Raw genomic sequence first — 63,378 nt, forward strand, 5'->3', positions numbered from 1 at the left:
GTTTCAGTGATATTGTTGATAGTGATCAAAATATATCTCACTACCAGATAGAATAGAACCTATGGGGTCACACACATAAGAGGTTGTGATTGATCGGATAGCTAGATCACGATTATTGAATCGCCGGAGGACCTAATTATCAATTTAATGATAATTAGACTAATTTGTAATTGTTACAAATTAGTGGTATTAAGGTGTAAATGTTACAAGAGAGGACTTACTAATAGTTAGTAAATTATAAGAGGACTTATGTGCAAATGTTGCATTATTAATTTGATATAATCAAATTAATATAAAGATCGAATCAAATTAGGATTTGATTGATCTAACCAATTAAGGAAAAGATAAATTTAAATCTAGATTTATAATTATCCTTAATTGTCATTATATTATTAGGAATATGATTATATTCCTATATATATATAATATACGGGAGTTTTTAAAAAACCCTAGCCCGTCATATCTCTTCTCCTCTCTTCCATCTTCTAGCAAATAGACGTCCTTTTGGAAGGGAGCTAGCACCCCGGTGAGGACATCGATCAAATTAAGAACCTCGTGTGGATACCTATAGAGGCCGGACGCGTGTGCGGCTTCAAGAGAACCCGATTCCACGATCATCAAATTGAGGCAAGGATTTATCCGCGAAAAAGGTAAAGATTCGATCTTGTTTTTCTTCTTTAATCTTAAAACATGAGGGATCCTAATTGCGTGGTTTTTGAGATTTGATCTCGAGAGTTTTCAAAAATCAATTTTGTTTGATTTCTTTTTCCGCTGCGTTTTTACAATACGCAATTTTCTAACATAAACCGCATCACGTTGTCGTAGAGCACGTGCCTCGTCGGTGCGCAACCCATGGGGAGCCTCGGTGCCTCGACTTTGCAGCCTTCACCGCATCGATCGCTAGGACCTAATCGTGTTCACCAACCTCTCCACCGCCTCTTCGGTATGCTGGCTTCGGCGTCGGGGGAGGTGCATCGACGGCAGCGGGGACGTGCACTGGGCCGGGCGGAGCGCAAGGGCGGTGGGGGTTGGAGATCGTGTTGGAGGTGGCGGAAGAGGCGGACACGGCGGCGACGACAGCCATGCGTGTGGATTCAAGCTTTTCTTTCTCTCCCCCTCTTGGTTCATTACCATGAAATGAAAATTTTTGTTTATCTTTCTTTTTATTTTTTTTTCCTATATCTCTATTTTTATTCCTTTCTCATTTTTCATATTATTATTTCTTTTTTTTGGTTTTGTTCTCGTGTGCTTTTATTTTCTTTTTTTTATTTGGTCTGGTTATTAATGTCACGTCTTGAGCACTCCATATCTACAGCATTTGTCATCCTCTGCCCACTTCTACGTACGTTTATTTTATCTCTATTTATTTAATTATTATTAAATATAAAATATATTATTATAGTGGTTTGAATTTTTTTTTTTTAAAGGAATAAAAGAGAAATGACTTGCGAAATGCATTATACTAGCTTGAATTTTTAGAAATAAAATGCTCTGAAAACTCTTATATCGATCATAGTATATAATCTATTTTATTCACAATACATAAGCTCTATAATTTCGTCAACAATATATGAAAGAAATATTTTCTATCGATCTTTTTTAATTATATTTCTGTTCAAATTAGCTGGGTACTTTTTTTTCTTTTTTCTTTTTTTTCTATTGACGAAAGATGGACTTTCTTCTATCCTACCCTTTTTCTATTTAATTTTCAATAACATTTAGTCCGATTCCTATAAAAATACTTTTTGAGTGAAAAAACTAATTTTCTTATGTTTTGATCTCTATAAAAATATTTTTCCTATAAAATTATTTTACATATTTTTTAGAAAATTTGTCGTTTCGTTTTCCCTCGATGGAAGCGGAAAATGAAAACTCCGCTTCCTTGGATCACGGCGTACAAGTCCATGACCACTTTTTCTAGAGCAATGTACAACTTGTTTTTTTTTTTTGGAATCGACTAATATATAAAATATAAAAAATATAATATTATATTATATAATTTATAATATATTTTATAATAATATTATCTTATATTATATTATATATTTTACAAGAATTGAGCTTCTATGCTTTTAAAGGTATCAAGTTATTAGTGCTTGTAGATTTTTTGCCATTGAATTAAGAGATATGCGGTTAGAATGATGTGGGTCCCCTAGGGTTGAGTAGGTGGTTGGTTGAATAGTATAATCTAACGGTTAAAAATGATAAAAGGTTTAGATTTAACGGTAAAAAATTTACAAGCACCAAGTGCTTTGTGCTTTTACAAGCACCATAGCTGGACTCTATTTTACAATATATGTTATATATTATAATATTTTATAATATTCTAAATATATACTATAATTTAATATAATATTTAATGGATAATTTTTGTAACCAAAAAAAGTTTATATTTATATAAATCTAATATGAAAGTATTCACTATAATATATTTTATAATAAAAATTTGTACTATTGAATATATTAAGTATATCCAATATATTATACTATGAGCTAGGCTGGAATACTGTTGAATATATTTGTCACGCCCCGAGCCCGATCCCTTTTGGCCGGTTCGAGAGCGTCAAACAGACGCCGAATGGACAGAGCTTCCCCTATCCGCCCAAGGCCCAACACAAGTATCAATAGAGTACAAATTTGCAGCGGAAGCATACACAATGGCTTGCACGAGAGAAAGCAATAGCCAAGGTGAAAGAATTAGCAATTCAATATACAAGTGATATAACTAAATTTAAATCACATACATGTATCCAACTGTAATCAAGTTCTGTCACATTCTTGCATCATTTCTTTTTACATCTCATTTCTCCCAAAATATAACTTTTGACCTTTAACATGAATATCCTTTACATCATTCATTAAAGCAAGTTCATAATACTAAAATCATCAAATACAAAAGACGATAGTAAAAGGTATGCAACTACAAAATAAAATCCATCTCAGGCGGTCTCTATCTAAGGCGCGATGCCCTTACCGCGATAATCTGCCGGCTCGCTCGGTCCCGGCTCTGTGGAAATAGTGGGGTGAGAACTACAACAAAGTTCCCAGTGGATTCGGCAACCAACCACGCCGACTATCCCCCTAGGTCTAATCAGGTATAATAGAAGAAAGAATAGATAATAACCAACTAACAAATGCAGCTAATATGCCTGAACGATAAATAAAACTATGCTCGATAGAATGCTCATGATGAATGCAATATTAACTTTTCATTACCCAATCTCATGGCTAGCCCGCAGGTTTCGCCCTCACAAACTCACCAACCCAAATCCCTATAGTCGGGGAGATAACCGCTACGACCCGACGGGACCGCCCTCTGGGGAGATAACCGCTACGACCCAGTGATGACAACTCCGGAGCACATCGCCCGAGGCGGAGCTACCGCCCTCGAGCAAGGACTATTAGGTGAGTACGATCAATCCTTAACTTTAAGGATTCCAAGTTCAATCCATTCCCTGACTCCAAGGAAAACCATGTTCATATGACCCTTAACTCTAAGGTGCATTTGTCATAATGTCACTAACCGAATTCACTTGCATTCTCTAACCTCTACTAGTGTCATGTACACGACTTGTTCTTGTTATTTGTCATTGGTGCCACACTTGTTTTCTAGGTGCTATGTTCTTGTACTCATGCCGCACTCTATGTCTACGTCAACATGTCACATTTGTTTACTAACCCTTCTAGGTTCTTGTCCCATGTCATGCATATATAGGGTTACCAATTCTCATTCATTTACTACTATTTCTCAAGCATTAAAACTCATGTCATGCAATAGAAATTTATAATTAACCCTACTATGCAACATGCTCAATATAAGTACATATGCTCAAATATGACGCTTTAGACATAAAAGGATTTCCGATGTCCTTGGAATGTACCACCCACCTTAGATGGTTACAAGGATGCTACGGTAAATTTCTTGAAATTTTTGAAGCCCTAGTCCGCGTGCTGCGGCTATCTGTACGAAAAACGACGTTTTTGTCAATAATTTTGCGTACACTCGTCGGATTGTCGAACTGAGCGCTCCAACGCGTTTAAAATACCCTCAATTAGGTTTCTACATGATCAAAATAGATCGAATCCTAACTTGGGCAAAACCCCTCTTTGGGATGCCCTAACATGCCATTTTTTGNGAGCCCTTCCTACGCCGCCGCCGCCGCCAGCAGGAGATCGAGGCCGACCTCCGCCGCCTCCGCCGCTTCCGCTCCGCCAACCTCATCCTCGCCTACTCCCCTTCCCCTTCCCCTTCCCCTTCCCCGCCCTCCCCCGTCTCCAAATCCCGCGGCTCCCCTTCCTCCCCCTCCCCCTCTTCCATCCCCGGCCGCGCCTCCAAGTACTCCAAACCCCCTCCCCCAAACCCTAACCCTAACCCTAACCCTAACCGTAACTCTGGCCCCTCCTCGCACCCCGCCTTCCGCCCCATCTCCAAGCCTCGCTCCCCTGCTCGCGTCGAAACCGGAGAATTCTCCATCTCCGAGAAGGGGATAACCTACAAGATCAAGGACGCGCCCTTTGAATTCCAGTATAGCTACACCGAGACCCCCAAGGTGAAGCCGCTGGCACTGCGCGAGCCGCAGTTCCTGCCGTTCGGACCCACCACGATGCCCCGGCCGTGGACCGGCCGTGCCCCGCTGCCGCCCAGCAAGAAGAAGCTTCCGGAGTTTGACTCGTTCCGGCTGCCCCCTCCTGGGAAGAAGGGGGTGAAGCCGGTGCAGGCGCCTGGGCCGTTCATTGCGGGGTCAGGGCCCAGGTACCATGCGGGATCAAGGGAGGAGATATTGGGGGAGCCGTTGACGGCAGAGGAGGTCGCAAACTTGGTGAAGGGGTGCCTGAAGATGAGGAGACAGCTGAATATGGGTATGTGTGAAAGATTGTGGCTTGTTGCGTCCAAATTTAACAGCTCATTTAATGTTTTTCATTTCCTGTTTGTAACCTTTTTGATGTTGATAAGTGAGATTTTTTTATGTCTTTCTCTTCGGAAATTGCATAATTGATGCTTGTATACAAGGACACAGTAAGATAGATACTTCTTTTCATAGGTGGAATTCATTAAATCTTGGAAAATTATTACTGCTAGGACCTTGCGGTGGACTCGAAGCAAACCCATAGATTGCAACGACGAAAAAAAGTCCCCATAATGCACAAGTTATCACTGGATAACTTGTTCAGGCATCCGAACAGGCCATTAGTGTTTCCTTGTTTCATTACTTACTAGTGTAGTGACCAGCGCGATGCTGCGGATAGATACTTTGCTTAGTCGTAAAGAATATAAAAAATTTCTTATAGGATTACTTAGTATGCATATATTTATTTATACAGCGGTCAATAGCATAATTATCTATATTTGTGTATACCAATTTTACTATTCTTTTATTTCTTATATATTCATATTGCATAAAGTAGGAGAAACAAATTATTATTTTTTATAAGCATCGCGCAAAGGCGGACTTACAAATTCAGAGTCCAATGGTTGCAGAAAAACCGCTAAAGTTAAAAGATTTTTGAGTAAAAAAAATCAAAATTATTTTTTTTAAATATATATACGGTAGATAATTCGAAATAAACAAACCAGTAAAATTAGAGGAACGATTGCAGCAAAATAGAATCAGATGAAGAACCAACGAAATCAGTGGAATCAGAGGAACTGCTGCAGCCAAGCGGAATCGAAGGTCTTCTTAGAAGAACAGATGACCGTGGAAGTACAGCAAAAGACGATGGATGTCTTAATATATAGGCATTTAGATGAAGGGGTTTTCTTAGAGGAATAGATAACCGTGAAAGTACAGCAAAAGACGATAGATGTCTTAATATACATGTATTTAGAGGAAGGGAAAAAGGCATAGAATAATTCTTTGTAATAAATAGAGACAAAATCGAAGCGGCGAAATCGAAGCAGTGAAGGGACGCAATAGATGGGAACGCAGTGGCGGTAATGAAAACTCTAAGTAGGAAAGAAGGAGCGGCAATGTACCCGGTCAATTTTTCATCTAGAGGAAACACGCTCGGAACGAAGCGACAATAAATGAATTGAACCGGTTTAATGGTAGGGGCAAAAAATGAAGCGAACCGGTCTCAAAATGAGAAGAGGAACCGGTGGTTCAATTACTCTGAGGAGGGAAGGAGCGGCGATGTACCCGGTCAATTTTTCGTCTAGAGGAAACACGCTCGGAACGAAGCGACAATAAATGAATTGAACCGATTTAATGGTAGGGGCAAAAAATGAAGCGAACCGGTCTCAAAATGAGAAGAGGAACCGGTGGTTTAATTAAAAAAAAAGAAAAAAAATCATAATATTAATAGATGGGTCCCACGCCTATAAGGCAAGGAAAACTTGCCACGTGGACTCCCCATACGGGAATTAATATAAGTAGGTCAATTTTTCGTCTAGAGGAAACATGCTCGGAACGAAGCGACAATAAATGAATTGAACTGGTTTAATTGTAGGGACAACAAACGAAGCGAGCCGGTCTAACAAAGAGAAGAGGAACCGGTGGTTCAATTACTCTGAGGAGGGAAGGAGCGGCGATGTACCCGGTCAATTTTTCGTCTAGAGGAAACACGCTTGGAACGAAGCGACAATAAATGAATTGAACCGGTTTAATGGTAAGGGCAAACAACGAAGCGAACCGGTCTGACAATGAGAAGAGGAACCGGTGGTTCAATTGAAAAAAAAAAAATCATAATATTAACTGATGGGTCCCATTCCTATAAGGCAAGGAAAACTTGCCACGTGGACTCCCCATACGGGAATTAATATAAGTATATAGATAAATAGTAAGTGGGAGAGAGCAGGGAGAGTCTGATTTTTTAATTTTCTGCATTTTTATGTTTCATAGGCTGAAGGAAGTTACCAGTACACATTGATTTTGGCTCTACTGTTTGATTTGGTATGCGACTTTTTTGGTTCACTTTCTTCTGTAATGGGTAAATGCTTGATTTCAAAATGAGGTAGAATTACATGGAACTGTATCTAAATATAGCTGCTAAACAGTCGACAATTAACATNCCTCCAAGTACTCCAAACCCCCTCCCCCAAACCCTAACCCTAACCCTAACCCTAACCGTAACTCTGGCCCCTCCTCGCACCCCGCCTTCCGCCCCATCTCCAAGCCTCGCTCCCCTGCTCGCGTCGAAACCGGAGAATTCTCCATCTCCGAGAAGGGGATAACCTACAAGATCAAGGACGCGCCCTTTGAATTCCAGTATAGCTACACCGAGACCCCCAAGGTGAAGCCGCTGGCACTGCGCGAGCCGCAGTTCCTGCCGTTCGGACCCACCACGATGCCCCGGCCGTGGACCGGCCGTGCCCCGCTGCCGCCCAGCAAGAAGAAGCTTCCGGAGTTCGACTCGTTCCGGCTGCCCCCTCCTGGGAAGAAGGGGGTGAAGCCGGTGCAGGCGCCTGGGCCGTTCATTGCGGGGTCAGGGCCCAGGTACCATGCGGGATCAAGGGAGGAGATATTGGGGGAGCCGTTGACGGCAGAGGAGGTCGCAAACTTGGTGAAGGGGTGCCTGAAGATGAGGAGACAGCTGAATATGGGTATGTGTGAAAGATTGTGGCTTGTTGCGTCCAAATTTAACAGCTCATTTAATGTTTTTCATTTCCTGTTTGTAACCTTTTTGATGTTGATAAGTGAGATTTTTTTGTCTTTCTCTTCGGAAATTGCATAATTGATGCTTGTATACAAGGACACAGTAGGATAGATACTTCTTTTCATAGGTGGAATTCATTAAATCTTGGAAAATTATTACTGCTAGGACCTTGCGGTGGACTCGAAGCAAACCCATAGATTGCAACGACGAAAAAAAGTCCCCATAATGCACAAGTTATCACTGGATAACTTGTTCAGGCATCCGAACAGGCCATTAGTGTTTCCTTGTTTCATTACTTACTAGTGTAGTGACCCGCGCGATGCTGCGGATAGATACTTTGCGTAGTCGTAAAGAATATAAAAAATTTCTTATAGGATTACTTAGTATGCATATATTTATTTATACAGCGGTCAATAGCATAATTATCTATATTTTTGTATACCAATTTTACTATTCTTTTATTTCTTATATATTCATATTGCATAAAGTAGGAGAAACAAATTATTATTTTTTATAAGCATCGCGCAAAGGCGGACTTACAAATTCAGAGTCCAATGGTTGCAGAAAAACCGCTAAAGTTAAAAGATTTTTGAGTAAAAAAAATCAAAATTATTTTTTTTAAATATATATACGGTAGATAATTCGAAATAAACAAACCAGTAAAATTAGAGGAACGATTGCTGCAAAATAGAATCAGATGAAGAACCAACGAAATTAGTGGAATCAGAGGAACTGTTGTATGTTAATATATAGGCATTTAGAGGAAGGGGTCTTCTTAGAGGAATGGATGACTGTGAAAGTACAGCAAAAGACGATGGATGTCTTAATATATAGGCATTTAGAGGAAGGGGTCTTCTTATAGGAATGGATGACTGTGAAAGTACAGCAAAAGACGATGGATGTCTTAATATATAGGCACTTAGAGGAAGGGGAAAAGGCATAGAATAATTCTTCGTAATCAATAGAGACAAATCGAAGCGGCGAAGGGATTGCAAAATTGAAGCGGTGAAGGGACGCAATAGATGGGAACGCAGTGGCGGTAATGAAAACTCTAAGTAGGAAAGAAGGAGCGGCAATGTACCCGGTCAATTTTCCATTTAGAGGAAACACGCTCAGAACGAAGTGACAATAAATGAATTGAACCGGTTTAATGGTAGGGGCAAAAAACGAAGCAAACCGGTCTAACAATGAGAAAAGGAACCGGTGGTTCAATTACTCTGAGGAGGGAAGAGAAGAAGGAGCGGCGATGTACTCGGTCAATTTTTCGTCTAGAGGAAACACGCTAGGAACGAAGTGACAATAAATGAATTGAACCGGTTTAATGGTAGGGGCAACAAACGAAGTGAACCGGTCTAACAATAAGAAGAGGAACCGGTGGTTCAATTACTCTGAGGAGGGAAGGAGCGGCGATGTACTCGGTCAATTTTTCATCTAGAGGAAACACGCTCGGAACGAAGCGACAATAAATGAATTGAACTGGTTTAATGGTGGGGGCAAAAAACAAGCGAACCGGTCTAATAATGAGAAGAGGAAGCGGTGGTTTAATTAAAAAAAAGAAAAAAATTCATAATATTAACAGATGGGTCCCACGCCTATAAGGCAAGGAAAACTTGCCACGTGGACTCCCCATACGGGAATTAATATAAGTATATAGATAGATAGTAAGTGGGAGAGAGCAGGGAGAGTCTAATTTTTTAATTTTCTGCATTTTTATGTTTCATAGGCTGAAGGAAGTTACCAGTGCACATTGATTTTGGCTCTACTGTTTGATTTGGTATGCTACTTTTTTGGTTCACTTTCTTCTGTAATGGGTAAATGCTTGATTTCAAAATGAGGTAGAACATGGAACTGTATCTAAATATAGCTGCTAAACAGTCGACAATTAACATGAAGGCTGTCCTTCATATAAATGATGACATTGCTAAACATTACACTAATCCATTTGTGTTTGGTGATACACTGGTGATCATTTCCATTTCGGCATTCTGTGTTGATAAGGATAAGGTGGGAATCAATGAGATGTACAAAGTTAAATTTCGGGCATAGGTTATGCAACAGGAGCTAATTTTTTCTATAACAACTTTTATAAATGCAGAGAAGACAGAAGGCAATTGTCATAGAAATTAGATTTATGTTTCGAGTCAACAAAATCTAACTTCATGTAACATACCCAATTAGTCCACTTTGTGAAAAGAATCAACATATTTATTAAATACCATCAGGATGGGGCATAAATTGTAATTTGGAGGGCTATACATGCAAATATGTCAATTATTAGGAGTATATATGCGCAATCCATTATATTAATTTGTGGCATTTTGTTATTCAGTAGATACAATACAATGTGCACTTCAGTAGGTTTTTAGATTGTTTTATTACTTCAACAGTATTTATAATCTTGTATACCCAATATATTGGTTTATCCATGTAATACTTAATTAAAAATTGAAAATGATCAATTAGGTTTCCAGTAATAACTTTCTGATCAATTAGTGAATACTATATGTATAGTAGTGGTATACACAGTAAGAAATGAATGAGTGTTACCGTAATCTCTTGCTTTTTTATAATTAATTGCAAACAAAGTAATGAAAGTTCTAATTTTAAATCATTTAACTTTCATTGAAAACTTGGATGGATGTTCTGTTGAATTTGGTTTCACACACTTAAAGTATGAGAATGATATAGGGAGATATGTATGTTAAGTAAAAGCTGTGTTGATCAAAGCACTCGCAAGTGGCTTTTTACTTGCTAGGCAGGGAAATTGTAAAAGACATGTATCGTGCAGGCCGGTTGATTTGAATTTTTGTAACATACCAATTGTCCCACATCGGATGGGAAAGAAATTCTGATTTGGAATCTAAGAGGCTACACACTCTAGTAATAATAATCGGGCTTAAGCATTTTTGGGCTAGTGGTTTGGGCCTAACGAGTTATTAGTACTAGTGGACTCGGTCGTTACAGGTGGTATCAGAGCTGAATACTAGCCAGAAGTGTGAAAGCTAAGTGCTATGCGCGGCGAAGTGCTACGCCACAAATTTGGTGGGAGCAACCTCTTGAACCTGCAGGAGTCACATCTAGGATTTTACATCGTCTGGTAAAATCTATGTATGTGGTTGGATTTGGGCCTGATGGACGTCAGAGTGGATTTGAGCCTGACGAGGATGTTAGGGTCTAAACGGAGGGGAGTCTATAACACTTCAATAGACCAACATCGGATAGGAAAGGAATTTTGATTGAGAATATAAGAGGGCACACACCTTAGTAATAATAATCGGACTTGGAGCATTTTGGGCTAGTGGTTTGGGTCCAACGAGTTATAACTACTCGTGGATCGGGTCGTTAAAAATTTGATTCCAGGTCTCTGATTCCTCCATGGTATGGTGCTTTTGCTTTTTTTGTTTTTGGGTAGAAACAAGTGTTGAGTAGGCATAGTTGGTTTTTTTCAAATGTAGAATATTCAACAATCAGACTTTTCACTATGCTGATGTGGTGCAGTAACCTTCTTCGCTGACAGACCAAAATGATCTCTATATCTGTGAATAAACAAGGTGCTAGAATCTAGTTTTTAGCGTTTAATGTTGAATTTCATTTCATAAACTGTTCTTTATTTGCTATGTGTGACCTCAGATTCATTACTTACTTTCTCTTCATTCCTTGAATCTAGCATATCTTGTTGTTCTGTTGTTTGATTTTCATGAACAACTTTTTGTAGGTAGAGATGGTTTAACGCACAATATGTTGGACAATATTCATGCACATTGGAAAAGGAGGAGGGTGTGCAAGATAAAATGTAAAGGCGTGTGCACAGTTGATATGGATAATGTTTGTCAACAGTTAGAGGTAGCTTCTTCTTTGAATTATAATTTGATTGTATGGGTAGATTTTTCTCTTCTGAACTTTTGATGCAAAATATTTTCTTTTGCTAGCTTGATGGAAATCATACTCTTTTCTTGTCTTAAGATTATTCTCATTGTATAGTTATTAAGTTCCTTCATTTGATATGCCTTTATAATGCATAGAGAACAACTTAATGTTGAGAATTATTAACACACACACACATATATAGTTCGGCTATGGTGCTTTTAAAAGCACCAAGCACTTGGTGCTTGTAAGTTTCCCACCGTTAGATCTATCCCTTTGACCAATTCTACCCCTTAGATTATGCTATTCCACCAACCAACTACTTAACCCTAGGGGGCCACTATTATCCTAATCCTACAAATCTTCATCCGAAGGCCCAAAACCTAAAAGCACCAATGACTTGGTGCTTTTAAAAGCATAGGAGCTCAATTCTATATATATAGAGAGAGAATCCGGATTGTGTGCTTTTAGAAGCACGGTGCCCTTCGTGCTATCAAGTCGTTTTCGATGCTGAAACTTTCAAATCGTTGATCGGCTCCATTAGATTTGATCTAGAGTATTTGAAGTACCTAGAAAATAAATTTCACAATTTTTAGATATTATTTACCTAGTGATTGAAAGAGCTCAAAATCAACGTTGAAAATAAAAATCTCACAAAAGTGATGATATGAAACTAAAATTTTAGATCAAAGATATAGATCTTGTTTTATATAGTATAAAGAATTTTCTATCAATATTTTATGAATTTGGATGCTTCTACACCATTAAATTTGCAAACAGCTCACCACGACCATTGAAATTGTTGATTTTGGGCCCTTTCGATCACTAGGTAAATGATATTGAAAAATCGCGAAATTTATTTTGTAGGTACTTTAAAATACTCTAGATCAAGTTTAACGGAGCCGATCGATGATTCGAAAGTCCCAACATCGAAAACGACTTAATAGTACAGAGGCCATCGTGCTTCTAAAAGCATACAAGCAAACGGGCTCCTTTGCCACCTAGTTGCTTTCATGATGGAGCCTCCAAAGCGACGATTGGCACCGGTGAACATGATTTATACTACTTGAAGCATCTAGATAACAAATTTCAAATCTTTTCGACATCATTGACCTAATGATCAAAGGGTTTCAAAATTTGTAATTTTAATGGTCAATATGAGGCGCTTTTCTTGTTTAACGGTACAAAGATTTCCAAATCAATTGAATTTTGGTTGGAAAATTCTTTAAACTATTTAAAACGAGATCTATACTCTTGATCTTGATTACAAGATTCCTATTATTACTTTTTAAAGAATATTCATTTTCAATCGTTCATTTTTGTGTCCACTTGATGAACAAGAGAATATATCGAAAAAATATAAAATTTGGTTTCTAGATAATTGAAGTGGTATAGATCATGTTCAATGCTGCCTATCGTCGATTTGGACACTTCATTATCAAAAATAAATGGGTAACAATGGAGCCCGTTTGCCACTAATAGCATTTCAGCTCAACTCTCTCGATATATATATATATGTATGTATGTATGTATATATATAGTCAGATTGGAGTGTCCTATCCCCACAACCCTTCATTCAAGGGCTGAAAACCCAAAAGCACCATTACTTAGTGCTATTGAAAGCATTCCAGTCCAGTTTAATAGTGTAAAGCTGCTATGCTTCTGGAAGCATAAATGAGTTAGTGTTTTTGATTTTTTAGCCCTTGGATCAAGGATTTTAGGGTTGAGAGTGGTCCCCCAAGGGTTTAGTGATCCCCCTAGGGGATTAATATTTATCCAAGGGCCAGAAATTGTCAAAGGGTTGATCCAAGGGTTAAAAAAATCGGAAGCACTATAGTCGGACTCTCTCTCTCTCTCTCTCTCTCTCTCTCTCTATATATATATATATATATATATATATATATTGATCAAACATTGAAGTCTGACTGTCAAACATTGTACGGTTATTAAGATTATTCTCACTGTATACTAATTAGGTTCCTTCATCAATACACTGGGAAGTTACAAATTTATGACCAAAGTAAACAAGGAAGAGAGGGGCTTCCATGAGAAAAGCCCAATTTGTCTGTAGAATATCTTAGTTTTATCTTGTTAGGTTAATAGAACTTAGGAGAACTCTCTTGGGTTTTGTTTAGACATAATGTTGAAGAGAAAAGTAGAACCGGCTCCAACCCGAGCGCACCCTTTCCTCCGATGTGTAGAAACCGAAAATTCAAGTTTCCTACATGCCCAAGATCGCACAACCACCGAAGAAGACAAGAACGAAGAAATATAAAGCTCACAAGAATAATCTCAAACAACTCCACATATAAAATTAAACAACTTCACCAAGAGTATCCAAAATACCATATAATGAAAATCGAAAAATACCAAATAAACCTTCAATCCAAAACACCTTATAATGAATGTTCACAAGAGAGAAGAAGAGGTAGATTAGAGGTCACCCACCTCAAACCTAGCAAAAATCCAACCACCTTTGGACCCTCTTTCACACTTCTCTTGCACTTGAGAGAGAACACCAAAACAATGGGATGAAGAACAAAAGAGAAGAAGCTCAAGAGAGGAAGCTCTCTTTTCTTCTTCTTAACCTATTTTGTTTTGACCCCCTAACTAAAAACCCATATAGCCCAACTTGGCTCACTTAGCCCAAAATAAGCCACAAGTCAACTTGACTCAATGAGAACAAAAAAGAGGCCCATTTAAACAATAGACCATTGGGCTCCTATAAATACACTTATTAAACTAGTAAACAAAAGCAAACAAAAAATAAGTTTAGCACTAATTTTTAACAACTTTGACCTGTCCTTTCTAAACATCTTCTTTCCTTGATTAGTAGCAGCCAAATGCTTAATAAAGTTTGGAGCTTCTGGTTAGTTGCATAGAGAAGTTTTCTGAATACCAAAGCGAAGGTCTAATGTGAAGCTTAAATATGACACGAACCTTAGACGAAATGCAATTCTAGAGAAGATCATTCATGAAAAAAAAAGAAGAAATGTTTGGCATTCTAATAATGAAGGGTCTTTACGCATGTGAAATTGTTCTGAATGTTTTGAACTCTTACAGTGGGAATAACATACACTTGAAGAGATATGGCCACAAAGTATGAACTGAATGGCTAATTCAGGCTGAAGATGAATGTTGTATGAGCAGGGTTGTGGTTTATTAATATCCTTATTAATTTGTTTTTTCCTAGTATGAATAGTTCACATCCTTCTAGATTTTCTTTTCTCAATGCAAGTATATATTGGCACACGTATATCAGGTAATTTTCTGTTGTTTTGTGGCTTCTTATGAAGGTGAATAACATTCTAACATGAAGTATAATTCTAATCCTAGCTCATATCATGTGCTCATTTTATCAACAATATTGTGTGCTACGTAAAAGCTTCCATTAAATTTTGACAGGAAAAAACGGGAGGAAAGATAATATACCGCAAAGGCGGAGTTATCTACTTATTTCGTGGCAGAAACTACAATTACAGAACTCGTCCCAGATTTCCTCTTATGCTCTGGAAGCCTGTAACACCAGTGTATCCACGGTTGGTTCAGCGAGTACCAGAAGGGTTGACTTTAGAAGAAGCCACTGAAATGCGCAAGAGAGGGCGTCAATTAACCCCAATATGCAAACTAGGTAACCATTTTTTTATTCACTTGCTTCAATTTGTTCATTTTTCTTCATATTGTGGATTAGTAAGTGGTATGATGGTATCATTATCTTTTAGTGTTTTTAAACACTTGTTGCCTGAATGTCCAATGCCATGTAGGTTCCTGATATTTTGATTGTGTATTTGTAATTCATTTCCTTATGGATGTGTGAAAACTGAAAAGCATTCTAAAATGTTCCTTTTTTCCCCCCTCCTATTTTCTTGTGTAATAGGCAAAAATGGCGTATACATTAACCTTGTTCAGCAAGTTCGAGAGGCATTCGAAGCATGCGAACTGGTTCGCATTAACTGCAAAGACATGGATAGAAGTGATTGCAGGAAGATTGGTGCCAAGCTAAAGGTTAGTAAAAACTTCGTAGTAGAAATCACTTCGTCTCATTTTTGTAAGCTTTTATATTTTTTGATTTTCAGGATTTGGTTCCCTGTGTTTTAATCTCATTTGAGCGTGAACATATACTCATGTGGAGAGGGAAAGATTGGAAATCATGTTTTTCACCATTAGAAGACAATTTCTCTGAAGCTAATCAAGCAACCACATTGAATATAAATGACTCATCATTAAACGACTTGCTGGATTCTAATGTTGGAAAAAGCTTAGATGACGAAATCACTACCGAAATGCCTAATGAGAACATGAGCCTAAATGAATTCGAGTGTCACTTGAAGCTGGGGAATGTGAGTGAGATGTCAACAGCTTTAGTTGAGCCGAAATCTTCAATCACTGCTCACCAAGAATCATCTGCTGTAGTTGTGGGGGATAACGTGAAAGGTTCATCTCTCCAAATACCTCAAAATCTCTCTTTAAATGGACATCTAAATATACAAGAATCAAGTGAGAACTTTTCTTATCAAGGAGGAGATGAACCATTGGCTACTACTTTTTGTAATGACACAGTTGATATTCTAGACACTATTATCGAGGAGTTGGAAGTAAAAGAAAGAGACGGTATAGTAATCCAGGATTTAAAAGAACCAAGTGAGAATCTTTCTTATCGAGGTGGAGATGAACCATCAGTTTCTTTTAGTAATAACCCAGTCGAGATGCCAGACACTATTTATGGAAGCTTTGAGGAGTTGGAAGTAGAAGAAAGAAAGAGAATAGAAATCCTGGATTTAGAAGAACCATGTGAGAATCTTTCTTATCAAGCAGGAGATGAACCACCAACAAGTGATTTTAGTAACAATGATGCACTTGATATTCTAGACACTATAAATGGAAGCATTGAGCCTCTGGGATTAAAAGAAACAGAGAGAAAAGAAATCCGGGATTTAGAAGAACCAAGTAAGGATCTTCCTAATCGAGGGGACGAACCATTAACAACTTCTTATAGTAATGACCCACATGATATACCAGACACTATTAGAAACGTCGAGGAGTCGGAATTTAAAGATACAGAGAAAGTAGGAATCAACGATTTCGAAGAACCAAATGAGGATCTTTCTCATCTAGCAGCAGATGAGCTATTGGCAACTTCTTTCAGTGAAGAGTCAGCCAATATGCTTGAAACAAAAACTATTAATGGAAGTAGCGAGGAGTTAGAAGTTAAAGAAAGAGAAAGAATAGAAATCCAGAATGAAGCAAAGTCTGATGGAGAATTTTTGAAGGGGGTAAAAGATCTTTTGAGGCAGGCTGTAGAGAGTGGCAGTGCTGTAATTCTGGACAACGAGTCTTTAGATGCTGATTTTGCTTTCCAACAGTCAGTTGCCCTTGCCAAGAGAGCACCACGTGGGCCAGTTTTCCGGTGTAGGGTTAGGAAAGTTGCCTTTAAGAGGAATGAGAAAGAGAGTGGCGAGCAACTCAATGAGCAACAAGATGTAGAGGTTAGGGTTTCTACCATCACTGAGAGGAAAGTTAGTAGGCATAAAAAGAATGCGAGGAAAGGGTATGATCTTCCAGATGTTATCCCTGGTGCGGTTTCTAAGGGGAGCTTGAGAGTGGATGAACTTGCAAAGCTATTAGGTTGAATTCTATGTGGTAAAATTTCCCGTTTGTTCGGATGAAGCCTTATATATATTCATTCTTGGCTACGCGCTCCACAAATGGATTCTTCATTCTAATGATGCAGCTAAACTGTAAAAGCGCTTTGGAGAGTTCCAGCTGTAATGGATGGAAAGACGCGCATGAAAGTTGGTAGGTCGAAGGATGCTTCGAAACGCCAAATGCTTTATTTTAACCTACTTGTGGTTTTATGGGACCATTAGAAGGGCAAAAAGTGGAAAACAGATTATCACAATACAATGAAGCTATTGACTTTCGAGGCAAGTTTTCTACGGTTTAGAGGCATTCATTTTTAGCGTGCAAATGTGAGATGAAAGTGTATAAATTCTTCGAAACACACTGCCTGTTTTTGACCTTTCTGTGACAGGTTCAGGTTCTTCTTGCAGGCGAATTAACTGTACATTGTTAACTATGTAAGGAAAAAGTATTGTTTATGTGATATCTGTGTTTTGAAGTTGTACGTTTCTGCAGTTAAGAAAGCAGTTCATGAAGGATGCACTTTCTCCAGCTAATTTATGAAGAAAGAACCCTGTTAAATCCTAATCAAGTGATTATTTAGAGTGTAATCTTGTTGACATAATTTAGATAAATATTCGTATCAGGAGGGATCTCATGTTTTTATATTATATTATTTTAAATAGTATTTTTAATATCTATATTTGACTAGCAAATAATCTATGCTGCACAGGACTATTGTAAATATTTTTAATTTAAATAATTTTAAGTTTAATCAAATATGAAAATTACAATGGTTCTTTATTTCCTGCATTGGTACAATATGTATAAAACAAACAAATTAACTATGGTTTAATGTTGTTGTTAATATGTTGTAGCATAGTCGCATGATGTATTTTAATGTATTAAGATGGTCATATTATATTAGTAGCTTCAAAGTGTAGATGTAAAATAAGAGATTTCTTTATCTTATAGTCTACACATTAGATGTATACCACCTGCTAATTCAAACTAAATTGTAATTAAAAAGCTTAGTATTCATAGAAATTACGTTTTTGCATGCGGAAATCATGTTTTTCACCATCAGAAGACAATTGTACTCCCATTGAAATATTATGGGCTTTTTTTGCATTTAGCCCCCTGACAAATTTTATTTGCAAAAATAGCCTTGTGTAAAATTTATTTGCAAAAATGGCCCTGGCCCTGCAACGCCAGCGCCACGTCAGCGCCACGCGGGCAGGGGCTGGGCCAGGTACGCAAGTTGAACACGGTGATTCGTTCACCGTGTTTAGACACGGTGATTCGTTCACCGTGTCTAAACACGGTGAACTGTTCACCGCGTTTAGACACGGTGAACCATTTACCGTGTCCTTCACTTTCATTTTTGGCCAAACACGGCCTGGCTACTTGTATTGGACACGGACTTAACCATTTTCGGGGGCGGTGAACACATTTGTATTGGACACGGTGAACCACTCACCGTGTCCAATGCATTTGTATTGGACACGATGAATGGATCACCGTGTCCATTTCATTTCTATTGGACACGGTGATCCATTCACCGTGTCCAATGCAGCTACCAGCCCAGCTAGTAGTTTGCCGCAGAAAAATCAATTACAAGATTCAATACAAGAATACGATACAGATACGTGTTGAAGAAAAATGAATTACAAGATTCAATACAAGAAAACGATACAGATACCTATCAATATATATCACAACACATCACAACATCACAAAAGTAATACACATCACAACATCACAAAATTAATACACATTACAACATCACAACCAATAGAATCTCAATAATATAATCAATACCAAATAATCAAAACAGAATATACAAAATAAATGCAAGTTATACAATAATATATAAATATAATATCATGTTCTCCTTCCTCGACCTCCTCCACTACGTCGCCTACCACGTCCGCGACCACGACCAACATCATGCTCATCAAAAGGCTCCAAAATCTCCAACTGGTCTAGATGCTCTATAGCAGCACCCTCAATAACCGGCTCAATCACAGCAGTAGCATGTGCCGGTAGTATGTCTCGCCGTGGAGGAGCTGAAGAGGAGGGCTGATCTGACCGTGGAGAAGTTGAAGAGGAGGGCTGATCTGTACGGATAGACCTCGATCGCCGTCGACGCCTAAAATAAACAATATCACCTGCTCCAGCTGGATCCTGCGGTACTGGTGCTGGTGCCGGGTCCGTAACATCAGCATAAGGTGGCTCCCCTATCGGTGATGATGGCATCGGTGGACTATATACGGGTGCATGGCCGGACATCGATGCTCCACTATAGTCTGCTGGTCCTGGAGGTACATAGTGTGGAAGCGTAGGTAAAGTCTCCAGAACTGCCTCCATCTGATCGACGACCTGTGATAGGGTAGCTAAGACTCCACCTCCTGAAATATCCGGTAGGACACGTCTGATCGTATAATGTGATCTCTGCACGATGTCAACCTGAAATAAAAGCACAATCAAAAAAGATTATACGAAACTTTCTGTATATATAAAAATTAATATAAAAAGATATTTGCAATTACAATCATACCAATACTCTCTCGACGTGTCCACGTGGCTGATAGGCGAGTGGTGGCCGCTGTACAGGTCTAGATATCCACCTCCTGGTGATCGTCCAATACCACTGCATGTAAACAGTGGTAGCTCATATCGGATCTGGATCTGTCCCAGGGGCCACCTCTGCTATATCTACTAATCTATCATTCCAACGCTCAATGTATGAGGCGTGGTATGCCGCCCAATCCTCATCTGCTCTGCCTCGTGAATTGATGCGAGGTATGGCAAGCACAGGTTCAGGTATATGCTGTAGTAGCCCAAACTGGCGAAGCACACGATCGGGATGATGGAGCTCAATAATGTGGAAGCAGACTAAGGTAGTCCTCGATCGCCAAACCTGGGACCCCGCCAGACAAAAAGGTGGGAGCGTCTCTAACACTGCGTCGTCATAAGGCCTCCATATAATCTATTGTGAAAAATACATATGATTAGCTATCAAAACACATATAATGAACTATTGTGAAAATAGACGGTGAAAATTGAATAATCTTTAAAATTTGAGCATCGGACTTTTAAATTCAAAGATCAAGAATGTTAATCTTAATCTATATAGTTTAAAGTATTTTCTATCAAAATTTGAAGAAATTTAGATTCTTCTATATAGTAGCCTAGCTCTATATATAGTATAGATAGTATAGTAGCTTAGTGCTATATATAGTATAGATAGTATAGTAGCCTAGCTCTATATATATATATATATATATATATATATATATATATATATGAATACTATCGGTAGGTTACTACCGATTTGTTTTCGATGATAGAGTTTCCAAATTGATGATCGGCACCGTTAAATATGATCTAAACTATATTATCAGATGAGTTGTCCCCATGAGCATTAAATTTTGAATTTAATACAAAATAAATTTTTAAAAAATTAACAGCATAGTGTGGCAGGCCTGTCTCCCCAATTAATTCCTGTATTTTTTTTATTTTCAGATTTTTCTTTTTTATTATTTTTGCCAAATTAAATCTATCCAAATAACTACCCCATTAACTACCCAAACTGTCTTAGGCTTCGTTTGGGATTGCGGGAAGATTGTGTTACGTACGGTGAGAAAGTACTTTCCGTACGTAGCGGGGAGATTGCGTTACGTACTTTCCGTACATAATATTGCGTTCCGCATATCGCAATGAGTCGGTTACAATATATTTTTTATAGTCCCATCGGAGAACGCAGAAGCATATTCCTATATGCTTTTTTCTCAACTCTATTTTATCTAATAGCGTTAGATAGACCTCAATGCCAAACTAAGCCTTAGTCATAAAAATAATTCTAAAAATGTGCTAAGATCCTCTATGTCATTTTCAAATAGGTCCCTCGTCTTTTTTTTTTTTATTNTAAAAATCTTACAAAATATGATAATATGACATTAAAATTTTAGATCAAAGATATTGATCTTGTTTTATATGGTATAAAGAATTTTTTATCAAAATTTTACGTGATTTGGATATTTCTACATCGTTAAATTTGCAAACGGCTCACTACGGCCGTTAAAATTATTGATTTTGAGCCCCTTCGATCACTAGGTAAATGATATTGAAAAATAATAAACTTTATTTTCTAGGTACTTCAAATACTCTAGATCAAGTTTAACGGAGCTGATCGACGATTCGAAAGTCGCAACATCGAAACGACCTGGAAGCACGGAAGGCTCCGTGCGTCCAAAAGCATGGTAGCCTCACTCAATTTCAAATACCCCTTATGTGGTTTCGTACTTTCTCACTTTAGTACCCTGTGGTTTAAAATGTATCAAGTTAGTACTTTGTGGTTTTATTTTTGTATCAAGTTAGTATCCTATTGTTTTATTTTTTTTCTTTTTATTATCAATTTCGGGATATTTTTTCGTTAAATCAGTGACAAAGTTAAAACTAATTAAAGGGTACTAATATAAATATTCGATAAACCTAGGTAGGGTATCTGATATTTTTTATATATAATTTAATAAACTATTAAACCACAGGATACTAAAGTGAGAAAGTGCGAAACTACAGAGTACTAACTCGGTACACTTTAAACCACAGGGTACTAAAGTGAGAAAGTGCGAAACCATATGGTACTAACTTGATACACTTTAAGCTACCATAGGGTACTAAAGTGAGAAAGTGCGAAACCACGGAGGGTATTTGAAGTTTTCCCCAAAATTTATGCATGTGGTAACTTAACCAATCCTATATCATCTCATTACTGCTTAAAGGATTGTGGAGTCATTAAATTTTGGTATGGACGGGCTTTTAAGGCATTATTTAGGATTATTTCTTTAGCAAAATATTTTTATTTGGCAAACTAGCTAATAGGAAAATTGTTAGATAAATGATAATAATAATTTAAAAAAGACTAAAGATGAGGGTGCCCTATGCAAATTCCAAATTCTTTAGATTTTATGATTGTTTGGAACTTTTGGTTCACTTCATACGTGTCGCTTTTTTCATGAGATACCAAATTATAATTAATAATGCTAATGATTAATTAATGCAAATGAGGATTAGTTATTAGAAGAGATGGCTATAAATTAGCGAAGAAGAAAATAATAAGTTAAGAAGATGCATGAAATTAACAAATGGATTTTTAATCTTTATTAAATAATTTAGTATTATTATGAAATATACTAAACGCGTATTAAGTGCAGGATATATAATTGACATGAACATGCAAAAAGGTACTTTTTGGTTGAAAAAAAAAAGAGTTTAANATACTTTATTTTATTTATTAGAGTATTTTAGAATATTTCTAATTTCGATTTTAATAATAATATTATTAATAAATTATTAAATAAAAAATGATATTATTAATAAAGTATTTTAATAATAATATTATTTCGATTTGAATATTATTTAATAATAAATTATTAAATAAAATAAATTATTATTTTAGAAATATTAAATAATATTTCTAAATTATATTATTAATATAGAATAATAATATAATAAAATAAAATAATAATAAAGTTAAATAAGAGTAAATGAATAAAATAATTCATATTTTTTACACAATAGCTCTGATTCTTTTTATGTATGTGGATTTCAATTAAATAAAAAAATGATAGTGCCATGACCTTCAAATAATACCCGTGGTAGTATATGAATCCACATCATATCATACTAGTATAGTAACCCGCGCGATGCCGCGAATAAATAATAGAAAAAAAATTAATAAATATTGAAGAGTAAAAAGAAAGAAGTTTGGAAAATAAAAATTCAAGTGTGTTTTATTTTTTGGATAGGGAAACGTATGAATTGAACTAACCAATATGGTCATTGAAAATCGATAACTGCTCAGAATCAACATTCAAAAAAAAAACCCTACAAAAGTTGTATGAAGATGGAGATAATAATGTTGCGATGATGACGACGATGGCGATGAAAATCTGATGAAATTTGCAAGATTTTGCACCCTTTTGGACATGGAATGATCAAAAGTTGCGAGCCAAAACTGCCACATCAATTATGAAATAAAAAATAACCTCTAAATTAATCAAAATAATACATATAAATCAAATCCTTGATTGATACAATTACCATACAAAAATAATGCAAATAAATTAAATTCTAAATGAATACGTAGTAAGAATTCGAGATTAAAATGAAGAAAAGAAAAAAATTAGGTTTAGGATTTTCGTTTTCCAAACCTACCTCTCGAACCGTCCATTATTGCTCTCCAATTAGCTTCCTCTATTGAAAAAATCGTTCAATTACCTTCTTTTTCCATAAATCCGAAGAGATCGACATTGATAGAAACCCTATAAACACTCTTTTGATTCGGAGGGGGGGTTCGGGTCGAGTCGAATTGGCATAGATTAGGACTTGGAAGACTCCCTTGCTCTTTCCCAATCTCTAGACCTAAAAGTAGTAATTATTCATCTTCTTATTTTTTTAATTTTGCATGTAAGGAATTATTTGTGGGAGAAGAAAGGACTAATTTTGAAGAGAAAACATATAAATTAAAAAGCATATTGATTACATATCATTGAATAGAAGGAGAAGAGCCAAGAATAAAAATCAATTCAAAAAAAATAATTTTGAAGAGGAAACGTATAAATTAAAAAGCACATTGATTACATATCATTGAATAGAGAGGAGGGGAGTGGAAAAGCCAAGAGTAAAAATCAATTCAGAAAAAAGATTAGTGAGGGTGGAGAAAAACTTGCCACGTGGCAAAATTATTGAGAATTCATATAGAGTAATAGATTCTCATTTAGATTATACATTAAAATAAATTTGGATGTTATGAAAGAGAGTTATTTAGATTATATATTAGAATAAATTTGGATGTTATGAAAGAGAGTTACTTTGGAGATTATGTATGAGAATTATTTTGGGTTATCATTGAGAATTATTAGGGAGTGAAAGGAAGTTATGTATGTAATTAAGAATAACAGTTATGCCATAGAGAAGCTAAAAACCTTTGCTATGAATATGGTAGAATAATAGTTATATTATAGAGAAGTTAAAAAAGCCTTGGCCATGAATATAGTAATGACTTTAGTGTAGCTAATTTTGTTTTTTAAATTAGTCATTGGATTTTTTTCCCCCTCTCAATGCATGAAATTCAGTATAAAATTTTATTCAATCTTTAGGCTTATTTTTGTTAAATAACTGTTAAATATTACTCAGTATATGAAGTTGATCTATAATAATTACTTTGAATATAAAAAAAGATTATACAACATTTTAATTAAATTATAACAATTCCATAACTTACACTATAGATCTAATATTAGTGGGGTTAGAAAATGTTTTAAAGATATTTAATATATAATATAGAATTGAGCTCCTATATGCTTTTAAAAGCACAAAGTTATTAGTGCTTATAGATTTTTTGCCATTAGATTAAGGGATGTGCAGTTAAAATGATGTGGGACCCTAGAGTTGAGTGGTTGGTTGGTTGAATAGTATAATCTAATAGGTGAAAATGATAAAAATGGTAAATCTAACGGTAAAAAATTTACAAACACCAAGTGCTTGGTGCTTTTACAAGCACCATAGCGGGACTCATATAATATATTAGTGATTAAGACAGAATGATTAATTGTGATGTGCATTTAATTGTACACTCATTATATATATATATAGCTCTTGGATCAAACACTCTTCCACCTACCACCACCTACCACCATCAACTCAACCTCACATCTTTCCATCCAATGGCTAAAAACTCAAAAGCACCACCCCCATGGTGCTTTTGAGAGTATTCTAGCTCAACTCTCTCTCTATATATATATATATATATATAGTATAGACCTACTATACTATCAGAAGCATGGAGGGTTTTATGCTTCTGACTTTTTGACCATTGGATCAAAAATTGTACGGTTGGGATGATTGCGGTCCCCCCTAGGATTGAGTAGTACCCTTAGAGTTGAGTGGTCCCCACAAAGTAATAGTATGAATCCAAAGGTTAAAAATGATCAAAGGGGTTGATCTAAGAGCTGAAAAGTTGGAAGCACCGGATCCTCTATGCTTCCGATAGCATAGTAGCTCTACTCTCTCTCTATATATATATATACTTATATATATATATATATAGAGAGAGAGAGAGAGAGAGAGAGAGAGAGAGAGAGAGAGAGAGAGAGAGAGAGAGATAACTAGGCTAAAATAGTATAGGTAGCGTAGAGGCCTATGTAGTACTAAGTTGTTTTTGATGATGAAAAATTTGAATTGACAATCAATTCTGTTAAATATGATCAACATTATTAGAAGTATGTCAATTTCATGATTTTTGAATATTATTTACCTTTACACCAAATAGTTTCGGAGTGAACGACTAAAAATAAAAATATTATAAAATATAATGATAAAAGATTTAAATTTCATACCATAGATACTGATTTTACCATCAACAGCATAATTTCAGATATGTTGGCCTAAATAGTGAAAAGGATTTTCTATCAAAATTTCACCAAATTTAAATTTTTTTATATGGTTAGACTTACAAATACTTCATTTTCATTCAAATTATCAATTTTCTGATTCTTTCGTCACTAGTTGAATAATGTTGAAAAACAATATGAAATTGTGTTTCTTACATTCAATAACATAGATTGTATTTAACGGAGCTGATCGTCGATTCGAATATCCTGTTATCAAATATAACATGATAGTACGAAGGATTCTATGCTACTAATAGTGGGCCAAATAGACTCGCTGACTCAGAATGTATTATTGGTGAAATTATCATATCGTGTTTAATGGAGTAGAATGTGTCATTGGTGAAATTATCATATCTTACTGCAATGCATCGTTGTCCATGCCCCTTAGGCCAAGAGGAATTGGGCCGGCAATTAAACATTCAACATAAAACAAAAAGGGTAAATTAAGTTCAACATTATTGAGCAAAACAAACACAATCCTGCAACAAATCCAAGCAAAAGCATATGCTCTTTACGGAAAGAACAACTGATCATGTGGAGCCAAAACCGTTTTGCAAGAGAATTTTAGCATAATTAACACGTTGATTCCTTCTCATTGATCTCTGTTTGCATGCTTTTTCGTTTAAGATCTATAATCAGTGTCATATTTTCCTTATTCTAAGAACACTAATCCTCCAATGAGCGTTTATAAGGAAACCCTCATTGTTCCTTCAATGGCTTTGTGGAGAAAATTTGTGCCAGGAACAAAAGAATGTAAAACTAAGATGGGCTCAATTTGTTTCTCTCTTCACCCACATGGGTGTATCCAAAGGCTCCCTCTCTTTCGTAATATTACTAATTTCACCACATCCCTTACCTCCAACTTAAAGGTGTTTGGCTCTCTTCTAATTTGCTATATATTGTTAAGATTTTTGCTATGTAGTTACATTTCTAGTCTTAGAAATAGTTTTTCCTTTGCGAGCACATTTCATACAAAAAATATGATTATCATACATGCCGAAAATGTGGTTAGTGAAATGTATAAGTAGGGATACAAACGGGGCGGATTCGGGGGCGGGAGGGTTCCCCCACCTCCCACTCCATTTCTTGTCGGGGCGGGGCGGATTCAGGGTGGATTATTTTTTATTTTATTTTTTACTCCCACTTACCGCTCTATTCGGGGCGGAAGAAAATTTTTGACGGATTTTTGACAGATCGGGATGGATTAAAGGAAGAAAAGGGTTTTCCGCCTCTCGCTCCATTTACTTGGCGGATTGGGATGGATTCGGAATGGATTATATTTTTCTATATTTTTTTTGTTCTCACTTACTGCCCCATTTGGGGCGGATAGGGACGGGAGCTCCACCAACCCGGATTTATTTGCATTCCTATGTATAAGGATACCAAATTTTGCCCTAGAATGATATTTTTAATGTGAAAAATTCTCCTAGCTTGGTGGGGAGAAATAAAATGCAAATATGAGCTATTCCATTTGTTGAGGGTTGGACATAACATTTAGGCCCGAATATCACATCGGGTGGACGCGAATACTACATCGGGCCCAAAATGATACACCATCTGTGATCCCGTTCGGACCCGACTACCACATCGGGTGGACGAGAATACCACATGGGGCCAGTGTTATTTGAAGTTTTTCGTACTTTTTTATGATTCATTAGATTAAAGCACAAAGTGAGTTATGTACAACAGTAACCAACTACAAGCGCGAAACCACAGGTAGAGCTTACTACTACAAGAACCGCTTCGTCCAATCCGAGACCTTCGAGGTCGAGAGGGCGGCGCACCGGAAGCCCTGCTTCCTCAACCAGGTAACCCCCAAATCGCAAACCCCTCCTCCTTTCCTACTCCTTTTGCCTTCTTTTTTTTTTTTTTCAATTTTTTTGATAGAAATTATTTGTATGAGACCTCATGTATAAATAGTTCAGGGGGTGTTTGATTGTATGTAAAACTCTTTTTCGTGGAAAAAAATTTTCAGTAGAAAAAAAGTTTTATGTNACTCCCACTTACCGTTGTATTCGGGGCGGAAGAAAATTTTTGACGGATTTTTGATAGATCGGAATGGATTGAAGGAAGAAAAGGGTCTTCCGCCTCCCGCTCCATTTACTTGGCGGATTGGGACGGATTTGGGATAGATTATATTTTTCTATATTTTTTTTGTTCTCACTTACTGCCCCATTTGGGGCGGATGGGGACGGGAGCTCCACCAACCCGGATTCATTTGCATCCCTATGTATAAGGATACCAAATTTTGCCCTAGAATGATATTTTTAATGTGAAAAATTCTCCTAGCTTGGTGGGGAGAAGTAAAATGCAAATATGAGCTATTCTATTTGTTGAGAGTTGGACATAAAAAATGCTATAATTTCATATGCAATTCCTTTTGAAGTTTCTCTCATGATTTTTTTTTTAATTTTTCTTTTATTGGTAAGCCTTTTCTTGGAGAGTTGGGGCATGTTCATATGATATGAAGATTGATGTTTCAAAGACCACATTCAAGAAGGCCTCACAGAGGTTACTGGATGAAATTGTTGATTCAACCTTCCAATTCATTGACCAGCCCATACTTCCATCTCAGGTTTATTAATTGTGGATTTAAACTATTCTTTTAATTGAAAACACACTTTTTAAATTTTCCACACACTTGTAGGACTCATATAGTAGGATATCCACAAAACAAAGTTAATTTAGCATTTCTGTATTTTAAATTGTAGCTATAGAGAGAGAGAGAGAGAGAGAGAGAGTGCGTGCAGAATTTTATAGATTGGCAGTGGAGTTCAGTAATTAGAAATATTCATTTTGATTTATTGTAACGTCCTAATAATCCTATGTCAAATTTTGAGTCATTATGCGGGACAAAGTGATACACCATCTGTGATCTTATTTAGACCCGAATATCACATCGGGTGGACGCGAATACTACATCGGGCCCAAAATAATACACCATCTGTGATCTCGTTCGGACCCGACTACCACATCGGGTGGACGAGAATACCACACGAGGCCAGTGTTATTTGAAGTTTTTCGTATTTTTTTTTTATGATTTATTAGATTAAAACACAAAGTGAGTTATGTACAAGAGTAACCAACTACAAGGCGCGAAACCACAGGTAGAGCTTACTACTGCAAGAACCGCTTCGTCCGATCCGAGACCTTCGAGGTCGAGAGGGCGGCGCGCCGGAAGCCCTGCTTCCTGCCCGCCAATCGAGGGCGAGTCCCCCGCCGTCTTCGCCGCCTACCTCCTCAACCAGGTAACCCCCAAATCGCAAACCCCTCCTCCTTTCCTACTCCTTTTGCCTTTTTTTTTTTTTTTGTTTTCAATTTTTTTGATAGAAATGTATGAGACCTCATGTATAAATAGTTCAGGGGGTGTTTGATTGTATGTAAAACTCTTTTTCGTGGAAAAAAATTTTCGGTAGAAAAAAAGTTTTATGTTTTAATAGTGTTTGGTTAGTAGAAAATTGTTTTTTTAATCTATATTTATTCGGTTGATTCACATTGAACTTTTTTTTTATAAATACTCCACATTTTTATAATTTTAAAAAAATAATCCTCCTGAATTTTCTTTTTTTTTTCTTTTTTTTTGTAAAAATAGGCGTTAAGTATGCCAGATCAGCAACTGTGGATAGAATCTTTGTATATGGTGAATGATTTACCGTATTAAAGATAGACAGTAAACCATTCACCGCATTTGTAGGTTTGGCCGACCTCTATTTTTTTTTTTTTTTTTCATTCATTTGTAAGGTGCAATATACGTGAAAGTAAGGATTAAAGTGTCCATCGATACGGATTGTATCCATCGTGTCATATCATGTCAGCAAGATATCAGCATGACACAACCCTTGTATCAATGGCACAATTCAAAACTCTCTATTCTTGAAATTAGTCAGTAATTTTCTCAATAAAATTCAAAAAATTTGATAAAAATACATAATAAATAATTAGCATATTTTGTTGCCAAAGAAAATAAATATTTCATGCCATTACGTGTCGGCATATATATATTTTTTGTGACGGGCATCCATAGGCACGGTCGGCAGGGGCGGAGCTATGTTGGGGCTGAGGGGGGCCATGTCCCTTCCCAAATTTTCATAATTTGCNTCCACATTTTTATAATTTTAAAAATAGACCTCCTGATTTTTTTTTTTATTTTTTTATTTTTTATTTTTTTTTTGTAAAAATAGGCGTCAAGTATGCCAGATCAGCAACTGTGGATAGAATCTTTGTATATGGTGAATGATTTACCGTATTAAAGATAGACAGTAAACCATTCACCGCATTTGTAGGTTTGGCCGACCTCTATTTTTTTTTTTTTTTTTCATTCATTTGTAAGGTGCAATATACGTGAAAGAAAGGATTAAAGTGTCCATCGGTACGGATCGTATCTATCGTGTCATATCGTGTTAGCAAGATATCAGCACGATACAACCCTTGTATCAATGGCACAATTCAAAACTCTCTATTTTTGAAATTAGTCAGTAATTTTCTCAATAAAGTTCAAAAAATTTGATAAAAATACATAATAAATAATTAGCATATTTTGTTGTCAAAGAAAATAAATATTTCATGCCATTACGTGTCGACACATATATATTTTTTGTGACGGGCATCCATAGGCACAGTCCGCAGGGCCGGAGCTATGTTGGGGCTGAGGGGGGCCATGTCCCTCCCCAAATTTTCATAATTTGCATAAGAGTCCTTTATATATAAAAAATTTAAAAAATATATTTTGATTTAATTTTAAAACTATGATGAGTAACTTATTTTTTAAAAAAGTTTTTGGGGCTAATATAGTGCTCTCTCAACTCTGAGTTTTTTTTTTTTCATTTAGTACCTTCATAACTTTTAATTATTTTAGATAAATTTTTTATTTAATTAAATTAAAGGTTATATTAAAGTTAATAGCTCTGTTAACTAATAGTCATTTATTGTCACAATTATATTTAGTAAAAATTAAGAAATTAAATCATTTACTGAATTACTATTAGATTTAATAAATTTTAAAGTTATTTGACTGAAATAATCTAAATAAAATAATTAGAAGTTAAGTAAGTATAAATAAAAAAGGGGTAATGCTTTTTTACACTAATTATTTAGTCAATATATTTTTTTATAAAAAACTTGACTAGGTAAATCTTGTTTATTTGCTAAAATTTTGATTTGTTTGTATTTTGGCCCCCCTTATAATCGAGTGCTAGCTTCATCCCTGACGGTCCGGCATGCACCGTGCGGTACTATGCCGACAAGTTTTCGGCACAATCCCGTACCACAACACTTAAATCAGATACGGCACTTAAATCCTTGCGTGAAAGTTCATGAATCGATGTTTTTAACAAAAAATACAGGGACTGAGTCACAATATTGGGTAGTACATGGACCATTAATTCAATTTACCTTCTATCTTTGTTCAAAATTTATCTTTGTTTGAAAATTGGAACAACTGAGATTTGGCAAAATGAATAAGTACGTAAGCAACACCAATAATGTATTTGAGCATGGAGGGAGAGTGTTCTCGGTGGCTGAGAATCACATACCACAAGAGATCGACATCTTTACTCTTGAAAAATGTGGTGATTGGGATATCGGTGGCACATGGGATCGACCCTTCACTTCCCACCCAAAGGTTTTCTTCTTTTTTTTTTCTGTTCTTTTTTTCTCCTATTTTATTGATCTTTAATTGCTTTGTATGCTAATCAAGGATTTAAGTGCCCATCGACACGGCCCGTATTTACTGTGTCGTATCGTATCAATAAGATATCGGCATGATACAGCCCCGTGCCGATGGCATTTAAGTGCCTTGCACGGGCCGTATTTACCGTGTCGTATTGTGTCAACATGATATCGGCACGATATAGCCTCCGTGTCGATGGCACATCTCAAAACTCTCTTCTTTAAATTAGTAAGTAATTTTCTCAATATAGTTCAAAAGATTTGATAAAAAAATATAATAAACAGTTAGAATATTTTGTTGCTTAAGAAAATAGATATTTCATGCTATTATATGTCGGCACACGTGAATTTTTTGTGACTGGCACGGCCCGGCATGCACCGTGCCGGCAAGTTTTCAGCACGACCACGTGCCGCAGCACTTAAATCCTTGATGCTAATAATTTGGTTTCTTATTGAAGCAGAGGGCTTCGGGATCAGGGGAGCTTGTCATCTTTGGTGTCGATCCGAGAAAGCCTTTCCTTGTTCTAGGCATTGTTTCTGGTGAGATTTTAATAAAATATGGATTTGGAAATTGAGATTTCTTGCATTTAACAGTGGCATCTAAAAGCATACACATGATTAAGTGTAAATCACTCTTTATTTGTGTATTTGCATTTATATATTCTAAGATTAATTTAAACTAATATTTTCAAGTTGACATGAATATTCATCATTAGCATGTCATTATTTCGACTTTTGATGGGTATCTGTGCAAACTCTTTAATCATCTTGCTTGTTGATGTTAAGATGTTGAGGAGAATATCAGTAAATGTTGAAAACTTTTTTAGTATATGGACTTATTTAAGTTTAGAATGATTTGAGTGCAAATGCATATATTCTGAGGATATATCTGTAATATTATCCTGTTTTAAGACTAATTTTGTGTTGCAAATTGCAATTAATTTTGTGGTTTTCCGTTCATTTCTTTGCAGCTGATACGAAGAGTCTAAGACATAAGGTAGATCTCAAGCTGAACAGAAGCACACTTTGCCACAAAATAGGAGTTAGTGAAAGGTAAGTTAGTTCAGGCCGCTTCCAACACATTTTACTTGCTAATTTTCATTATAAGGACTACACATATATATAATTTGTACATTAAAACTTTGAGAACACCTGTTTCATCCAGTTTCTCCATGTGAATTTTATCATGTTATTTTGAGAGAGAAAGATCCTTTGGTTCTTCTTTTGTGGTGCTTGCTTTTATGAGTCTGAATACTGTTATTTTATGTTCTGAATCCATCTTATGTTACTGTCATTTTTGGTTTAATGTCTGTTTTGCTCATTTGGAGCTCCTATAGAAGTGCTCTGAGTAATGCTATTACAAAAGACACTAATAGCTTGGTCATTAAAGGCTTGTTTGGCCCAGCGATGAGGACCGTAGCAGAGCCGCGTTGCATGCGTGGCCGCAAAAGTTCCGATTCGGAGTTTTTACAGTGATGTGCTAAAATACGTATGTGTGGCGCAACAACCCCTTATGTGTGTCAGTCAAATGGGTGGCACGCTTTTGCAAGCTGCCATGTAAGCCCCGGCTATGGGGCCCATTAAAAGGCAGCAAGTTTCACAGTAGAAAGCTTCTCCGAAAGCTATGCCAAATCGATAAAGCCTTCGATGTAACAACATACTTCATCGGCAAATGAATTACCCCTCCATACCCAAACACTATAAAAGGAACACCAAAAAAACATAATAAAAATAAAAATAAATGGAGAAAACATGCAAAACAAGACAGTTATAATAACTAACTGAACATACAAATTAACTAGGTATATGCTTGTGAATGTCAGGTACAACATTGTCGTGGATATGCGGCTTACAATGGACATAAATAGACTTGCCAAAGTGGTCCGTAAGTAGCTCCTGGAAACTTTTGTGACAAGTTAATTACGGTACTATTTGATCTGCTGATAATCCAATTTAAGCACACAGGTTGATCAAGTTTGAGAAGGAAAGCTATGCAAGAATTGGGGTTCTGCCCCGTTATGGTGATGCAGATTCAATTAAATGGTTTGAAATGGCAACTTTTTGTATTTTCCACAGCGTTAACTGCGTTGAGAATGGTGATGAGGTAGATAGCTTTCATGAATAGAAGTTGGCATTATGATTGTTTAATCTCTCTATCCTATATTCTCTTTAGACTCTACTGTCGTGTTAAGAAATTATCATCTTTCAATTGTTTGAAAGCCTTATACGATTTTATTATTAGTTCCCTCTTTCTCTCTTGACTTTCGACTTATCATTTGTCGTGAAGCTTCATATATCAAAAAAATTCTATCATTTTTCTCTCTTGTTAAAGCAAATAAATCTTATTTCACAATGTCTAGATACATATGTTTGCCATATTATCACCTAGTTATTCTTGGTGAATCAGGTGATTGTCAGGGGATTTCGAGCACCTAATTCGATCATTCCTGGCCCAGAAAAGGGACTTAACAAGTATCATTGGTTCTCTGAAGGATTTAAGCCTATGACTGAGAAAGAATGTGGTAACAATTCCCTTCATGGTGGGTTCTTTTGTTGGTTGTTTCGATGGAGATTAAACCTAAGAACAGGTGGTTTTAGTGGGAGAAATCTAACTGGTTTTGACTCCTCCATGAACTTTCCAGTGATCAGATCGCTTCACTGGCTTATATCATAAGTACGGATACACACAAGTGGTGGATTCCGTCGCAAGCTCTACCTGTGGTAATGAGACAAAACGAAACAATCCCTTTTACAGATAATTGCATATTTTCACAAGTAGTGAAGTATAGGGTTACCTTATCCTTATGAAATTTGAATTTTCATGGCGCCCTTTGAAAGCACACTGAATTTCTATACATGCCGTCCAGCTACTTGGTTGCTTATATAAATTCTCCTTTTGCGAAATACTTTCACTAAGATGGAACCTGTAAATTGCCGGGCTTCCCTATTTTAGAAAGGGCAATTGTGTATGAAACTGAAATTTTGATGCATGTTATATTAAATTTTTTAGGGGTATAAACTATTTTTGCAGGGACATGAATATAAAAAATACTTCCTTATATTGCTTACTATGTTAGCCTAATGTGCTCTCTTCATTTTTTTAGCTCTTCCTCAATATTGAAGCCTGGCAAAGCTTTATCTTAAGAAGAGCATGTTGCTGAAGCGACAAAGGTAACAGTTTTCTTAGCAACATAACCTGTCTCTGTTCAATTCAATTCTAGATCTTCCTATTACTTCTTTTCTTTTTTTCCTTTTTGTAATTATTAGGTAGAGTATCACCATCTTGGCAGAAACCAATTTTGTTCGGGAGCGACATTTGTCCCGAAACCAGGTGGCTTAGAGGAAAGATGAGGGATGGATAATCTCATTTGTGCATGGTGAAGATACAGATACATCTCAGGCAAGTGTAACAAGTTCTGTAATTTCAAATTTCTCTCAATTGATTTAAGTTCGCTGTTAAGTGTTTCTGTGTTTGAAAAACTTAAGTGCGCACCTTGTATAGAGGAACTTTATCATTAGCGCAAGAATATTGATTATGCGCACTTCATCTTAATCTTTAGCTTTGATACTATTTTTATCCCCTAAACCTTATGCTTCCAAAGAATGACGCCTTTAATATTTATACTCAAAACGTGCCTTGCGTCTGTGCTCAAAACTTTTCGATATGATTAAGATACGTACTTGAATTAAATGAGAGGAAATTAAAAATGCTATGAGTCCGTTAGGATTCGAACTTTAGACCCTTCTACTCTAATACCAAATTAACAAATGAGAAACAATAGTCGTTTTCCAAAAGCTTAAACTCTCAGAAAATGGTGCTTTTAATGTTTATATATTCAACAAAATGTCTATAAACGCCTTTTTCAAGGGAACACATGTAAATGCCGGCTTTGCAGGGTCTTTGCATAATTCACATAATTTAAAGTGTATGCATGAAAAGCTCTGGAAATTTTTAAAGAATCCTCAAAGTTTCATATCTCTGTTTTGCAGGTAAGGATCATCGACGCTCAGAGATGTGAAAGTGAACCTATAGCCAGAATAACTTTGCCGCAACGAGTTCCCTATGGTTTCCATAGAACTTTCATTCCTAGAGCCAGAATATCGCAATTTGGCCCGTCGTGACCTGTTGTATGTATATTGTCGGATCTTTGGCGCTAACCATTAATCATAAAAGATTGAGCTGTTAGAAAGACCTAACTAATTTATTTCAAACGCACAGGCAAAGTGTTTACGAGTCTCGATTGTGATTAGATTCAACCAATTTTATGTCATTTTGAACGTGATTCGACTCAACTTGGTCTCCTGTTACAGTGCAGGTGCTGTCTCCTTGAAGCCCTAGTGAATTTCGCGGTGAAGCTGGAAGAATTAATGCTAAGGTTGAATCAAATAATAGTGGCAGAGTGACAGTAGTACTGGCGGAAAGTGACGGAAGGCGACAGGCGTTAGCAGGAGACAACAAGAACCGAGATTATCGCAGAGGATTGCAGAAATTGCGGCTGTAGTAGCAGTTACCGACTCAAAAGTACAGTCAGTGAGAGGCCTTTTGTCAATCCTAAAATTGTTAGGATTTCATTATATTTATAGTTAAATTTTTAATTAAATCAGTTGAGCGTACGTACAAATGCAAATTTAGGCAATAATTATTTTAATAGTTATTTCAAAATAATATAAATTTATGCATATTTAATTAAAAATTTACAACAAAAATTTAAATTTTAAAAAATAAATTCATTTGGTATTATTCTATTAGAAAATATCTATCAAATTCTAACTTAAATTTAAATAGTTGTTGCCTACAATAATTATATAGTTTAATTTTTTTATTTTAAAAAATTTGAGTCGAGATTGTGAATTAAATATAATTTTTTATACCAAATTTGAATTAACAATTAAAAAAATTTAATCAAAATGGATCAAAATTAAATTTTAAAATTTGAATTTAAGGTATATTAAAATTTCGATGCTTTTAGTTTAAATCACATATTTAAAATTTGAGTTCGTCAAAATTAGAAAAAACATGCAAATATATTGAATGTATAGTTAAATCTTAACTCTGAATTTAGGATAAAATAAAATTTTAAATCAAATATGATTAAAAAATAAATATATATTTGAAATTAAATTCAAATTTGATTGTTGGTCGCAATCAATAAAAAGTAAATATAATAACTAAATATTAGTAGATAAAATTGAGATAATCTAAAAATATTCACCTAAAATGAAAATATATAAAATATTTCTAAGGTTATCCATTAGAGGAAAATAGAATTAAAAGTTTATAATAAAAAGGAGGAACCAATATTTTTTCCCACCAAAAAATAGTCTGTCTATGCAACGATCCGACCCGCCAGCATTAATAACTCGTTGGCCTCAAACCACTGACCGAAAATGCTTAAGTCTAGTTATTATTACTAGCGTGTAGGCCTCATATAAACTGATCGGAATTAATATCCCATCCGATGTGGGACTATTGGGGCACTACAAACTCCCCCTCTTTAGACACTGACGTTCTCGTTAGGTCCAAATCCGATAACAGATAGACAGACCATGACAAGAATTATCAGGCGATGTGAGATTTTAGAGGTGGCTCCCACCAAACCCGTTGGTGTAGCATTTTGTCCCATATAGCACTTAGCTCTCACACTTCCGACTGGTATTCGACTTTAATACTAATTGCAACAACTCGACCTGGTAGCAATAATAACTCGTTAGGCTCAAACCACCGGCCCAAAATACTTAAGCCCAATTATTATTACTAGCGTGTAGACCTCATATAAACTGATTGGAATCAGTATCCCATCCGATTTAGGACTATTGGGGCATTACAATCCATAAATCCAAATTCAAAATATATGCTTTTATATATAGTATAGATATATAGTATAGATAGTATAGATAGTACTAAGCCAGCGAGGATGATGACGATGATGTACCAAAGAGGACGACAATTTACATGTATACCGTGACAGAGAAGGTGTGGAAAGAATAGAAGGAAAAAATATAGAAAAAAATATTAAGAGCTCTGCTGGCAACAAAAATAATTGTGAGAAAGATTAAAAAAGGATTAGTATTATGATAAAATATTTGAGAAATGCAATAGTTGGCTGATATTATGCATGAAAAAGGATGAGAAAGAATAAATTGTCTGCCGCGAACGAACCGGCCCCGCCGTAGGTTGTTTCTAAGGCGAGTGGTCATTCATAGTAGAGGTAAAATTTGTTTATATTTTATTTTGAAATCAGGATTATGGGTTCATGGCTTCCAACAGACTCAAGAATCTGCTGTTAATTACTCCACACTTTCGGTGTTAAGAAACCCTCGATTAAGAGACCGAATATAAATGCTGATAAAAGAAACCAAGCAGGTAAATAAAATTTTATTCATATGATTTGCCGGGTACATGGCTTAAGCAGGGGCATACCCCCACTGTACATGAATATTTCAATTTAGCGAATCGGTGGTCGATTGAAGTTTTGATGACATGGCGGTCGGGTTCATCTTGGTTGTATATCCCAAGATGGAGATGTGACTAGACCTCAAGTATATGTATTGAGGTGGGTCGAACTAGATCCTAAGTATATGTGTTAAGACCTAGTCGATATTAAACTCTATGTATTAGAGTCTAATTGGCTCTAAGTATATGTTTTAGAGTTCGATTATATTCACCTTGGTTGTATATTTCAGGGTGGAGATGTGACCAGATCTCAAGTATATGTATTGAGGTGGGTCGAATTTGATATTACCCGAGAGTGGTTAATTCCTGAGTGTATGTATCAGGATTAGCCGAGTTTGATATATTTTTACTCTAGTTATATGTGCTAGAGTGAAGATCTGACTAAGCCCTAAGTATATGTATTAGGAGTAGTCGGATTTGATTTGTATGATTTCTAAGTATATGTGTTAGAACTCGATCGGGTATGGATTTCACTCTAGGCAGATGTGCTAGAGCAAAAGGCTGACTAGACCCTAAGTATATGGGTTAGGACTAGTCGAACATGGCTTGATTTCCACTTTAGGTATATGTGCTAGAGCGAAAGGCTGACTAGACCCTAAGTATATGGGTTAGGACTAGTCGAGCATGATTTGACTTTTATTCTAGATATATGTGCTAGAGCAAAAGACTGACTAGACCCTAAGGATATGTGTTAGGGTTAGTCGGATGAACTCTAAGTATATGTGTTAGAGTTCGAATAAAGTTGATATCATTTGACTGAATTCTAAGTACATGGCTTAGAACTCTATCGATTTGGAGATATTTTGCCTTAGTTATATGTGCGAAGGCGATTGACTTAGCCCTAAGTATATGTATTAGGGGTAGTCGATATTTAATCTTTACTCTAGGTATATGTGCTAGAGTAGAAAAGGTTCATGATGAACTTGGATTTAGTTTAACGACTTTACGGTCATTTGAATTTGGGTTTAGTTTAATGACATTTCAGTCGTTTGAATTTGGGTTTAGTTTAACGACATTTCGATCGTAGGAATTCGGATTTAGTTTAGCGACGTTTCGGTCGTTTGAATTTGGGTTTAGTTTAGTGACGTTTCGGTCGTTTAGATTTGATAGGCTTTGGATTTTGGAGTTTTATTTGTGGACTTTGGGTTTTGGGATTTATTTGTGGACTTTGGGTTTTGGGTTTTACTTGTGGACTTTTAGTTTTGGGATTTTATTTGTGGACTTTGGGTTTTGGGATTGCTTGAACCTCTTGTATTTGATTTGGGATGAACCGCCTTAGGTTTTCATTTGGTTTACCCCTTTTAGGTTTGGTTTGGGTCGACCGTTATACTTTGGTTCGGGACCCATCAAGACTTGGTTTGAGTTGGGCGACCTCAAGTTTGTTTGGTCGCTTTGGATTTGGTTTGGGTTGAACTGTTATGCTTTAGTTCGAGACCCATCAAGACTTGGTTTGGGTTGAACCGTTATGCTTTGGTTCAGGACCCATCAAGACTTGGTTTGAGTTGTGCGACCTCAAGTTTGTTTGGTCGCTTTGGGTTTGGTTTGGGTTGAATCGTTATGCTTTGGTTCGGACCGATCAAGACTTGGTTTGGGTTGAACCATTATGCTTTGGTTCGGGACCCATCAAGACTTGGTTTGAGTTGAACTGTTATGCTTTGGTTCGGTTCGAGTCAGATCCTTCATTGTTCGATTCGAGTCGGGTCCTTCGTGGTTCGGTTCGAGTCGGATTCTTCATGGTTTGGTTCGGACAGGATCCACTTCAGTTCGAGTCGAATCGGATCCACTTCGCTTCACGTCGAATCCCTTTGGTTCAAATGGGATTCGGTTCGGTTCAGTTTTGATCAGATCCACTTCGGTTCAAGTCGAATCCTTCATGGTTTGGTTCGGATCGGATCTACTTTGGTTCAAGTCGAATCCTTTATGGTTTGGCTCGGATTTAATCCACTTCGGTTCAAGTTGAATCTTCTATGGTTCGGTTCAGATCAGATCCGCTTCGGTTTGAGTCGAATCCTTTGTTGTTTGGTTCAGATCGGATTCACTTTGATTCAAGTTGAATCCTTTGTGGTTCGGTTCAGACGGGATCCAGTTTGGTTCGGATCCGGTTCGGTTCAAGTTGAATCCTTTGTGGTTCGGTTTAGACCAGATCTGGTCCGGTTCGGATCCACTTTTGTTCAAGTTGAATCTTGTTTGGTTTGGTTCAGATGAGATCCGGTTCAGTTCGGATCCAATTTGGTTCAGCTCGAATTCACTTTGGTTCAAGTTGAATCCTTTGTGGTTCGGTTCAGACAAGATCCGGTTCGGTTTGAATCTGGTTCGGATTGGACTCACTCCGGTTCAAGTTGAATCCTTTGTGGTTCAGTTCAGATCGGACCACTTTGGTTCGAGTTGAATCCTGCATGATTCGGTTTGGATTGGACTCACTTCGGTTCGAGTTGAATCCTGTTCGGTTCGGATTGGACCCACTTCGGTTCGAATTGAATCCTTTGTGGTTTAGTTCGGATTGGACCTACTTCGGTTCGTGTTGAATCCTTTGTGGTTCAGTTAAATCCTTTATAGTTTGGTTCAAGTTGGATCCACTTTGGTTCAAGTCGAATCCCTCATGGTTCGGTTTAGGCTGAACTGACTTATGATTGGTTCGACTTTGCTTGGCTTGAACCTCCTGTGCTTTTGTTTGAGTTGAACTCGGCATATGCTTTGGTTCGGCTTGACTTGGAGCCCTTTTGTGGTCCAGTTCGATTTGAACTGACTAGTGGTTCGACTTATTTGATCCTCATGTGGTTCAGTTTGAGTTGAACCAGCTTGTAGTTCGGTTCAGGTCGAACCGGTTCATTATTTGGTTTGGTTCAAACCTCTTGAGTCTCAGTTCGATTTGAGTTGAACCAGCTTATGAGTTGATTCGGTTCATTGTTTCGTGTTCGGTTCACCTCCTTGGATTCGGTTCAACTCAATTTTGGTTCGGTTCATTGTTGTGAGTTCTATTCAACGCCGGTTTAACACTTGGGCTTGGTTCACCATTATGAGTTTGGTTCACCATTCTAGGCTTCGTTCACCAACTTGGTCTTTGATCCATGATTGATAGACCTGTTGTTGACTTGGGTTTGGTTTGGTTTGAATATATATCCAAGCTGGTTTGATTTAGGCTCGGCTCCAACTTATTTATTTTTTCCCTTTTTTATAAAGTTCAAATTGAACTCATGATTATATAGTCGATTTTGGTTTAACCAAACTGAACCCGGGTCGAGCCTATTACGAAGACGGCAATCCGGTTTAATTAACCGGACTCGGGCCAAGCCTATCACGACGACGGCGATCTGATTTAATTAATCGAACCTGGGTCAAGCCTATCACGAAGACGGTGACCCGGTTTAATGAACCGAACCCGGATCAAGCCTATCACGAAGACGGCGACCCGGTTTAATTAACCAAACTCGGGTCAAGCCTATCACGAAGACGGCGACCCGGTTTAATGCACCGAACCCGGGTCAAGCCTATCACGAAGACGGCGACCCGGTTTATTTAATCGCACTCGGGTCAAGCCTATCACGAAGACGGCGACCCGGTTTAATGAACCGGACTCGAGTCAAGCCTATCACGAAGACGGCGACCCAGTTTAATTAACCGAACTCGGGTCAAGCCTATCACGAAGATGGCGACCCGGTTTAATGCACCGAACTTGGGTCAAGCCTATCACGAAGACGGCGACCCGGTTTAATTAACCGAACCCGAGTCAAGCCTATCACGAAGACGGCGACCGATTTAATGATCCGAACTCCGGTCAAGCCTATCACGAATATGGCGACCCGAGAAAAATATTTATTATCCTTTTTTTATTATTATTTTATTTTTGTCGTTATTGTTTTGGTCCGAATCGGAGTTCAACCGTGTCGAGCCTATCATGAAGATGGCCGCTCGGTATGATCATAAGTCCAATGAGAGTAAGGATCTAATGTCGAGATCGAAAGTGTCGAGCCTATCACGAAGACGGCCGCTCAATCAATCCGACACAAGGATCGTCACCGTCGCGTCGCTTGTGCGCACAATTTTTTCTTTTGATGTTGAGGGAGATGAGTTTAATGAATACGCGCGCATGATGTAGTAACGATTGAATGTCAAATTTGATCGGGTCAACCTATCACGAAGAAGGTCGTGTTAATCAAACCGACATAAAATCGCGACTACATCGTTTGCGCGTATGCAACAACCCATCGCCGTCGTCGGAGAAGAACAAGAAAGAGGAGGTAATGAGGCCTCCTCGCACACCGTTGTCGTCGTTGAAGTCGTCACAGCCGCCGTTGTCGAAGTCGTCGTCGTCGTCGCGCCGCCGCAAAATGAAAGAGACGACTTTTTTTCTTTGTTCTTTTGTGTACGAATTGGGGGGTGTGCTCACAGCACACCCCCTCCCTTTGTTGCTGATGCACGGCAGGAGAAGGGGGGATTAACGAAAGATTTTCTTTTTTTTCTTTTTCTTTTTTTTTTTCTTCTTTTCTCTTTTTTTTTTTTTTTTTTTTTTTTTTTTTTTTTTTTTTTTTTTTTTTTTTNACTTAAGGTCTTGAAGAGTACCGGAGATAGTTTTTTTTTTTTTTTTTTGCTTTTTTTTTGTTTTTTGTTTTTTTGTTTTTTTCTTCCCCCCTCCAAGAGATTCATTTTTGAATTCCATGGTGTTATTTATAGTGATTTTAGGCCCTCTTTGTTTAGGAAAATAATTCAAAAGAATTTGAAAAGAAAGCAATAATATTTTTTTTATTACTTTCCTTATTGGTAATAGGGTCTCTAAGGAAAGTGCCATCAAATCACAATTTAATCTTTTTTCCTTCTATGAATTTAATTTGAATTTTGAATTTTTTTTATCTCAAACATAAAAATGGGTTTTTTTTGTATTTAGCCCCTCACAAATTTATTTTCACAAATAGCCCCACAAAATATATAATTACAAAATTGGCCCTATTCCTACCATGCCAGCGCCACGTCAGCGCCACATCAGCGGGTGGTTGCGAATAAGTTGAACACGATGAACCATTCACCGTGTCCAAACACGGTGAATGGTTGACCATGTTTAATGTATGGCCTCAGCCCTCTGCTCTTCCAATTACGGAGATAACATGGAGATCGCAAACACAGATGAGTTCTACTAAACACGGTGAACTATTCGCCGTATTTGAAAATGGTCAATGGTTCACTGTGTTTGGACACGATGAATTTATCGTGTCCAAACACAGTGAACTATTCACCGTGTCTAAGGGCTAACTCACCAACAGCATGTTGTTACATTTAAAACAACAAATTCAATAAAACAACACAACAACACAACATCAACAAGACAATAGAACATCTAATAACAAATCTAACACAACAACACAACATCAACAAGACAATAGAACATCCGACAACAAATCCAACACAGCAACATAACAACACAACATTGAGAGAACAACACAACAATGGAATAACTTTACGAAATTTACAACACAACAATAGACAAGTTTACAACACAACAATAGCGAACAACACAACAAAATTTACAAAATGTAATATCTTGTCCTCCTCCTAGTCCCTCTCCCTCGACCATGTCCACGTCTATGTCCTAACCACGACCGCGACTAAGATTAACATCATGCTCATCAAAGGGCTATATGATTTCCAACTTGTCGAGATGGTCGATAGCATCACGCTCAACAACCGGCTGAATGTCCTGTATCTTGATCACCTGTCTGAGCTCGTGCTCGAGGATAGTAGCTGTCGGTACTATGTCTGGCCGGGGAGGAGCTGAAGATGAGGGCTGATATGTGTGGAGAGACTGCAATTGCCGTCGGTACCTACGATAAACAATATCAGCTTGTTGAGGTGGATCCTCATGTACTGGTACTGTGTCTGAATGATAAGGTGGCTCCTTTATTGGTGAAGATGGCATCGGCAGACTATATAGTAGTACATGGCCCGATGTTGATGGTCCACTATGTTCTGCTGGTCGCGAGGTACAGTGTCTGGAAGCATAGGTAGAGTCTCCAAAATTGCTTTCATTTGATCGGCAACTTATGTCAGGGTTTCTAATACTCCGCCATACAAAATTTCTAGCAGGGCACGTCTGATCGTATAATATAATCTCTAAACGACATTGATCTAAAATAAAAGCAGTATTATAAAAATTACACTAAACTTTTTCATATATAAAAATAAATATAATAAATATAATATATATGTTTAAATCGTATCAACTCCCTCGATATGTCCACGTGGCTGATACACAAGGGGTGGACGCTTTACTGGCCTAGATATCCACCTCTTGGTGATCCTCCAACATCACTGCATGTAAACGGTGGTATCTCGTATAGGATTCGGATCTGCATGAGGGTCCACCTCTACTATGTCCATCAATCTATCATCTTAACGCTGAATATATGAAGTATGATACGCCGCCCAATTCTCATCTGCTCTACCTCATGAAGTGATGCGAGGTATGACAACCACTGTTTCGGGTATATGCTGTAAAATACTAAATTGTCGAAGCACATGTTCTGAAAGATGCAGCTCAATAATATGGAAGCAAACTAAGATAGTCTTAGATTGCCAAACCTAGGACCTCATTACACAAAAAGGTGAGTGTTTCTAATACTGTATTTGTATAAGGCCTCCATATAATTTATTGTGAAAAATACATATGGTTACATATTCTCTCATTTTTAAATAAAACTTACAGTCATAATAAGATTAAAGTACTTTCATTTACCCGAGATTTTAACGGCTGATCAAGCTAATCATGATAAAACTTAATATCAGTAGTCCTGACGTTGTCCCGAAAAGCCAACTTAGTATTCTACCTGATTCATTTATATCATATTAATAATGATTAAATAATATTTTGAAAATTTAAAATAAAAAACACTTACCTACAACCTAGTGGCATGTGGTTCGACTATCTTAGGGCGACCAATGTACAGGTGGTCCCATGCCCATATCTATATAAAAAGTTGTTAGAAATTACAGTAAAAGTCATGACTTATAAAAAAACTAGTAAAACAATATAATGAAGTAATGTCTCAAAACAACAATACTTTACTTTTCCCCTCATGCAAGAATTTTCTAATGCTCGATAGAGATGAGCTAGCGTAGCTGCACTTCGTGCCAACTGACCGTAGACATCAAAATTCTATAAAAGTGGCAACCGCTTCATATGCACTCTATTCCTGCTTGGATTTGGCAACAAACTACATTCTATCTGAAATAGTATATATGCTCTAACTGTAGCTTGTACAATAGCGGGAGGTGCATCTAGGACGATATCATGAAAATAATGGTATAACTAGTCTATCTTTATCTCACCCCCTTAATATCCTAAGGAACCACCTCGAGAAGTAGCTCGCGGAGCTGTAGCCATTGATATGATTGTCCCTCTGGTCACAGCCCCACCATGAACGCAGAGTACTGTAATAACATCTACATTAATCAAAGTGATAGTCGTCTCCCCATGTCGCATATGGAAAGTCTACGTCTCCCTTTGCCATCTCTCTACAAATAATCCCAATAAGGACTGATCTAGTTGTAGGCATCGCAATTGTGATATGTAATAAAATCCTAGTCACAATAGGTTCAAAACTGCAAGATGCTCAATTTGCCATCGAGTCAATTTACAACCATTCTCTATAAATTGAACAGGAGAATAACCCTGTATGATTATAAATGTCAGCTGAATATTAGTACATAGTTTACCAATAAATTTGAAATATTTAAAGAAAGCATCACCTCATCTCTGATCAAAGTGGATTTATAGTTTGGCTGCTCATTTAGCACAGATGTATCGATCGGTCCCGGCTTCTCGTGATCGTCCATTTGAAATAGTCAAATAAAATTAGTGAGAAAGAAAAGGATATAATTAATATGAGTGCATTAACATAAAAAAAAAGCCAACAACACTTTTCATATCAAATAACCTAGCGACGACATCTCTCGGTCCTCTTTTGCTGATTTTCAGGACATGTGCTTTTATAATGGTCATATTGTTTACGCATACTACACTTGCCCTTCCTATTTCCAATGCCCTCGTCCATAACATTACGAATGCGAGTAGATTTGGGTCGTCCTTTTTTTCTTCTCTCACATGATGCTTAGGTAAATCATATGTATCGGCCCAATAACGATGATTGAGAACGGGATGGAATTGCGGTTCATAAGCATTACGATAGGATGCGGTAGTATATCAATGAGAACATAAGCCATAGTAAACTATGTTTATGTATGAAGAACTATAATATGACAAAAAATGTGAACAAGGCATTCCTGTAAGCTGCAAACACAAACATGAACAAGTAGAATCTTTTCTATTGATAATCACTGGGTATTGCAAACTCTTTCCAGTAAGTATGTTGAACTCATGAGCTCTAAATCGCCGAACTGTATATACTCTAGCACATGTCATCCGGTTGTTGATAGTCTTATAAGCAACCGATACAAACTGTGTAGACATTGTGGCTCCCTTCGCACGATGTTTTAGAAAAAATTCAAGCACTCGATGAAATATTGCCATCACAAAAGCTATAATCGGTAAGACACGAACTCCCCTCAACATCCCATTTAAACTTTTTGATCGGGTCGTTGTCATAATACCGAATCGTCGACCACTGTCAAAAGGTTTAGCCCAAACCCAAAGCCAAGCATCTTCATCCATAGCCTTCAATTTATTCTTTAATGCATAATATTCTCATTCTTCTGATGCACTTCCAATTCTCCAAAATTTCTTAAGAAAGTGTTTTTCTTTGAAATAAATATTAAAATTAGCATTCATATATAGCAAACACCATCGATAAGCATGACCTTCTGATGATGGGAATCCAAGTGCAACACGATGATTTGCTAGCATTTTAAAACGATCCGAAAAGAGTGTAATAAGTAAAGATCGTGTTATATACTTTCGTACGTAATTTAGAAGCCACTCCCAACTTGAGCTATTCTCCTCCTTAGAAATTGCGATCACTAACGGATATAAACCGCCATTGGCATCGACACCTGTAGCAATCAAACACCGAAATGCCTCATTCTTAGTAATAGGATGAGTAAAAATAAGATCTTTGGGTATCTTTTTATTCCTAATAATCTTTCATTGTACGAATCAAACACGCCCTATAGGTAAAAAATAGTTGGGTGTAATTTTTCTTTTAGTTAGTGAATCAAACACGCCCTATTGTATTTATATTTTTTATTTACTTTTTTTTTTTCTTTATGACTGTAATGGCTTTTATTAAGGAGACAGGTTTAAAGTAGAAACTCAATTGGACGCATCCATTACGAAATCTTAACTACTGGTACCAAAATGAGTGCCGAATTTAGAACAATTAGTAGTATCAAAGGGGATTGCAGATTCTGAAAAGAAAATGCTACATTGGATTTGTAGAACACAGCGGAAGTATTCGTTCGTACTTTTTTGCGGAAGCGATTCGTGCTACAACACGATGAGCCCGGATCGTAGAGGTTGATTCACGTGTCCTTGGATCGTCCTTTGAAGGTCTTCTAACGCTCCGAACTCACGGTGGATTGAACTACAAACGAGCACGATCGCAAATCCACAGTTCAAGTCCCTCTAGAATAATAGGTTAATGGAGGATGTGGTTTCTCTCTTTTTGTTTCTTATTCTTTTTTTCTTTTCGTTCCGTCCCTTATGTTATGTGGGATTGCCCGCATATTTATAAGGGATTCCAAAATCCTAATAGCGTAGGAGATAAGGCCAAATTGGTTATTAACTGTTATCCTAATGTGATTAGAATTCATCTTTAATTAGCACTACTATAGGTACAAGATTTAGTGGCGACAAATGTCGCCACCATAGCTAATATTGTCGCCACGGAAAATGTTTTGGCGGCGACAATCGGTCGCCGCACGCCGCCGCCGAAAGCCCCGTCGGTAAAACTATTTGTTGGCGACAATGAGTCGCCGCTAAAAGTTAGATAATTAGTGGCGACAATGTGTCGCTGCTAAAAGTAGATAATTAGTGGCGACGTACCGTCGCCGCTAAAAGTTACATAATTAACGGCGACATATCAGCGCCGCGAAAAAACAACCCGGACCGGAATATTTGATGGCGATAGTTTGTCGCCGCTAAAGTTATATAATTAGCGGCGACATATCAGCGCCGCGAAAAAACAACCCGGACCAGAATATTTGGTGGCGACAGTTTGTCGTCGCTAAAGTTATATAATTAGCGGCGATGAACTGTCGCCGCGAAAACTTTACAATTTATGGTGGCGACTGTTGTCGCCACCATTTTCTGATATAAAATTAATTTTTTTTAATTAATTTTTTTTAAAAAATAATTAGTAGTAATAAATATTATTAATTTAATATAAATTGCTAAAAAATAACATAATTTTTCATTCTTAATTTTTAACCTTTAATTTCAATTTAATTCTCTCAAAACCAAATAAAATTTAGGACAAAAAGAGCCAATTCTCATAAATATGATAGAAAGCTTTCTAAACAAATCACAGATCAACAAGCAGAAATCCTACATTTTGCATCGAAGTATCTCTCACAACAGATAAAAGTTTTGGACAACATATATAAGTAAGACTGAATCATCATATATAAGTAATACAATCACCCAACACAACCAAAAACAAAACACAATAATAGTATTTTGGTCATTTCCACTTGCTATCAAATGTAAAGTTTCAAAATATGTCTAAATTCTTAAACTTGATTCAATACATCGCCAATGACCTGCCAAAATATTTCTCGTCACCACCTCTTATAAATCTGCAAATAAAAATAAAAATAAAAATTAGCTTTTCAACATTTGTTGATCCCTGAACTAATAATGCAAACAATATAAAAATAAAGAGGCCAAGTACGTAGATAATAATATTGGCTATGAACTATATAACAGACAGAAACCGACATTAATTCAATTCATGTAACCAAATATTGAGCATTAAGAGTAACAAAGAAACTGAGTAACTTTGAGAAATCAGAATAATAATTACAAATATGACTAGTATTACATAAAAAGAAATTACAAAACAGGATACGAATGCGAATGAAGTAACAAGTAACGTTTATTTCAGCTCATGTTTCAATCACAAACAAAACAATCAGATTTGAAGGGCTTCAAATCTTATTTTCTTAATCGTACGGTATTAGTTATGATCCCTTTTTTGGCCAAAGTAATCAAAATTCCGAATGAATAAAATGGTACTGCTCATCAAAGTTATTTCAAGCTTAGAGTAGGTCTCTGCCAAAAAAAAAGGAGGGAACTTGTGGCGCGGAGGGGACGAAGAGCTAGGAAAAGGCTAAGAGGGAGAGGAAAGTGATCGAGACCATGGTTTGAGATGGGTTTGAAGTAAGGTTAAAATTTTTTACTATTTTTAAATATAAAAAGACAATAAAGCCCTACAATTTAATACAATGTATATAGAGTAAGTGAGGGTAAATTGGTCTTTTTGCATAGAGTAGGTCTCTGCCAAAAAAAAGGAGGGAACTTGTGGCGCGGTAAATAAGGAGATATCGTGGCGACAAATATTGCCACTAATGCTCATTTTTCGGCGGCGACTCATATATGTCGCCGCCAATAATCCCGTATTGATGGCGACTCTTATATGTCGCCGCCAATAATCCCGTATCGGTGGCGACTCTTATATGTCGCCGCCAATAATCCTGTATCGGTGGCGACTCCTATATGTCGCTGCCAATAATCCCGTATCGGTGGCGACTCCTATATGTCGCCGTCATATTTAATACATTGGTGGCGACAGGGTACTGTACTGTCGCCACCAAAAAGTCGCCACTAAAAAGCATTTTTGTTGTAGTGTAGCTTTCCAATTTAAAAGCGAGATTAATTCTAATCCAATTAGATAACATAATAACGGTCGGATCGAGCCCAATCATGGGCGCACCCGATTCGATTTAACCGAATGCCAACAGGATTAATCAATTTAATTGAAACTACAAGTCAAGTTTCAATGGATAAAATTGAATTTGACCTTGGGGAAATGGGCTTAATTAGGATTTCCTCCCAACCAAATTATTGAACATGGATAATTAATTCTAATTTCCTTTTACGTGCGTTAAGTGCTCCCTACCGAACATGCAAATATTGTACGAAGATTTGACAAAAATTGTTTTAATCAACACCAAATATAACATTAATTTGTCTCCACCACATGGAGAAAAAAATAAAAATAATCATGTATGTAACAAAAGTTGCCATGATTGTAGTATAAGACCAATTAGAACGAACTTAAATCTCAAGGGACCCATGTGCACCCATATATATATATGTCAACTTCTCCACTTCTAGGCATTTCATATCTCATATAATTAAAGAATTATTTGGTCCACAGCTAAATATCTTTTCATTTTTTTGAAATAAAAGATGCCTTTATAATTGAGATTAGTGGTGGTGGACTTGGACAATAAGTAGGTAATGTAAGAAAAATTTAAGTAGTTGACTTGTTATGGCTTTAGAAGGTTCTAAAATAAGTAAAAAATAAAAATTAAATAAATATCTTTTTAATTTCTATAAGTGTTTCAACCCCAATTGAGTGAACAATGCTCCGAATCGATCGGGTCCAAGTAAGACCAGATTCTCTAGTTCAAACTTATTGTTTCAAAGTAGCAATAATTTTCGGTCACAGAGTATCGAGCTGCGTTTGAACGTAGAAGTGGATAATTAGTTCCCGCTCTGATTTATTCTTCTATATACTAGTTGTTGCAGTTTTAGAAGTAAGGTAATTAATTTGAAATTTCCTTGGTTTTTGTTTTATATTCGAGGGTCATTAGAGCTGTTTTAATTCAAGCGTTATGCTGGCTTTGATAAATTTGAAGAAAATCTAAAAAAAAAATGAAATTATCTTTGAAAAAGATAGAAGAAAAGCAAATTCTAGAATAGTGAACTAATGACCTTTTTTTTATCATAACATCTCCTTTTTTTTCGTCTTTTTTCGTTTTACGTAATTTAAGTAGAATCATAGAAATTATTTCCATCGTAATTCTATTTTCTTTCGTATAACTATAATATCTTAACTTACATATAAACTGTTGAGTGAGAGCTGTGTCAAAAATTTTCCTTGACGAAGTACTTTGAGTGCCTTATTTGTGTGAGTTTGTGTCGATCGAGCTATTCATCTTAATTTTGAGACAATCTCGACCAAGTTCCAAGTTTCTTTACCAGGATAGGAGTTTATTCCAGGGTACCTAGGTCAGTTCTCACGCTCAAGCTCCGAGTGGGAGTAGTATATATTCTCAAAAATGAAAAGGGAGGTGGCTGAGCCAACCGAAGAGAGAAAGAGAGTGAGAAGTGAGGGATTTAGAGAGAAAGAGAGTAGGAGATGTGAGGGAAAGTTGGGAGATACTTGTGATGCTTAGCCGTGTATGCTTGTTGTAGCTGTTACTTGACGTAGAAAGTTTGTTAGTGAAAGTGGAACATACTTATGACGACACCCTGTGGTGATAGTGACGGTAGCATTGGTCCTAGCTAGAGCGGTTGTTATTGATAATTGAGGATCTATTAACTTGATTAGACGACATGCTTAATTAGCTATGAAACACATTGTATAGTTGTTGTTGTCGCTTCAGTACTTTGGACAGAGAGAATATGCTAGATGTGATTAATTATTCATGTGATGTCATGTTGGACTTATCACAATAATACCACTAATGCTAATCAGAGCAGCTGTCGTTGATGACTCTAGTCATGGTTTTGAATTTCATCTATTGTTATTGTTGCTATTGGCTTTGGGACATGATTGCAATTTGCAAACTATGGTATTGGCTAGAGATATCTTAGGTGGTCAGCTACCGTAGCGTGAATATGGTAACTGGGCAATTAGTCCCAACTCTATCCATCAGGTGGCAACTGAGTAGCTAGTCCCAGCTTTGTCCATCCGTCACGTCCCGGGGTCCCTTCTTAGTTTATAAAACAGAGAAAATACCCAATACATTTTTTTAAAAAACCTTGACCTAAGGGATAACAGATCTGCCACAACTACAGGAGATTCACTGTTCACACGGATAGAGCCTCTCCCGTATTTGCACGCGTCTCACAAGTACAAGTACAACCACAATATAATTATTCATTACACAACTTACTATTACATTTTTACGAGAAAGCCATAATGTTTAACTTTATAATTATTTGTGAGTTGTGAAAATAGTTTTCTACCCTCGTGGTAGTGTCTTTAAAGAAAAGGTTTCCGAGTAGGAAACAGTTTTAAAAGGGTTTTCTCATGGAAATATAATAGTATGTTGTGTAGTGAATGATTGTGGTTGTACTTGTGCTTGTGCGACGCCGTGCAAATACAGGGAGGCTCTGTCCGTGTAAACAGTAGGTCTTCTGTATTTGTGGCGAGTCTGTCATCCCTTGGGTCAAGGTTTTCAAACAAAAAATGTATTGGGCATTTTCTATAGTGTCCTTGGGGTTCAGTTGACGGAATGACTAAAGTATCAGCGACTAGTCAACACATTTGTAGAGTGTCGGGACGAGTCAGAGTCGTTTTAGCATGAAATGGATGCGAAAACGGACTCAGCGCACTCAAATAAGCCAAAACTGAAGTTCTTGTAGTTTAGAGTGCCCAAAAATGGGTTTAGGGCGCCCAGATCTTGAGTCTGTTTTGTATTAGATGCTGGAGTTTTGGACCCTGTTTAGGGCGCCCGAAAATTGGATCCGAAACTTCACATCGTGAATATCGATTGTTTTGACACGTGGCTATGGTAGGTGAGATACGCCGGAACCGAGTAGCGGTGTAACAGACCGTCGGACGGAGGAACTGAGGTATTGTTTGTGCAGGTTGGAAGTTCTGGGCGCCCAGAACTGGGTTTAGGGTGCCCGGATCTTAGTTTTCTTACAGCTGTGCAGGTCAGTAAAGGTTATTCTTGAGGCTCAATGCACCTAACCCCTAACTCTATATAAATTCGTGGACGACCTCAGTGAACCCTTTCCACCTCTTCTTCATAGGGAGCATGTAATTTTACATTCTAGCCCCTCCAAATCTTCAAATTTCCACTTTTGGTATTGAGGACTTGGAAATTCAGTAGGATTTTAGCAGCGACCTTGAGAGTTTTGGCTCGTGTGCAGCGTAGGAGCATCCAAATTCTATGAAACTTGATTTGGAGGATTGTAGACTCGTGGGATAGTGTGTGTAACTAATTAAATAACAAGTAATTGAGGTTAGTATGATCAAATTGCTGTTTTCTTAGAATTTTAGTGTTCTTGAGCTAAAATTGAGGTTTTCTTGATGTTTTTGGATCCGAATGCCTTGGGAGCTAGATTTTTGATGTGGAAATTGGTTTTCCATCATCCTTTATTGGTTTTGAAGCTTTCCCCATTTGAATTTGAGATTTGAGAAGTGATTTTTTGCTCAGATTTGAATAATTGAGCTTATATATGCTGATTTTGATGTTTTGATGCAAAATCTTAGATTTTTGAGTCCAGATTTTTATGAAAATCTTATGGATGGATTTGGATTGATTCCCCACTTCATTTGGGAGGTTCTGAGCATTCAGAAGTGGGTCCAAATTAGTGTGAAGGCTTTTTGGTGATCTTTTCGAGCTCGAATTTGGTGAGGAACCTGGGAGATTATTCTTAAGCATCTAGAGGTGAGTTGGGTGAAGTTTCGCTGCATTTGGACTTCAGATTTGGATTTAATCCCATATTGAACTCGTGTAGGTTGTAGCTGCCAGTTTGCTGTTCTGGACCCTTGTTCTGGGCGCCTAGGAGTTGGCGCAGGAAGATCTAGATCTTGACAGCAGCCTAATTTAGCCTGTTTTGAAGCAGATCTTTTCTAGGGTCTTCTCTATTGACTTTTCGCCTTTGTTGGAGTCGCATTTGAGGTGGGTTAATGTTGTCCGAAGCCTTCGGAATTCCTCCTAAATATTTGAAACCCTAGTATGTATAGTTTACATATAATCATCCTATTTAATAGCTCAAACTATAGATTTGCATGTTATAGATGAAATCTAAGTTTTAGAGCATACTTAACTAGTTTATAATGATTATTATCTGCTGAACTCGGATTTGACTTAGGAGAAAACTTATTGAATCTACACCGGCCATTTTTCGAAAAGTTAACAGATTTAGCTTCAGGAGCTGATTTCTCTTTTGTATCATTGCTGTTAGTGCGTTGTGGATACTTAGACTATGTAGGTTGAGATGAGGGGCCGAGCTCGTTTTACATCAAAGTTACGCTGTTTTGTACTGTCGGGTGCCGTCGGGGTTGACGGTGGATCCAGATTCTTACACTTTATATCAGATTGTGCCGAGGGCATGTGAGCCTTGGTTGTTAGATCAGTTTGACCCATTTGTATTGACTATAGCCTGTGTGAGCCTGATTGAGCTCGACAGAGATACGCTTGCATACTCGGTTGGGTCCCTCCCATGAGTGCCGCTCTAGAGTGAGACTTTTCTTGCGCTGACATCACAACAATCTCGTTTGGGTAGTTTTCTTGGACCGGCCACCCCCGTGGTGGAATGCGGCGTAGTTTGGGCACAAGATGTACTGGCCAGTCGGCAGTCCCTTGAGATTGGGTCATTTGTGGCTGATTTGTAGTTAGAGATGCATTTATATGTCTACAGAATGCATGGTTTGGATAGCGATAGTATAGTGACATTTAGCTGTAGAGCTTCTTCCAACTTATTTTACTATCCTTTACCTATCAGTTTCATACTTGTACTGCATACTTAGTGGGTAGGCCGTTGGGATCGGTGACAGTACCCACTGAGGACTACTCAATTTTGCAGTAGTTCTCACACCTATTTATTGCCACCTTTTTGTAGAGCCGTCCGTTGTTGTTGCTGCTTCTGATCGAGGTAAAGGAGTCGCGAACGAGCTAGATCCCTATCTTCCCCGGTCATTTTATTAGAGGAGTACCCCTACCAGAGATAGTTTTGGATGTTGCCATGTACATACAGTTGTGTTTAGTTGTACTCTCTGAGATGTGGTTGTACTTTTTAAACTTGTATGTACAGCGAGCTTTTTATGTATACATATATTTCAGTTTTAGCAGCTCTGTACTTCTTGTAGTAGTTTTTATCTGTTTACAGATACAGCTATCGTTTCGTATACACGAAAAATCTCTATGTATACGGCGAGTCTGTTGGCGAGCCTGGGGAATGTGGTAATCTGGGGTGTGACATTTTCACTGTTTTATAAACTAAAAAGAGACCCCAGAGCATGATACTATTGGGTGGCAACTGGGTAACAAGTTTAATCAGCCCCAGTTCTATTCATCGTAGTAATCAGTTTCGGCTTAATCCATACGATGATTGCAATTGGGTAATCTGTTTTGGTTCTGTCCACAAGAGGGTGGCAATCGGGTAGCTAGTCCTTGCTGTATCCACGATATGGCTACTGGATAATCAGCGCCAGTTCTATTCATCGTAGTAAGTTTCAACCGGACCTTGGGATGGCCAAGCAATGATTGAGGTAAACAATTGGTAAATGGACTTCGTGGACATAAAATGGTACATTGTCTTCATTTTAGTAGTTGCAATTCACTATAACATTAGTAGTATCATTACTCAGTCATGCATGGCGTCCCACCAACTAGGCTTGCTTGAGCACGTGGAACAGACTCGTTGAATAGGTAAGACTTTTCCTACCCACATGAGTTTCCAAAATATTACAAGTTTTTTTATATTCATACACAAATGGGTACACATTAGACCTCTCACTTAGTCTAACTACTCGGTGATGCTCTTGCTCCGGTCTCGCAGCTCACCGGCAATGGTCGGATCTAAAAAAAGATAAGCAATGAAGGGGTAGGAACTTTAGGTAAGTTCTTAGTAGGTGCAACCGCCAAAAGTGGCGCTCTACAATCACTCGATCCAAAAGAGGCGTTAATAGCAATAATGATAAATATTAACTATTACTACAATAGAAATGCAAAATAAGTAAGGAACGTCTACAATGCCTCAACATATCCAATATGCCACAATGTTGTGTTAGGTCATTTACCTATACATTCATCTCAATACAATTCTTATCTTTAACAAACTTATTACTTTAGTTTCCTTTCTTTATTTTACATATCTCATGGAGAGTCGAAAGAGATTGAATTTCTTGTCAATTAGTAGGCACTTGGGGTCAAGGGAGATCGGACTTCCCCAAGTATGGTTGGGTGTCGAGAGGATCAGACTTCACCCTTTAATGACTCTTTCGGAAGGTTTTATATGTTTTACTATTGCACTGTAAGTTCATCGCTTCTAAGGTTATCCACATTATTAATTTACTATTCTCTTATTTTCTAGTTCATGTTTAGCCTAGAGTTCATATGCCACTATATATGTTTACACCTTAAATTTCAACCTAGGTAAGATGCCACTCTTGTTCACCTACATCCAAGTTCACATTATACTTACATGCACATCACATATTTCTCTTTCCACCATAAGAATGTTTAGAAATCTTATTTTCCTAGATCAAGTCTAAGAAAACATCCTAACCTATAAGCTTTACTAGCATGCAATTAGAATACATTTAGCTTACTCATTACATATAACACATGCATGAAATTAAGAAAAACTTCGGACAAAGAGGAGATCAAACCCATTTCAATAATATTTCCTATATTCTCTTGATTCTTCAAGAAGAGATGCTTCTTGACCTCTTGAGAATACCCCAAAAAATCTTAAAAACAACTCTAACAAAATTAGAACCACAAAAATTTCTCGTTAAGGAAAATACCCTCAAATAAAACTCTAAAATACCAACTCACCTCTCCACCTCCTAGGACAAGGATAACAATTGTTGAAATAGCTGCCTTCACCCTCCTAGAGGTTCCTTTTGAAGTTCTACTGCTTTCAAACTTCTAAGGAGATGAATCCCCAAGCTCCAACAGTAGGGGATTTCTATGGCTCTATTTCTAGAAAGAGAAGAAAGAGAAAGGGAGTGAAAGAAAAAAAAATGGGTGGATTAGTTTTTGGCTTGGATTACGATTATGTAGAGATGCAACAATAGCACATAAACCTTCCAAAAATTTTTATTTGCAACCAGTTGATACTTAGCTTTTATGTCAGGTTTTGGGTGCCTTCCACGCCAGCCAAAAAATGTCGCCTGCCCGAAAGCATTGTAGATGCACCTGGTCGATAGCTCGGGCATTTGCTCAGTCTACCCAGTTCACAAATCGGCCACCCGAAGGGAAAATCATGCATCTAATTCTTTAATTCTTCACACGACTGGTGCTCTCGAGTTGAGCATTCGAAAGCCATTCAGACACCCATGGGAGACCATCCAAAAGACCTTTCAGGTACCTGCAAAAGCATTTAGACATCCGAATGTTTAATTCTACTTGCACCCAAGTTCCCTGGTTGAGCATTCGAAAATGTTCCAGACGCTCGTGAATGAGATCCGAAAAGATCCGGGCGACCACAAAATAATCTGAGCACCCAACTCCTCACCAACCATGCTCTCTGGAAGATCACTCGATCGTTTCGAGCACTACACTAGGTTGTCCAAAACCATTTCGAGTGCCCAAATTTCTATTCTAGGCATTCGAAAAGGTCTAGAACTTAGTTCTACGTTTCGGAACTCTATTTCGATCTGAATTGTTTCAATTTCAATCCAAACTCAGTTTAAACCTCTCAAAACTCATTCTAATCATGTTTAGTATGATTTGATCTACACTTTGCCAATTTAGCCAAAGTTTAGTATATTATATTTTTTCACTATTAGAGACTATTTTGTTTGTCCTGATTATTTGTTGTAAATTGTGAAAATGTAAAGGATGTCAGGAGGCACATAAAGGTGGAACATGTGAAAGATGTCAAGAGGCACATGATATATGGGAAATGAGAAAAATGCTAAGAGGCCGATAAAATGTGATAGACAGTGACGTGATATTATTAGTACCAGAGGGCACCATCTTTTTTATCATCGTATTTGACTGTAGTCTGCAAAAATCAAATTGAGCTTGCTAGTAATATGTGATAGGATACCGGTTGGTGTCGCGCCCCGCGAGTGGCTTTTTGGAGGCTAGACTAGTGATATAGGTGAGACAATAGCCTGCAGGTAGTGGACCACTATAGATTGGAGTTGGACATGAGGCAGTGCAGGCTTGACCAGACTTATGAGTTGGTCAGTATGATTAATTGATACAACATTTTTTTTATTCAGTTATCTTAGTTGATGTATATGATATCTAATTTATTGTTTTCAGTGTACAATAGTAGAGACATGATAGTTGTTGTTACTTTCAGCTAAATACGTCCATTTATTCATTCAGTACATTTTACTATTGATGCCTTTAGGAGACCTAGTAGTGTAAGTCGTCGTTATCGTCCACTGTACCTGTTGGGGACTATTTTTCAGTAGTTCTTACGCTCTCTTATTATTGTTTTTATTTTAGAGCCCTCAACACTGGTGTTTGGTTGAGGTAATTTCGCAAGTTAAATTGCATCTCCTACCCGGATTTGTGTGTGCTAGATGAGAACCACGGAATGTATATTATATAGTTGACTTTACATTTCGAACTGAGGACACCAGCAAAGTTGTATCACTACAACAGAGTTAGGTTATAGGGACACATGTTTGGGACACTTTTGTATAAGTGTCTTATTTATGCCAAAACTTAAAAAAAAATCTACTAAGGCCTAAATATAAAGCCCAATCCAACAAAAAATAAAAGGTTACTCTACTCAACCCGCCCTACCCAGCCCATTCGGCCCGATTACAAACAGAAAAGAAAAAAAAAAGAAAAATCAATTACCATCTCCCATTCTCCCCTTACTCAATCTATTGAAATTCTAGACGAAGAGCCCAGCCCTCTCATCCTCCTCCGCCACCACAGCCAATGAGGTAGAGTTTCGGCGGTTGCTAAATGCTTAAATAAGTATTGGTAAATTAGCAGCACTCTTTTTAAATTATAGCGACACTCTTTAACTGTCACTATATACCTAGCGACCCCATATAAAGTAACACTTTTTAAAAGTGTTGGTAATTAGCCAGCAGCATTTTTTTTGACCTATACCGACATTTAAAAGTCTCGCTATAGACTGTTTTTGTTGTAGTGTATTATTTATTTTGGATTGTATAAATGATGTATGTACATTGATAGCTATACTTGTGGAAGATTTACTAATACTTATGTTGCATATACATTCTTGTTGCTTGTTTGTAGTTAGGTTGGTTCTAGGGGTGTAACACGAGATCGAAACACAAGCTGGCTTCGTTACAGTACTCGAGCCGATAAAATTCAGCTCTCCCGGTGTTCGGCTCTCGTTAAATAAACGAGCGAACACAAAGCTGTGCTCACGAGCTAGCAAACGAGCAATAAATTAAAAAAGATTAGATTAATATATATAAAATAAAATAAAGTTATCAAATTTTATCAATTAGACTATTGATAATAGTTGAAACTTACATATAAATGAGGTCTTTCTTGAATTAAGCTCGCATTTATATTTTTATTTTGCTAAAAATAAAATAATAAAAATATATATTATATATAATTATTTATTTATATATAAAAATATAAATTAAATAAATTATATAAATATAAAATATTTGCATTCGAGCTGTTATCGAGCCGAACACGAGCGAGCTGACCCCAGCTCGCTTTTGGCTCGTTTACTAAACGAGCGAGCAGATCTCGAGCTCATTTTGAGCCGAACACGAGTTGGCTCGCGAACAGCGAGCTGGATTGCCACCCCTAGTTGGTTCCGGATGATTCGTATATGCGGAGTGCATTCTTGTACATGAAACGAGTCCGTTCGTGTATTCGGAGACATTCGCTGTAGTCATGAACATGACAGTTTTCAATGTTAAAATCTAATTTGTAATTCTTAGAATACTAAAAGTCTTTTTGGAAGTCTAAGAGTCATTTTGGAATTCTAAAGGTCATTTGATCTTGGAATTCTAAGAGTCAAGAAGTCTAAGAGTTAGTAAAGAAATTAATGAGGAAACTCAAGAGTCATGTAAAAGTCTATAAATAGGATGTCATGCAATACCATGTAACTAAGCCCCCAAGAGTTCTCTTGTACTTAGCCAAATTAATAAAAAGATCTTCCAATTCCTTTAAAAATAGTTGTTAAATCCTCCCTGCACGGCTGCACCCAACAAAATTGGTATCAGATCCAACTTCCCTCAAGTCCTTCATCTCAAATCTAGCACTCCATGGCAACAAGTGCTGGAGCAAGCTCAAGCAATGCGACGACAACAACAAGCATCACCACCTTCAACTACATGCAAAATCAAGTACCAATTTTTGACGGAGAAAGTTACGATTTTTGGAGCATCCAGATGAAAACTCTCTTTCTGTCACAAGGCTTGTGGGATTTGGTAGAAGGAGGCTATGAAGAACCAGAAAATCAAGAAGCACTTGCAACATGGACTCAGGCAAAGCAAAAGGAGTATAAAGAGAACAAGAAAAAGGATGCAAAAGCTCTACTTTTCATCCAGCAAGGGGTAAGTAAAACTATATTTCCTAGAATTTTGGGTGCAACTAAGTCAAAAGAAGCTTGGGAAATTTTAAAAAAAGAGTTCCAAGGCTCCGACAAAATCATCACCATTAAGCTTCAATTATTATGGAGAGAATTTGATAATCTAGCCATGAAAGATAATGAAAATATAAAAGATTTTTGCTCTAGAGTTGCCGGAATCATAAATCAAATAAGAAGTTATAGAGATACAATTGAAGAGAAAAAGATAGTTGAGAAAATTTTAAGAAGTTTACCGGCTAAATTTGATCATATTGTTGCTGCAATCGAAGAATCGAAAGATTTATCTATATTTACTTTGCATGAACTGATGGGTTCTCTTGAGGCACATGCACAAAGAATGAGCAGGTTTACAGATCAAAATATAGAGCAAGCATTTCAATCCAAACTAACAATCCAAGAGAGGAAAGCTGCAAGTATGGAGCGAGATGGCAAAGATAGAAGACAGTTCCAAAGGAGAAATCAAGATAACTGGTCTCGTGGCAGAGGTAAAGGCCGAAATGGACAACCAACTCAAAGAAATGGTAACTTCAATTCCCAATGTTTTATTTGCAAAAAATTTGGACATGAATCTAAAAGTTGTCGTTTTCGATGCAAAAGATGCAAGATTCCAAATCATTCTGAAAGAGACTGTTGGTTTAAGGATAAGAAAGATAAAAATGAAGCAAATTTTTCTAAAGAAGATAACGGTGAACAATTATTTTACTCTTGCATGAATGCTCATCAAGAATCACAAGAAACTTGGTATTTGGATAGTGGTTGCAGCAATCATATGACAGGGAATCGAGACTTCTTTGTTGATCTACATCAAGATTCATCTTCTCAAGTCAAGCTTGGTAATGGCAAGCTACAACAGATTGAGGGCAAAGGGGTCATAGCTGTCTACACAAAAGGAGGTATGAAAAGGTTAATTCATGATGTTCTCTATGTTCCAGGCTTAACTCAAAATTTACTAAGTGTTGGACAGTTATTGCAAAATGGATATACAGTTATATTTGAAAAAGGTGAATGCAAAATTTTTGACAAAGACAAGAAGGCATTAGTAGCAAATATTAAGATGACCCCAAATAAAGTTTTTCCTTTGAACATGCCAACCAAGCAAAATATTGCATTAAAAAGTGAAAAAGTTGATGAATCATATTTGTGGCACTTGAGATATGGCCACTTAAACCTTAAAGGACTTCATCTATTAAAAGAGAAGAACATGGTTTTGGGTCTTCCGTCAATAAATAAAGTGGACAAAATTTGTGAAGGATGTGTTTACGGAAAGTTACATCGCCTTCCATTTCCTAAAACATCTTGGAGAGCAAAGGCTCCGCTCGAACTAATTCATGCAGATATTTGTGGCCCTACAAGAACTTCTTTTAATTAAAAGAGATATTTTCTTCTCTTTGTAGATGATTATACTAGAATGATGTGGATATATTTTCTTGAGCAAAAATCAGAAGCTTTTTCTATCTTTATTCAATTCAAAGCATATGTTGAAAAACAAAGCGGCCACCAAATAAAGATATTAAGAATAGATCGTGGAGGTGAATTTACTTCTCATTCATTCAACAACTACTGCAAGGAGAATGGAATTAAAAGGCAACTTACTGTTCGACATACACCACAGCAAAATGGTGTAGCAGAATGCAAAAATCGAACTATAGTAGAAATGGCTCGAAGCATGATGAAAGGAAAAGGACTACCAAATCAATTTTGGGCTGAAGCAGTCAGTACTGCAGTTTTTATTCTTAACAGATCTCCTACAAAAGCTGTTCAAAACAAAACACCTTACGAGGCTTGGCATGGACAAAAACCTCAGGTAAAAAATCTAAAAATCTTTGGGTGTATTGCTTATGCTCTCATTCCATCACAATATAGAGAAAAATTTGATGAAAAAGGTGAAAAATATATTTTCATTGGATATAGTGAAGAATCTAAAGCTTATCGTCTTCTTAATCCAAAAAACAATCAACTTGTTGTTTCTCGAGATGTACTATTTGATGAGTTAGCAGCATGGAATTGGAATGAAAGCGCTACACAACAAACAAGAACAATTGAGTTTATGGAGCCAAGCAATAATCAAGAAGATCTACAACAACAGGAAAGTCCAAGTGCATCAAGAGAAGGCAGATCAATTCAAGTGACCTCTGATACAGAGTCGCCTCCCAGAAAGGTACGCTCCCTAAGTGAAATATATGCATCTTGTGATGTTGCCTTTTTTGCTTGTGAGCCGCAGAATTTTCAAGAAGCAAGCAAAGATGATATATGGCTTAAGGCTATGGATGAAGAAATGCATCCATTGAAAAGAATCACACTTGGGAGCTTGTTGACCTTCCAAACGGAAAAGATGTCATAAAGCTCAAATGGATTTACAAGACCAAATATAAAGAAGATGGCTCCATCGATAAGCACAAAGGTCGGTTAGTTGCAAAAGGATATAGCCAACAACCAGGTAAGGATTTCACTGAAACTTTTGCACCTGTTGTACGCATGGAGACGGTTAGAACTGTTCTTGCTTTAGCAAGCCAACTAGAATTGCCAGTTTATCAACTCGATGTTAAGTCGGCATTTTTAAATGGAGAAATTGAAGAAGAAGTTTACGTTGAACAACCTGAAGGGTATATTATAGAAGGAAAAGAAAATCAAGTCTATAGACTGCGAAAAGCCTTATATGGCTTAAAGCAAGCACCACGTGCTTGGAATAGCAAGATTGATAAATATTTTCGCCAAAATGGTTTTGTGCGGAACCCAAGTGAGCCATCACCTTATGCAAAATGGCTAAAAGACACACAAGATTTTTTGATCATTTGTCTTTATGTTGATGATCTTATCTACATGGGCACTAATCCTATCATGGTTGAAGAATTTAAAAAAGCAATGATGAAAGAATATGAAATGACTGATCTTGGTCTCATGCGATATTTTCTTGGCATTCAAGTTAAACAATCAAAAGGAGAAATTTTGTTGACACAAGAAAAATATATTGAAGACTTGTTATCAAAATTTCATATGTCAAATTGCAAGCCTGTCGAAACTCCTATATCCAAGAATGAGAAATTCCAATTGCATGATGGTGCTCAGAAGGTTGATGCTACAATCTATAGAAGTTTAGTTGGCTCTCTTATTTATCTAACAAATACAAGACTAGATATTGCTTTTTCTGTTAGTTTGTTATCCAGGTTTATGAGCCAGCCAAGTAAGATTCATTTTGCAGCCGCTAAGAGAATTCTTCGCTATCTACAAGGCACAAAAAATTTCTGTCTCAAGTACAAAAAGGAGAATGACAACAAGCTTGAGTATTCTATAGTGTCACCTAAATAGCT

General features: G+C 37.0%; 1 protein-coding gene and 1 pseudogene across 1 annotated transcript; both read left to right on the forward strand.

Annotated features, from left to right (window-relative positions):
• LOC109717120 (CRS2-associated factor 1, chloroplastic) lies at positions 853-17,581 on the forward strand. Its single transcript, XM_020242796.1, has 6 exons — positions 853-969; positions 4,140-4,860; positions 11,309-11,436; positions 14,863-15,088; positions 15,335-15,462; positions 15,534-17,581. The coding sequence occupies exons 1-6, from the start codon at positions 853-855 to the stop codon at positions 17,085-17,087; spliced, it is 2,874 nt and encodes a 957-aa protein (XP_020098385.1). The 3' UTR covers positions 17,088-17,581.
• Positions 26,331-35,806, forward strand: LOC109717121 (annotated as a pseudogene).

This window comes from Ananas comosus, linkage group 11 (assembly GCF_001540865.1).
Source record: "Ananas comosus cultivar F153 linkage group 11, ASM154086v1, whole genome shotgun sequence".
Lineage (NCBI taxonomy): Eukaryota > Viridiplantae > Streptophyta > Magnoliopsida > Poales > Bromeliaceae > Ananas > Ananas comosus.

Coding starts and splice junctions, on each gene's coding strand:
- LOC109717120 (XM_020242796.1), top strand. CDS start 853: ATGGGGAGCCTCGGTGCCTCGACTTTGCAGCCTTCACCGCATCGATCG. Junction 11,437..14,862: donor ATGTTTGTCAACAGTTAGAG/GTAGCTTCTTCT, acceptor AAATTTTGACAG/GAAAAAACGGGAGGAAAGAT. Junction 15,089..15,334: donor AACCCCAATATGCAAACTAG/GTAACCATTTTT, acceptor CTTGTGTAATAG/GCAAAAATGGCGTATACATT.